Source organism: Xenopus laevis, chromosome 8S, assembly GCF_017654675.1.
Source record: "Xenopus laevis strain J_2021 chromosome 8S, Xenopus_laevis_v10.1, whole genome shotgun sequence".
Lineage (NCBI taxonomy): Eukaryota > Metazoa > Chordata > Amphibia > Anura > Pipidae > Xenopus > Xenopus laevis.
Genome location: NC_054386.1, coordinates 56,745 through 119,435, shown reverse-complemented (window position 1 = coordinate 119,435; position 62,691 = coordinate 56,745). Strand labels below are relative to the sequence as shown.

Here is a 62,691-nt window from a genome sequence, read left to right as displayed (position 1 = left end):
ACTTTTTGCAATGCTTTACTCTTGGGAACCCCTAAAATTGTCTTGGCTAGGGAAAGTTGACACCTTGAAAAATGGAGAATTTCTATCATACTTACCATAATTCTCTTTTCCTGGAGTTTTCCTCTCCATGGCAGCAACTAATGGGTTAATCTCCCTATCATGCGATATGACCTTTTCTTATCCCAGCCAGGATCACAAAGAGACTATAGTCAAATTACAGGTTTGAATCTCCAGAACATTGTATTCCCAGTCCAGCAATCACTAGGGCTCACTTCTACCCGTATAAAAGACACTGTTCAGCATTAGATTACTGTATGCCTCAAAAAACACAGATTATTAAGGGGGAAATATAAAAACAGCAAAAAATATGTAGTATTTTTAAAAATATTCGTTACACCCTTAGTGCTCTCTTTGCATTTCAATTTATGTGTATCAACTTAGAAGTCTTTTTCTTTGGTGAGAAAATATCAAATAAATATATGGTGATTATCAAGTAAGAAAAAATAAAAAATGGAAAGGAATTCAATTATAGCTTAGTAGAACCCACTCTTCAAATCACAGCGAATACCACAGTGCTGCTGATGGCATATAGTTGTAGTAGAGTGGGAATTACACTTTTAGGACCACACTACTTCCAGTGGTATATTATACTCACAAGACATGAGTTTATGCAGGCGTTGACTATAATTGTCGATCCACTCCGTTTCCAATCTTCCAATCTTCTTTCATCCTTACTTGGGCAAAAACAAACGATTGCAGAATGTCACTAATATATTGTAACAGTTTTTAATATAATGTAAAATTTTTCAGCATAGCAAAATGTCTATTGTTCTGATGTAACGATTTTTATAAAGTAATATCTCTTTGCAACGAATTGGTAATATGTAGCGATAAGAAACTGTGTCGGATCAATAAAGCTAAGGACTCTATAAACGATCACGAGCAATAAAAAAGTGAGTAGGAGAAGACGTCATCACTCTAGGAAGAAGCCAGTCGGCGAAACGCGTTAGCGAGGACAACTGTGTCTTGAGATTTGTGGAAACGTGCTGTGAACATGCGCAGTGGACTGTAAAGGACGCTGAGGAACCCGGAGCAATATACGGAGACTTTTACATTGGTTTTATCGAGAACGTCTGTCGGTGTAATTTTAGATATTTATAAAAGCGCTTCTGCACATGTCACCTTGTTTTTGCCCAAGGAACCTCACACTGATATGCTGGCCGTTTGCATAGAAAATGGAAAGTTATCCCTAGTGATTTTAAGAAAAAATCCAATATATAGAGACCCCCTATTTTTTGGAAACATCTATTTACAAGTCATGGTTTTAACCAGCAGATAACAAAACAGAAAGAAATTATTGGCTGAGGCAATTTTACAATGACTAGATCAGCCAAGTAATATAAAAATGGGCATTCTGGTAAATTCTGGGATAAATGTCAGACAAGCGGTCATTATTAGATTGGGTAAGTGCAAAATGATCTAATCATTGGCACCATATAGTGCCCCTTACCCAATGAGTCCAATCTATTCAGGATTTCCATATGTGAATCCAAGGCTGGAAGATTGAGCAGTTTTCCCTTGGGCTTTGGCAAAATGTTTGTTAGGGATGGGAATTCTGGAATGAAGGCTAAGGCTTATTGCCCTCAATGTCATAGAGCAGATGTAAACTTGTCCCATTGTTTTTAGTCATGTACCAAAATCAGAAACATTTTGTATAAAGTGGACCAGTTTTTTAGCCATACGCTAAGTATTATTCTAATACCAATGAAACTGCCAGTTTTGCCTTTCTGCATCTTAACACCAGTCAAGTAATACTAAACAAACATGGTTATTGGTCTATGTATTTCAGTGCTTCTGATTCAAACAAATAGAATACAGATGCTTAAAATGCCCTGTATTTAAAGATAGATTTAAAGATTTCCTTACTATTATTCTATGTAAGCTGCGGGGATCCACAACAGACACTTCTCTTCTCTTTAAGGCAGTTTATTTACACACGGGTGACCATTTCAGGATACAAAACAAATAATAAAATTAAATCCTGCCCACTGGGCTCTAACTTCACACATGAAGAGTTCCCTTACTAAACTTGGCCCCTTGTGGACTACCAGTAAGAAAACACATAAGTAGGGGGTCACCCCTGTACTCACATCTTCTGAGGGATTGCTCAGCCTCCTGGCTTTCCTCAGTCAGACAGACAGACCCTCTGTCACTTGGTCTCCTCTCTCTACATGTTGCAGTAGCAAATGACATCCCAGCCCCTCTGGGAGTTCCTCACACAGGCAGGTGTCCTTCCTGCTCTGAGTCCTGCTCTGAGAGAGATTCCTAACAGGCCCACTAGAACTAAATACCTTTCCACAGGACAGCCTTCCTGTGGAAGATGAGCTCTAATCCATGAGCTGGACTACTGGATCGGAGTACCTGGCTTGCCTGCTCTTTCCAGAATACCCCAGCTTCCAGGACCTGGCCGCCAAAGCCTTTAACGAGAGAACCTATTCTCTCTTTATGAACACCCTTCCTGGTGCCTACCTCTCCCACTAAGGAGAACTTAAAGGGAAAACACACATTTTCCCACATTGTTTTGGTCACTCTACCACATCTATTACCGTTCTTTTGGAAACAATAGTTCTTTCTAAGTGTCATTTTCTTAATATTTCCATGCACTGGGAGTGTTTCTGTCCTAGGTTTGGAGAGGACACAGTTTCTGCGATTGAGTCTGTAGGCTAAACCAGCATTTATCTGAACTGTCTTTTGTAATCTTCAAGTAGCTGCTGTATATCTGACTATTAGAATAGGAGAGGTAAATAAGCAAACACTTCTTTATTATATGTATGGAGGATAGGTATTAGACTGGCCAATACATGGATCCACTTGTTGCTGGTAAGATTATTATTCAGTCACAATTGCATCTCACAAGTGCATGATTCCAGATGGGTTTAGAGGTAAGGGCACTATATGGGCACTTTCCAGACACAGGGCTTAAACATTCATCTCAGATATAAGAGAGTAAGCGGAAATTACAGCAGCTGAACTTGGCTCCTGGTGCCAAGAGAGAACCCCCCCTCCCCTTGGCCAACACACACAAGTGAAAATTCATTCTGCATCTCTGCACTGCTGCTCCCCCCACCCAAATCTCACCCACCCCTTCCGTGTCCCTCCTGTTCCCGCCCTGACTGGGGAAGTTTGACAGGAAGCACCAGCTGCTTGTGTGTCTATCACAGAATTCCTGTCTTATGGAGCCAGGGTCCCCGGATACAGCCAGGGGGTCAGGTAATGTTCCCTCCTCCCACCTGCTGTTGTGTTCTGTATAGTGTCACTGAGTATCACCTCTTGTGCCACAATCTTGCTGGAGCAGTGCCGGGTGCTGTTATACAGATGTCGGAGGGCAGGCAAGGGCTGAGTCTGCTGATTAACCTGGTGAATAAATAGAGAAGTGTTAGTGTTACACAATTAGTGGCGCAACTACATATTACTGGGCCCCACAGAAAAAAAATTTCAGGCCCCCTCTAACCCTAAATGTCTAGAGGTTTTTATTGAAATTGTATATGACTCAGGGCCTCATGGGGCCCTATACCTCCAGGGCCCCCTGCAGCCGCAGGGTCTGCTTCCTCTGTAATTATGTCCAGATGACACAGTCTCTTGATATCCCATGTGCTAGACAGGCACTACTGCAGGTCAGGGCTCAGTCAACATGTGCTGGAAGAGAGGCAGGTCAATATGTGGAATAACAGTGGAATTTTAGTGGGGGCTGAAGAAAAGTCACCGTGTTGGATTGGGGTCCAGGCCTGGTGCTGCAGCTGGAATAGAGATACAGGCTCATACACAGGCTCATACACAGGCTCATACAAATCTAGTGACACCTCAGCAGCTGACATAATGGCTCTGGGTGTAAACACACAAGAGAGACGATATGAGCGGAGGGGCAGCCCAGTGTGGAATAAGCCTTATAGAGAAATGTGTGTCAGGAAGAGCAGAGATAGGGCATGGGGGCCACACCCTGTGTGACAGGACAGATAAACAGCCTTAAAGTGGACCTGTCACCCAGACACAAAAATCTGTGTAATAAAAGTCCTTTTCAAATTAAACATGCAATCCAATTTCTATTTTTTATTAAAGCATTCATAGCTGGTGTAAGCTCATTTAAAAATCTCAGCTGTCGATCAAATATTGTCTGCCCCTCCTCTATGCCATGGGCATAGAGGCGGGGCAGACAATTACTTTCACTTTCCATTCAGCACTTCCTAGATGTCACTGCTCTCCCCACATTCCCCCGTTCTCTTTACCATTTAATTGTGTAGCCAGGGCATGGGGATGGACATCGGGTCCCCCATTCTGGTGCACAAACAAGATTCTGAGATGATACAAGGCTTTCCTTAAAAGCAGTGTCCACATAATGGCTTCTGCCTGCTTGTTATAATTGTGAATTCCCAGACTGAAGGAAACAAGATTCAAATAATTTATATAGTGTAATTAAAGTTAATTTTGCTTGACTAATGTGATAAAATAGGATTTGGAATAATTTTTTTGGGTGACGGGTCCCCTTTAAAGGAAAACTATACCCCCCAAAATGAACACATAAGCAACAGATAGTTTACATCATATTAAGTGGAATATTAAAGAATCTTACCAAACTGGTCTACATATTTAAGTAAATCTTACCCTTTTACATCTCTTGCACATACTACTAGACAAGTATATTATTATGAAAATGGTTTGTTTACATGAAACAGGGTTTTACATATGAGCTGTTTTATGCAATATCTTTTTATAGAGACCTACATTGTTTGGGGGGTATAGTTTTCCTTTAAGGGAAAAGTTGTGCCTACACCACCAATATCAGGACCAAGGAGAGAGAGCTCTGCAGTGTCAGTAGGTATGAGAGAGAGCTGGGGTCAGGGGGTCCTTTATTACACATACGCCCACGGGGCAGTTCTACAGTAAGAGCTGGTACTGTCAGTACTCTGTTACACACACAGACACATATGTGGCGAGAGACTGGTGAATTGCTAATGTGGTGCCTCTATTAAAAAAGGATCCCGTTCTCAGCCTCAAAACTATAGGCCAGTTAGTCTGAGGTCAGTGGTAGGAAAGCTTTTTGAAGGGTTAATAAAGGATAAGATACTGGACTTTATAGCAAATCATAATAATATGAGTGTGTGCCAGCATGGTTTTATGCGTAATAGATCTTGCCAGACTAACTTAATTTATTTTTATGAAAAGGTAAACAGGGACCTCGATTCTGGGATGGCAGTGGATGTGATTTACTTAGACTTTGCTAAAGCATTTGATACAGTGCCACACAAAAGGTTACTGGTTAAATAAAGGAATGTTGGCCTGGAACATAGTATTTGTACCTGGATAGAGAACTGGCTAAAAGATAGACTACAAAGAGTGGTGGTAAATGCAGGTTATGCACTTTGGCAGAAATAATATAAATGCAAGTTATACACTAAATGGCAGTGTGTTGGGAGTTTCCTTAAATGAGAAGGATCTTGGGGTCTTTGTAGATAACAAGTTGTCTAATTCTGGGCAGTGTCATTCTGTGGCTACTAAAGCAAATAAAGTTCTTGTATAAAAAAGGGCATTAACTCAAGGGATGAAACATAATTGTGTCTCTTTATAGGTCCCTGGTGAGGCCTCATCTGGAGTATGGGGGCAGTTTTGGACTCCAGTCCTTAAGAGGGATATAAATGAGCTGGAGAGAGTGCAGAGACTAAGTGCAACTAAACTGGTTAGAGGGAGGGAAGAGTTAAATTATGAGGGGAGACTGACAAGGTTGGGGTTGTTTTCTCTGGGGGAAAAAAGGCGCTTGTGAGGGGACATGATTAGACTTTACAAGTACATTAGAGGACATTATAGACAAATAGCAGGGGACCTTTTTACCCATAAAGAGAATCACGTACCAGAGGCCTCCCCTTCAGACTAGAGGAAAAGAAGTTTCATTTAAAGGAACAGAGTAGGGGGTTCATCACAGTGAGGACAGTGAGGTTGGGGAATGCACTGCCGGGTGATGTTGTGATGCTGATTCAGTTAATGACTATAAGAGGGACTTGATGGACTTTGTCTTTTTTAAACCCAATTTAACTATGTAACTATATGTAACTATGCGGTTATATCATCTCACTGGTGTGCACTATAGGTACACTGGCATTACATGCAAAACAACGGCAAACATCTGCTGCTTGAAATGGAATACGGTTTTAATTCCCCCAACTAGCAAATGGTGTTATGCCTGGCTACAGAATTGCACTCGCATTTGCACTGCATTTGCACTCATGCATGTGCCCTAGGAACGCCCCCAAAATCTGAGGCTTCTTAACTCTCTCTTCTTCCCAGGATATACAGAATGAAGATTTGACTGACCCTAAAGGCCCGACCTTCTCTGATTTGCTCTCATGCACAGAAGGCAAAAAGAAATGGCACCCTGGGCACCCGCACTACTCCTCTGTGTCATGGTCCCTTGTGTTTGTGCAACCAAAATCTGTGCGTTTAACATGCAACATTTTGGAGAGAAGAAAGTAGCCAAGGAACATATATTAAACCTCATAGTTAAGGTAAGAAAACCCCATCAGCAGCAGTTCCTACACAGGATGGAGTGGGGGCAAAATACTTTTCTGCCTCTACTCTATAGTTACAAGTAAGTACTAGTAAGTATTTGTCTATTCTATTTTTCTATTTATTTTGCCCCCCCCAGTTACTCTGCCCTCATCTTGTAATGTGTTACTTCCCTCTCCTTGCAGCTTCTTCATTTCCTCTTATTGTACTTTGTAATCCCCCCAGTCTGGCCTAATCATTTTATGAGTTTCTGTACTGAATTAGTGTCAGGGTTACACAGAACTTCTTGGTTCCCTCATTCAACAAGCCTTCATTGGGTTAATGTTAGTGTTAGTGTTCCTTCTCTCCCCTTAATAAGTTGTATGTTGCCATGAAAAGCATTGCTCATACTAGACACGGTTTCTAATCATGAGAATAAAATCCTGTTCCAGATAATCCAGAGATGTGAGATCTCAGTTCTTCAGGAGGTGCAGGACCCCAAGGGGCTCGCTTTATCCAGACTTCTCCAGTCCCTAAATAAGTAAGATCTATCTGGGTGGGAGCCCCTAAATCTTATGCAGAATGCTTATTACTCTTATTGTCTCTCCTCAACTCACAGAGCTCATAAGAAAGACACATTCATGGCTGTCACCAGCCCCCCCTTGGGCAGGAAATCCTACACAGAGCAGTATGTCTTTATATACAGGTACGTTTGGGCAAAAGGTTAGGGTAGAGGACGAGTCTCCTTTATCCAGGGCACACATCATTGTCCCTTTTATCTTATTGCTGTAGTTGGTTTGGGGATTAAGGCCCAGTCTGTAGGCCAGTTAGGGGGAGATTTGGGGTGAGTGCTTATTTGTGCCCTGGGTACCCCTGGAACTATAGCAGGGTGACACCCCAATGTTTCTATATATCTGTAACCTTGTTATGAGCTAAGGGGGCCCAGCCTGAAGGACAGTTAGGGGGAGATTTGGGGTGAGTGCTTATTTGTACCCTGAGTACCCCTGGAACTATAGCAGGGTGACACCTCAATGTTTCTATATATCTGTAACCTTGTTATGAGCTAAGGGGGCCCAGCCTGAAGGCTAGCTAGAGGGAGATTTAGGGTGATAACTTATTTGTGGGAACGAGGGTCTTAGAAACCCCCCTTGACAACGCCTAAGCCATGTGCCGAACCACCTAGTCCTAAAGAGCCAAAGTCCCGAAGACCTGAAACGCAGAGGACCCGAAGTCTGGAAAAGACCTGAAGTTGAAGTCCCTAAGCCGCGAAAAGACCCGAAGCCACAAAAGGAGCCTAATAGCCTAATTCTCGACCCAACCCTAAGCCGGACCCTCCCTAATACACCTGTCCCGGTCCACGGTTCCCTCTCTATTTATAGACTCGCACCCACCCTGCAGTGACATCACAAAAGGGGCGGGGGTGGGCGCAAGTCTATAAATTTAAGAGCCGGAAGCAGGGAGTGTTAGGCTGAGACCCGAAGATTTTGTGCAGGGACCGCCCCAAACCTGCCTGACCCATGGGTAAACCTGTGGGTCCCACGGATTTAAAGTCGGCCTGTATATCAGTGGAGCCTAAGGTAAGTTTCACTGAATACCATTTTTTTAAATTAAACCCCTGACCACCAATGTTTTTTTAAAAAAATGTATGGGGGCCCTGTGCCAATGTTCTTTTTTAGGGGTCCTGACCAACAATGGCTTTTTATAACTTGTGGGGAGGGGTTACTGTTTTAAGAACTGATGTCTGTGTGGCCTATTTACTATAGTGTGAGGTGCGCGGGATCTGGGATGGGGCTGGACTGGGGTGGCGGGGGACCAGGGGGCCCAGAAAATGTTGTTGTACTGGGCCCCGTGATTTCTGATGGCGGCTCTGTTTGATCCCAATGCACTAAAAGTCTTACTGTATTTGTGTTCCTCAGATCTGACAAAGTCCAAGCAACCCAACAGTACAAATACGCTGATGATGACTCTGATGCCCCCGATGTCTTTGCTCGAGAGCCTTATATTGTGCGCTTCTCTGTGTTTGGCAAAGGTTGGTGGTTCCTCTGACACTTTCAACAGAAAAAGTTCCCTCCTGTATTTAAACCACTGAACTGTTTTAGTCCCTAAAAATCCTTATTACTCTCTCAGGTCCCCAAATACCTTCAGTTTAACATTTTGTCACCCGCAAACAATTGCCTCTGGTGCAGGTTACAGCCAGAAAATACCCTTGCACTAAAATCACTAAAATCAGCAGGTTGCACATGAGTAGTATTGTGAGACAATGTTGAGGAAATTACACACTGTCATTTCAGTGAGCTGCTAGGCAAGGTTTTTTTTAGGGCATTGTGTCATTGGGGTTGAGGAATTTGTGCTGAGGTGAGATAATGTTCTATCAGATGATTTTGACCAGTCAGCTGAATTGGCTTCTTTAGCTCATTTGCTCTTTCTGCACGGCATGTTGCCAAACAACACAAGGCAAAGCTGCACCAAAGGGAAGGTTCTAGCACTTGTCACCGACTCTTGTCTGGAAACAGGAATCCATCTTTTCTAAATACTGTTTCAAAGCATTGTTACTGTTTACTGGTTTACTATTATAATACAACTCCTAATTCCAAATGCTGAATCACTGTCTTGGGCTTTGAAAGTTTTAGGGTTAGGGTTAATCTGTATAGCAGAATTTGGGGACAGCAGCTCCCAGTAGGCACTGGGTGTCCATAAAAAAGAAGTGCTGCTATTAAGACAAATAACAGTGGGTATTTCCCATCATATTCACAAACCTCTATCTCCACTTCTCTGAATTAAAAAGACACTTAATTATATTGTTTCTGAATGTGTCATTAACTCCTCCTCCTAAACCTGCCAGTAGACTCTGACTGTACCTGTTACGTTGCCCTAATGATTGTGCCTTTAGCTTCTTCTCCTCCTAACCAGTCTCACACCACTGGGCGATATATCAGAGCAGGTGTATAAGGGTTACGCACTGTACCTGTGTCTTGTACTAATGATTGTCCCTTTAGCTCCTCCTCCTAAACCTGCCAGTCTGCCATCAGGTGACTCTCACTGTACCCGTGTCTTGTACTAATGACTGTGCCGTTAGTATCCAGCATATTAAGACAAAGCACTTAGGTACTTACCAGCATGATCCTTTGCATACAAAGAAGGTAAGGTTAAAGGGATTGTTCCACCTTACCACACTTTTTCCAGTTCAGTTGGATTCAGACAGTTTCTCTCTCTCTCTCTCTCTCTCTCTCTCTCTCTCTCTCTCTCTCTCTCTCTCTCTCTCTCTCTCTCTCTCTCTCTCTCTCTCTCTCTCTCTCTCTCTCCATTAATAGTGCTGCTCCAGCAGAATTCTGCACTGAAATCCATTTCTCAAAAGAGCAAACAGATTTTTTTATATTAAACTTCAGTCACTCTTTACTGCTGTACTGCAAGTTGGAGTGATATCCCCCCCTCCCCCCCCCCCAGCAGCCAAACAACAGAACAATGGGAAGGTAACCAGATAGCAGCTCCCTAACACAAGATAACAGCTGCCTGGTAGATCTAAGAACAACACTCAATAGTAAAAACCCATGTCCCACTGAGACACATTCAGTTACATTGAGAAGGAAAAACAGCAGCCTGCCAGAAAGCATTTCTTTCCTATGGGTAAATTTATCAAAGAGTGAAGTCCCACCACTAGAGTAAAATTCTGCAGTTCTCCATTCATTTCTATGGGATTTTGAAAGGCATATTTATCAATGGGTGAAAGTGAAATTTCACCCTTTGATAAATACGCCTTTAAAAACCCAATAGAAAGGAATGGGAAGTGGCAGAAGTGGCAGAATTTCACTCTAGTGGCGGAACTTCACTATTAACTTTTCCCATGACCAGGGGCAGCTGGGAAATTGACAAAATGTCTAGCCCCATGTCAGATTTCAGAATTGACTATAAAAAAATCTGTTTGCTCTTTTGAGAAATGGATTTCAGTGCAGAATTCTGCTGGAGTAGCACTATTAACTGATGTGTTTTGAAAAAAACATGTTTTCCGATGACAGGATCCCTTTAAATAGGCAGATTACCTCTTGTTCAACATGAGTTCAATAATAGGGCTTTTATTAAAAATAAAGAGCCGACACAGAACCAAAACTTAGCTGTTACTGATGTTGCGCTGGGGGAAAATAATAGCTTTTTAATGGGGGAAAAAATGTCATGTTTTGCTCACAAATCAAATGTAATTGGGTCTCTATGGTTTGCTGCACCTTCAGGGTTACGGGACCTGGTTCTGGTGCCCATGCACACAGTGCCAGAAAACGCATCCCGGGAAATAGATGCGCTGTATGATGTGTTCCTGGACATTATGGTACGCTGGGATGCAAAGGTAACTGAATTGAACTGACTCTTTTGGGCAGGTCTGGACTGAGATTCAAAAAAGGCCCTGGCATTTCTGCTACACAGCACCTCACCAGCCCAATAAATAGTGACTGTCTATGGCAACTTACAGCAGCCCCTATGGCATTTGCCAGAACCCACAGATTGCCAGTCCGGGCCTGCTTTTGGTAGAAAATAGACATCAGAGTGGCTGCACCTAGAAAATATCCCTAAACACTCTGAGTCCTAATGCCAATCTGCCTCCATTATATGCTGATTTCTACTTCATACACATCATTCTTTACATGAAATACTTCATTATAGAGGTTATCTAACATGGGGGTGTTTGTGAGAGGTGAATCCCATGTAAGGGGAGTTGTGCAAATGTTCATGGAGCAGTTGGGGGGTGTCACACCCCATGGGTAGTAGCCAGCTGGCAGCCCATTTTTTTCTCTTTATTTGTGCAGAGATTCTTTTCCCACTGGCTGAACTATTTTTCTCCCAGTACCCCAACTCCTTTGCCTCTACTGATCTCCATTCTGCTTCCCTTTTCCAGAACATTCTGTTCCTTGGGGATTTCAATGCTGCTTGCAGTTACCTCTCCAGGAAGAAGAAGCGCACCCTTCGCCTATACAAAGACGAGCGATTCCATTGGTTGATCGATGACAGTGCAGACACCACAGTCAGGGGCAGTACCAATTGTGCCTATGACAGGTGAGAGCTCATCTCATGATGTCATACCCTGCTGTGATGCAATATCTCATGGCTCATTTATACAGCCTGTGCATCGCTGTGTGAAGAATCTCCCTATAGGTTTACAGAGAACTGTCTAAGACTTGTACTATTGGGTCACTCTACAGGATTGTGGCGTATGGAGAGCAGCTGATGACCAATGTCCAGACTGCTGGAGTGTATAATTTTACAAAAGAGTTGGGACTCAGTGAGATACAGGTGAGAGCCACACGTGGACTGCACAAATCATTATGCCAATAATCTCCCTGTGCCAGCAATCCCGAGCACCCAGCAATGGTTCCATAGCCCATCTGTGCCAAGTCATTAAACTTTCCCTGCCCCCCTCCCAACCCTACATCTGCCCTCCATAATGTCTGGTAGAAGTGGGACAGCACTGATGGTTGTTCTGTAGGGTGAGGGGACCACGGCATGTGGAAAATTAGTCCTATTGCTGGCCTGCACCAATGCAGATTGATTGCAGAATTGAGATATATAAATAAGAAATTCCCAGTATTCCACATCTTCTGGAAACCATTCCATTAAAAAAGTGGGTGTGTTGGCTCAGGGTAATGTCCATGTCAGTACTAGTGGGGGCTGCACTGAAACATTCAGGGTCCCATTAGAGAGAATTCCTATAAGTGCCTTGGAGCTTCCAGCCAATTCTCAGTGCAGCCATTTATCAGAGCCCCAGCCCTTCCATGGTGGGATGTACTTACAGTGACACTTGTGTTAGAGGGGCATGAGGCATATCACTGTTTTTTCCTGATCTGTTGCAGGCCCTGGAAATCAGTGACCATTACCCGGTGGAACTGGATCTGAATGGACAGAACCCTCTCCTACCATCATGCACTCTGCTCGCCCTGAGTTTCCTGGTATCATTTATATCACAGACTTGGGAAAAGACCCCAATATACTGAATGGGACTTACTGTAATATTTAAACCGACATTGTCATCTCAGGGAGTCATGAAAATAAATGCCCTATCCTGCACACACACACCCACACACTCATACATATATATATATAAAGTAAACTGGAGAAGCTTTAGCTACACATTGCAACCCCATTGTCCCTCAAAAACATCTGCTACGTCAACCCTAAGTCAGAACCAACCATTTATTCACATATTTCCTGGTATTTACATAGTGCCAACATATCCTGCAGTGCTGAGATAATACAGCATTCCCATCAGGCCCCAGTGAACTTATACTCTAATGTTCCTATTTCATTTCCATCAATCCAAGGCGCCATGGAGTTTATATGCTAATATCCCTATCCAAATCCCATCAGTCCCCACACCAACAAGTTTACAATCTATGCTCCCTATGACATTCCTATCAGTCCCTACCCCAGTGAGCTTACAATCTGAGGTCTGTATCACATTCCCATAAGTCCCTGCCCCAGTGAATTTACAACTAAGCTCCCTATCACACTGCCACACAACCATTGATAGTAAAGGGAAGTCGCCAGTAGCAAGAGGTTGTGATATAAAGGGTCACTCTCCTAATAGCAATGTTAAGGATAAAAATGAATACACAATCATATTCGATTTGCATTATAATTATACATAACCTTACCATGTCACATGACCCTTGCTGCTGTCTTTATTATAATAAAGGGCCCATTAAAAATGATGGATTATACTAACCCTTCTTTGCACTTGTCAGTATTTCTCATGCATTATTCTACATTTCTCTCTCTTTTTCTAATGAATTATAAAGATATTTTTTGTCTCAGTTATTTCATGAATTTTCCAATATTTCTGTGAATTACACATTGCATATTCATATATTTCCTATTTATATAGAACTGGTATGGGATCCGTTAGTCTAGAAATTCGTTATGGAGAAAGATCTAAGTTATGGAAAGACTGTGTCCCATAGACTCCATTTTATTCATTTATTTTTTTTAAAAAAAATTGATTCCCTTTTTCTGTGTAATAATAAAACAGTAACTTGAACTTGATTCCAACGAAGATATAATTAATCCTTATTGGAAGCAAAACCATCCTATTGGGCTTAAATAACGCTTACGTGATTCTATAGTAGAATAAAGCTGGCCATAGACGCAATGATCCGATCGCACGAATCGTGGATTCGTATGATTTTCGGACCGTGTGTGGAGAGTCCCGACATTTTTTGTCCGGCAGAGATCGGTCGTTTGGTCGATGGGACAGGTTAGAAAATTTCTGTCGGCTGCCGATAATATCTCTGCGTGTATTGCCGATGGTACGATTTTCAGTGGAAGACTGTCACCAGCTTTGTCTATCGTACGATTACTGTCAGGGGCAGAAAATCGGCTCATCTGTTATTTAACTACTTTATTTCATCTGAATGGTAAGACTTTGATCTGAATGGTTAGTGGCAGATCGGGAGATGGGAAAGTCCGATCGTACATTGATTCTTACGATCGGATCTTTGCGTCTGTGGCCAGCTTTAAGGTATAAAGATCTGGATTATGAAAAGATCCAGTATCCAGAAAGCCCCAGGTCCCAAGCATTCTGGATAACAGGTCTAATACCTGTTCTGACATTTGTGCAGCAGAGATTATATACCATTATGTAAACAATCCAGACATTTTACTAATATATGTGTAATATATACACACCCCTTGCAGTTCTCTGGATGGAATTGAACCCAGGACCCCATCGCTACAAGGTAATAAGAGCTGATTCACATTTCAAGTATTGGTAGGAAGGGTTGGTATATGGGTTTATAACACAAATTTGGGGGGTGGGGGGGTTGGTATGTGGGTGTATAACCCAAATGTGGGGGATGGGGGTTGGTATGTGGGTGTATAACACAAATTTGGGGGATGGAGGGTTGGTAAGTGGGTGTGTAACACAAGTTTTGGGGGTGGGTTTTTTTATGTGGGTATATAACACAAGTTTGGGGGATGGGGGGTTGGTATGTGGGTATATAACACAAGTTTGGGGATGGGGGGTTGGTACATGGGTGTGTAACACAAGATTGGGGGATGGGGGGTTGGTATGTGGGTGTGTAACACAAGATTGGGGGATTGGGGGTTGGTATGTGGGTGTGTAACACAAGTTTGGGGGATGGGGGTTGGTATGTGGGTATATAACACAAGTTTGGGGGATGAGGGGTTGGTACGTGGGTATACAACACAAGTTTGGGGGATGTGGGGTTGGCACATGGATGTGTAACACAAGATTGGGGGGTGGAGGGTATATAACACCAATTTGGGGGATTGGTACATGGTTGTGTAACACAAGATTGGGGGATGGGTGGTTGGTATGTGGGTATATAACACAAATTTGGGGGATGGGGGATTGGTACATGGGTGTGTAACACAGGATTGGGGGATGGGGGGTTGGTACTTGGATGTGTAACACAAGATTGGGGGTGGAGGGTTGGTATGTGGGTATATAACACAAATTTGGGGGATAGGTGTTGGTACATGGGTGTGTAACACAAGACTGAAGGATGGGGGGATTGTATGTGGTTATATAACACAAGATTGGTGGATGGGGGGTTTGTATGTGGGTATATAACACAAGTTTGGGGGATGTGGGTTTGGTATTTGGAGGATGGGGGGTTGGTACATGGGTGTGTAACACAAGTTTGGGGGATGGGGGGTTGGTACGTGGGTGGATAACACAACTTTGGGGGATGTGGGTTTGGTATGTGGGTATATAACACAAATTTGGGGGATGGGGGTTGGTACATGGGTGTGTAACACAAGATTTGGGGATGGGGGGTTGGTACATGGGTGTGTAACACAAGATTGGGGGATGGGGGGTTGGTACGTGGGTGGATAACACTAGTTTGGGGGATGGGGGGTTGGTATGTGGGTGTATAACACAAGTTTGGGGGATGTGGGTTTGGTATGTGGGTATATAACGCAAATTTGGGGGATGGGGGTTAATACATGAGTGTGTAACACAAGATTTGGGGATGGGGGGTTGGTATTTGGGTGTATAACACAAGTTTTAGGGTATAGGGGTTAATATGTGGTTATATAACACAAGTTTGGGGGATGTGGGTTTGGTAAGGGGGTATATAACAGAAATTTGGGGGATGGGGGGTTGGTACATGGGTGTGTAACAGAAATTTGAGGGAATGGGGGTTGGTACATGGGTGTATAATAAAAGTTTGGGGGATGGGGGGTTGGTATGTGGGTGTAAAACACAAATTTGGGGGATGGGGATTCGTCTTTTGGTGTAAAACACAAGTTTTGGGCGATGGGGTTGGTAAGTGGGTGTAAAAGACAAGTTTGGGGAATTGGGGGTCGGGACGTGGGTGTAAAACACAAGTTTAGGGGACAGGGGTTGGTACGTAGGTGTAAATACAAGTTTGGGGGACAGGGATTCGTACCTAGGTGAAAACACAAGTTTGGGGGACAGGGGTTGGTATGTAGGTGTAAAGCACAAGTTTGGGGGACAGGGGTTGGTACGTAGATGTAAAGTACAAGTTCGGAGGACAGGGGTTGGTACGTAGGTGTAAAGAACAAGTTTGGGGGACATGGGTTGGTATGTGGGTGTAAAACCCAAGTTTGGGGTACAGGGATTGGTATGTGGGCGTATAACATAAGTGCAACTGTTTGCTGTGACATAGTATGTTGAATATCAATGCATGAGAGCAGGATGGTTCCCTGTGACCTGCTGGTTCCTATTGTACAATCAGAACTTTTCCAGAGTCACCATCATGCAGACTCAGCACTGACACAGCAGGCGATAGGCAGTCCCTTTAGTCGGGGGCACAGAGAGCTGCTGAATGTATCCCAGCCCTTCTCATTGCCCGGCTCATACCTGTCTGTGGCTCTTGGCAGCACGGCTCTCAGCTGGATCAGGTACCACTTCCATTGCAGAGTGATCCCTTCTTTGTTTTTGTCTCTATTATTGTGTATCTCACTTGTTGTGTTGTGCGTTTGTGCAGCAACACAAGAATTTTGTGTAAAAACACAATATTTTGTATTAATTCTAACCTGAGCATACAGTTTTTAAAAACTGTTCACAAAAGATTTTTTTTACACACATAGCCAAGAAGGAATTAGAGGGAACATTGCTTGGTTCTTTTTCTCAGTGCAACATGTATGAAATACACTGTGTTAGTGTTTAGGTCAGCACTCTAACGCACAGTAACTCCCAGAAAAACCTATGGAATGTGTATTGCCCATTGATAGGCAGTAACAGTAGAATTGCTGACTCTCTTGCCCTGTGAGACCCCAGCGTACATCCACAACGTACGTCTGTTGAAGAAACATCAAGAGGTCACATGACTTCTTTCTCTTCCAATAGAGTATAGTCAATAAATACACAATACAAATATGAAGACACCCAATATGGGTCAAAAGCCAAATGTGGTTGGTGCAAGAGGTGCAAAGGTATCTTCCCTGTGAGCAGCTACAGCTGAGATCCACCAACCCTGACTTGTGTGTGTGTACAGCATACAAAATTAGGGTTAACCCTAAAGGCAAAGTTAACATTGTCCCTGGATGTAATTGTGTACCAGTCCCATCAAGCACAGCAGTTAGTAGCAGAATGGAACTGGACACTCTAACCCTAACCCTAATACACAAGGTGCTAAAATGTTGCTCCTTACACATTGGACACCCTTAACTAAATGTTGCCATACTGTATCTCATGATAAGACCCCCAGTCAACCCACTTGTTTGGTATGAAGCGCAGCATTTCATGGGATAGCAATAGCTGGTGATGAATAAACATAATAAATGGGTCCTGTTTGTCAGTTCTTGGCAGATAATAGAGTGTAAGCTCTCCCATCTGAATAATGAAGCCAGCCATCGTCTTCCTCACATTGCTGTATTTACAGCTTACGGCGGCAACCTTCAAAATCTGCACTTTTAACATCAAAAGTTTTGGGGAAGCTAAAGCCTCTAACAAGAAGGTGATGGGCACACTGGTGAAGGTGAGTACTAGCATGCCCTGTGCAAGTTCTGAGAGTTACAGTTAGGTTTGAAGTTAACATATGGGTTAGGGTCACTATAAGAGTTAGGGTTAGGTTTGAGGTTAGGGTTACTATAAGTGTAAGGGTTAGGTTTGACATTAACATAATGGTAAGGGTTACTATAAGAGTTAGGGTTAGGTTTGAGGTTAGGGTTACTATAAGTGTATGGGTAAGGTTTGAGGTTAGGGTTACTATAAGAGTTAGGGTTAGGTTTAAGGTTAGGGTTACTATACGTGTATGGGTTAGTTTTATATTAAGGGTTAGGGCTATTATAAGTGTATGAGTTAGGGTAAGCCCCGTTCAGAGTAGTCATGGTCTCCTTTGTGTTGTTTGGAACAGATATTGTCCCGGTGTGACATTTGCGTCATTCAGGAGGTCAGAGATTCCAAAGGAGAAGCGGTCCCAGCACTGATGAAGGAACTCAACAAGTAATAGAGCTTTAAGACCCTGTCTTGCATTTAAGTGCCCTTTGCCTCTAGAGTGTATGCTGTGGCTGGGGGATTGGGGTGGGTAAATAATAGTAACCCTAAACTGTGACTGGGGTGGGTTGGTGGGGCAGGTGCCCTTTACTAAACCCACAGAGAGGGAGGCTCACGGCCATGGAATTAATGATAAAGGGTATTCTCTGTTGTCTATGATTTCCATTTGTTTTCATATGATGTTTATGTTCCTTTCCAGCTCAGTTCTGCCCTTTTTCACCTACAGATATGACACTGGCCATCAGTATACTTGCCTAGAGAGCAAAAGGCTGGGGAAAAACAGCTACAAAGAGCAGATAGTATTTATCTACAGGTAAGTGACATTCCTGGCTGCGCTCACCTGCTGGAGAGATAATAGGAAACAAAAGACTTCTAGTGACTAATTAATAATTCCCTTGTTATTTCCTTTGTAATTAAATATGTGAGGCTGTGCCAAGTCACATGAAGTTCCTTGTTTATATAAGGGCTTTTGTGTAGGGTGGCAGCATTAATGGGGTGACCCTTGGGTGTCTATTTATATATTTTGAATCCATTTTTTAAAGAAAAATCTTAATCTCCTCAGCCGCCGACGTACTGTCCAAAGGCGGCGGAGCTAAGGGGGGTGAGGGGACACATGGACCTCGTAGTGCGTCGCTGGTAGAGTTGCCACCTGTCCAGTTTTGACCCAGACAGAGCAGTTTTCAGAAGGGATGCCCAGGTCAATACTGCCTGCCCAGTTTTCCAAATAAGGTGGAACTGGACCTAAATACAGCACTGCTCACGTGTTCTAAAATACTCCCCAGCATTGTTGCCCCCCCCCAGGTACAACTGGCATCTAACATGCACTCTTGTCACTTGGCAGGTCTGATATGGTGAAGGTTGTAAACTGGTACCATTATGACGAGGAGCAACCAGATCACCCAGAAGCCTTTGCGAGGGAGCCATTTATTGTTCATTTCCATTCACCCAAGACAGGTTTCTAAATTGTATTAATAATTCTTCTCATTGTTGTGGTAATTAGGCATAATGCCATGTGGGAGGGGGTTGCATTTGCTCCGGCAACTCCAGGAATCCCCCCAGCCTAAACCCAACCTTAACACAGGAAACAGCCCAGTCTATCGCAGCTACTATTTCTTTCTTTATTGTAATAGAAAAAATAATATATTTAAAGGGGAAATCCACCATAATTTTTTTAACATAATGAAGAAGAATGAGTCAGTTTTACTTCAGGTCTGTTAATTCAATTTAATCAGCTGGCTTCCAACTTTGTTTCAGGAGTCAAGCCAGCAGTGTTGAGGATATAAACAGACATATATTGATTTTCATAGCAATTTCATTTCAAATAACTTTACAACTTTTCAAACTCTGATCATGTTTAATTAAAAAGTTGCTCAGGATTACATTACTTTAAGGGGGGCCTTCCCCTCTATTTCCCTTTTGAGCAAGAAACCCGTATAACATGCTTCTTGCCTCTTGTTCTGAAAGCTCTAAAGGACTTTGTGCTGATGTCCCACCATACCTCCCCTAAGGGGGCAGTCAAGGAAATCAACAAGCTGCTGCATGTCATGCTGGAGGTCAAGAAGCGCTGGAAAACTGAGGTAGGGATAAAACCGACAAGTTCTTAACATCATCTCTAGCCATTTCCATCCATGATATATACTCCCCCCCCATGATATATACTCTTTGGGGTCCGTTTACTAAAGTGCGGTAAATCTGACTTTAAGTTTCCGCATGTTATCGCTGAGAATATTTTTACGCCAGAATATTCGCAGCGACTAAGTTTACTAAACAGCGATGCGCTCAGAAGTCATTGCGATCACTTGCGGTAACTACGTTAAGGAACCAGCTTACGTTAGCGGTAATTTTAGCGAGTTGCGAATTTTCTGGCGAAAAATTGCGTTTTTGCGAATATTTATGCTATAAAATAGTCTTGTTTTATGGCGGTTATTATGGCAATTTTTACTGTGACATTTATGGCCAGAAATGCATCTTCAAAACTCATAAACTTTATTGACTGATGATTATACCATCCAACAACATCACCAGAGTAACACCAATCAAACATTTATGCATCATATAAACCCTTCTGCCTATAGAATCATAGGAAATGATACCAGTCAATCTCTTTGCTTCATAGAAATGCACAGTTTAATGTAGCCAATCACAATGAAACCAAAAAGTGTAGAGGCTGACGAATCCTTGGACTGTGATGCCACTGCCAATAATACGACTCTGAGCTGAAACTGCTGCTGTTGTACCAGATAGAAGCAGAAGCCAAAACATCCTGTCAGCAATAGCTACAGATCTCCCTCCTGTCAGCAAAGAATGATGGGTAAAAAAAAAACATTATTATGGGATATTTCCTGCCCCTTGAGAATTTTCTGGCGGAAAAAATACTTTTACGCCACTTCATATGTGGCGGTAAAAGTTTGCGAATATTCTGGCGTTAATTTTGTCTTTAGCACATTTCGCTGTTTAGTAAACCATGCGTTAATGTGTACGTAGTGTTATTTTCAGCAAATGCGATAACTGGCGAACAATTATTCTTGCGCAAGAAAATTCGCAAATTTATATTTACCGCAGGTTAGTAAACTGGCGATAACATATTTGGCGAAAATTCTGTCTATATATTGTGCGAATATTTTTAACGCACTTTAGTAAACGGACCCCTTTGTATGCTCATTGGATGGTTCCCTGCAGTGGACACTCCTGGCTACCCCTGTAGGCTTATTACCAACCCTTGAGTAGGACATTTACCCAGAAAACCTCTCAAGGGACAGGCCAGTGTAGGCCCACCAGATGCATGTGTTACTACTAGGGTTCTGATTAATTCTAATACCTCAAGGAATATGAGTGATCTCCATCCTAGTGATCTAAGAGATGTAAATAGATTTGACCTGCAAGCAAAACCAGAAGCATTTGCAGCTCACCCAGTGTTTTCCATAATTTGTGTGTTGGGGGGTTCACAACAATACAAGTCAAACTAACAGAAAAAAGGAAATCATTTTCATACTTACCGAGATTTTCTTTTCCTGGCCATCCTCCCCTTCAACATTCAGAAAAGAGGTTAATCCCTTTGATTATAGCCCAGACAGAAGGAAAGAATGTTTTAGCAAGGTATAAGGTCCTTCCCCTCCTGGCCCCCGTCAGTGTATTATAAAGCTCATAAAGGATAAAGGATAGGGAGGGTATGTTGAAGGGGAGGATGGCCAGGAAAAGAAAATCTTGGTAAGTATGGAAATTATTTTCTTTTTTCCTGGCCACCCCCCATCAACATTCAGAAAAAACAATAAACATAGGGAGGGAAAACAACTTGATGCTGAATTTTTAACAGAAGTTATAACTGATTGCCTGAACTGGGCTTAAGAAGAAGAAATTACATCTAACTTATGTTTGATGAAAGCATTAGGAGTAAAGCTGGCCATAGACTCAAAGATCCGCTCGTTTGGCGACATCACCAAACGAGCGGATCTTTCACCGATATGCCACTAATGGCATGGCTATATCGGGGGTAATTCCAACGTTTGGCCGTATAGCCGAACGATCGAATTACGATACGCCAAGGGGCTCCGACGGGTCAGTTGGTTAAAAATCAAACCTTCCCGATCGATATTGTGGCCAGATAAGCTGTCAAATTGGTCCAAACGACTGATATCGGCAGCTTTATCTGCCCGTGTATGGCCACCTTTACCCATGTTGCTGCTCTGCAGATCTCCTCTGCTCACACATCTGCCTCCTCTGCTCAAGAGGCCGCAACACTTCGAGTAGTTTGCGCCTTAACTCCCTTAGTCGGTGATCTGCCTTGTTCCTGATAAGCTTTGGTAATGGCCTTCCAGGAACTCAGTGTAGACTTGGCTGCCGGTTCACCTTTTCTTTTACCAGCTGGCACAATAAATAAAACTTTAGATTTTCTGATTCCTGCAGTCTTGTTAATATAGACCTCCAAACATCTTTTAACATCTAGGGTAAAAAGCTCTCTTTGAGAATAATCAGAAGTTACAGATGGAAGGACAATAGGCTCATTAATATGGAACCTGGAGACAACTTTAGCCAGAAATTCCATCATAGGCCTCAAAACTACCTTCCTCTCATGAAAGGTTGTGCAAGGTGGCTCTCCACAAAGTGCCCAAAGCTCACTATTGCGCCTGGCTGAAGTAAGTGCCACAAGAAAAAAGGTTTTTAAGGTCAAAATCCAGATGGAGGCTTCTTCTAAAGGCTCAAATGGAGTCTTAGTTAAGGAATTCAGTGCTATCAGAAGGTCCCAGGAAGGACAGATAGGTCTTGAAAAAGGTCTGATTCGAAGAACAGCCTGAAAGAATCTTTCTATTGGTTCTTTAGACCATTTTTTCTCAAGAATAGCAGACAAGGCAGAGATTTGACCCTTCAGTGTGCTCAAACTGAGACCTTTTTGTAAGCCTTCTTGAAGAAAATCTAGCAGCTCTGAAACTGAAGGAGCAAGGGGATTAACATTCTTCTGAGATGCCCAAGAAGAAAAACTATCCGAGATTTTATGATACTTAGAGAACGTAGATTCTTTTCTAGCCTTAACCAAGGTCTCGATAACTGAATCTGAACACCCATATTACTTTAGGACTGTCCTCTCAACCTCCAGGCCATGAGATTGAAATTCTTGGGATTCAGGTGTTTAAAGATTCCCTGAAGGAGCAGGTCTTGTATCCCGACAGATCCAAAGGTTCCTGCACTGAATGATGTCTCAGTAATGGGTACCGTGGTCACCTGGGCCAATTGGGAAGTATAGCTATTGCCCCCATGTTGGATAGGAGGATCTTCCTCAGAACTCTCATGATTAATGAAATCAGTGGGAAAACATAAGCAAACAAGTCCTGCCAAGTCTGGGAGAACGTATCTATTGCCTGAGCCCTCCGACAAGGTGTTCTGGAGAAGAAAATTGGAACCTTGGCATTGGCATCCGTTGCCATAAGGTCCACTTCCGGACAAACCCCAAAGAGAAGTTATCCACAGGAAGACCGCTGGATTCTGAGCCCACTCCCATTTCTGCAAGAGATACTTGCTGAGGAAGTCCGCCTTCACGTTCACGGCTTGTGGAATGTACTGGGCTGTTAAATCCAAAAAATTAGATTGGGCCCACTCCATTATAGGCATTGTCTCCCTGAACAGAGCTTGACTTCGAGTTCCCCCTTGATTTTTTATATAGGCAACAGCAGAAACATTGTCTGATCTGATTCAAACTGCCATACCTACCAGAACATCAAGGCAAGGAGAGTTTGATGAATTGCTCTGAGCTCCAAGACATTGGAGGGGAGATGAGACAGATCTTTCACCCAATTTCCTTGAACAAAAAGATCTTGAAGATAAGTTCCCCAATCTATGCCAGATGCATCTGTGAAAAGTTCCATCCAAGATGATTCTTCCATTGTGAAACCCTGGTGAAGGTTGCTGGGCTTCAGCCACCAATATAGATGTCTCTTGCTGGACTAGGTAAACCTGAATGTCTGCAACCAATCTTGGAGCAGGGGACTCCACTGCCTCAGAAAGGAGAGCTGTATAGGCCTCATTTTCCACTTGGCCCATTTCACTAGGCCTATTGTTGAGGAAAAAAGACTGAGCATACTTAGAAAAACTCTTGCTGGGGCTACAACTCTTGTCCTGAACTGAGACAATGTCTGGATGATATGCTGCATCTTGTCCCAAGAAAGAGAAAAGAGACCCAAACGTGTGTCTATTTGGGCTCCAAGATATATCATCTTCTGAGACGGAGAGATCTGACTTTTCGCTTCGTTGATCAGCCACCCAAAATCCTTGAGTGTCTCCTAGACTATTCTGAGATGGTTTGTTAAAGTGACTGGATCCCTGGAAACTATAAGGAGATCGTCCAGGTAGTGGTAGATCTCTATGTTCAAAAGTCTGAGCTTTGCAATTATGACCACCAAAACATTTGTGAAAGTACTGGGGGAACTGGCTGACCCAAAAGATAGGCAAACCGCAGATACTTCTGATGCTCTAGTGCTATTGGCACATGGAGATGCATCCTTGAGATCTATAGGTGCCAGCCAATCCCCTGGGTGAATCAGCGACTTTATCAAAGTCTCCATCTTGAAGGTTTTGATGCTTGAGAAACTTGTTTATCTTTTGAAGATCTAGGATCAGACGAAGATCCCCTGAAGCCTTTGTGACTAGAAAAAGAGGAGAGTAGAAACCTCTTCCCATTTCTTGAGGTGGAACTGGAGATATAGCCCTTTTGAGAAAGAGTTGTTGTACATATTGAAAGAGGAGATTGCATCTTTCTGAATCTTAAGGAATATTTGTTAAGACAAGATGACTTGAAAGTGGTTTTGTTTGAAACTCTAATCGGCATCCTCTTTGAATGATAGAGATGATCCATGAGTCTTTGACTTGTTTTGCTCAAACCTCCTGGAAGGTATGAAGCCTTGTCCCTACTGGAGGTAGGGCAGGCTGACCATCATTGGGATTTGGGCTGTTGCTTAAGAGATCTTAGAGCCTTAACTCCGGCAGACTTGAAGGAGCATTCTGTCCTGCAGGCCAAGATGAGGATCGAAAAATGATTTAACGTCATCTCATCTCCTATTGAAAGTTTCAAACTGTCTCTTGGAGGGATCCTGAAAGCGTTTAGTTGGGGGAAGAAAAATTGTATTATCTTTACAGGTCCAAATCCTATTTGTAGTCTATTTATATGTACCTGTATCTTGTCCAATTCCTAATTTGCACTCTACAAGTTATTTCTGTCTATCGGTAAATTTCTAATTTATTGCCCATAAAAACCCTTTTTCAATGATCTAACAGTATCTATATGATGTGCCTTTCCAGCCTTTCATTTGTATTTTGTCTGAAGAAGGGGCCTATGTGCTCTGAAAGCTTGCAATTGATACTTATTCAGTTAGCCAATAAAAATTATCACCAAACTTTAAATTTTCTGCATTTTTTCAATGCCTAACATGGTACAACATCTCAAAACTCTAGACGATTCATCAGAAAGGGCAGATTCACTGAAAGAGACACATTAGAGACTGATTAGTGTCTTTTCTGAATGTTGATGGGGGGATGGCCAGGAAAACAAAGTTTGGAGTTGGGAGAGAAGGGCACTTGTGTACTGAAGTTCATTAAAAAATAACCCACCGATGTTCTGCAGAGTATAATGCTCCTTGGTGACCTGAACGCCTCCTGTGGGTATGTGACTCTAGAGGAGTGGAAAAACATCCAACTAAGAAGTCAAAACACATTTCATTGGCTGATTGGAGACAAGGATGACACAACTGTGAGTGAAAATACCCACTGCGCCTATGACAGGTGAGGCTTCATCAGACAACCCAGCGCTAACCTAACCCTAATGCAAAGAACCTCTCTGAGCCTCATTCTCTACTCACCAGGATTGTTGTACATGGTGAGAACTTTCTGAAAGCCATAGTGCCAGGATCTGCAAAGCCCTTCAACTTCAAAAAGAAACTTGGTCTGTCAGATGAGGAGGTAGGAAAAAGATCTGGTGGGTGAGTGGCAGTCTATGTTCCAAAGCAAAACAATGGGGTTGGTGGTCTGTACAAAACAATGAAAGGTATATGTCCAATTCCTTCTAGTTGCTCTGTGTGACAGCTCAGTTGAATAAACAAAACATAAAGATTGAAAGGAAAAGGAACCCAAAACATTTATTCCAGGTAGTGGCAACACAACATGTTTCGGGTCAGAACCCTTTTTCAAGTGTACAAGGACCATAACCATGTTTTTCTATTTAAAGCAAAATTTACATTTAACCCATTAAGTCCGAAACATTATGGGTAACCAATTAAGGTAAAAGCCAATTAATCAAAAAATGGGAGAGAACCCATGTTCTGACCTGTAATAAGTAAATTTATACTTACCGTAATTTACTTTTCCCTTAGTCCCTTAGGCAGCACCATGAGATTTATTTTGCTTTCCCTTTCATGTAGGACAAGTGAGAAAAAAAGAGTTAATTCTCCCCACCCATAAATACCAGCTACTCACAACCCCCTCTAGTGTTTTTTTTTTTTTTTTTTAATAAGACACACAGACCGATGCTTAAGTATTTTATTAGGGCGGGTAATTTATTGCTGCCTAAGGGACTAAGGGAAAAGTAAATTACGGTAAGTATAAATTTACTTATTCCCTTACGTCCCCTACGGCAGCACCATGAGAGTTAACGAGTAACAAGGGAGGGTATCTTCATATCGCCTTCTGTAGTATGCTACTGCCATAGGAAGCTTCCTGTGAAGCCGAGATGTCTACCCTGTAGTGCTGGATGAAAGTATTTGGATTACTCCAGGTTGCCGCTCTACATATCTGATCCAAGGATACATTGGCTGCCTCTGCCCATGAAGCAGAAATTTTCCTAGTAGAGTGTGCCTTGACAGGGAATGGAGGATTGAGATTATCCTTAATGTAGGCCGTCTGGATAGTCTCTCTAATCCAACGTGCTAATGACGGTTTCGAGCTCTTAGCCCCTTATTTCTTCCGCAAAAGCTGATGAATAGACTTTCAGATAATCTAAATTCTTCTGTACTCCTTAGGTAGGCTTTCAGAATTCTGCCTACATCCAAAAGGGCCAGTTGAGAGCTGTGGCCTTGGACTTCCTGAACATTTGGTAGAACAATCTCCTGATTGATATTATATGTATTGACAACCTTAGGTCTGAAATTAGGAAGGGTTCTCAAGACAACCCGGTCTGGAAGGAATGTCAAGTAAGGCTCCTTTATTGATAAAGCCTGGATTTCCCCGACTCTTCTAGCTGAAGTAATGGCTACTAAAATAAAGTCTTGAAAGATAGACACTTAATGGAGATATTTTCCAGGGGTTCATAAGGTGCTTCACATAATTTCTTCAACACCCGAGGTAGGTCCCAAGTAGGAGAGGATTGAATGAGTCTAGGCCTGATCTTTGAAATAGCCTTGACAAATCTTTTAAGAAGCGGTAGAGTGGACAAAGATCTATTTTGGAGAGCAGATAAAGCAGAGATCTGCGCTTTGATAGTATTTACCGATAACCCTTTATCAAAACCTTCTTGAAGAAATTTTAACAACACCGGCACAGAAGGTTGAGTCTCCGAAATCTGTTTCCTCTTACACCAGTCTCTGAATCTTTTCCAGACTCTAGAATAGGACTTGATAGTAGAAGCTTTTCTGGATTGAATCAGTATGTCTACTACTTCTTTAGAGAGTCCCTCCGACTCTAAAATGGACCTGTCAGTCTCCAAGCTGTCATCTTCAATCTCGCAAGATGCTGATATGCCAGAGGCCCCTGGGTCAATAGCTTCGGAAAGTGCGGGAGAATCCAATACTGTCCTCTGGACATTCTCATTAACAGAGAGAACCAACTCCTCCGAGGCCAAAATGGGGTTAAGAGAATTGTCTGCACTCTCTCCAATCTGATCTTCTGTAAAACCTTGGGAATCATAGGTATTGGGGAAAAGATGTAAACTAGTTGGAATTTCCACCTGATTGACATGGCGTCTATATAATCCGGACGATCTAGTCTGTTTAAGGAGCAAAGCCTCTGTGTTTTGCGATTCTTCCTGTTGGCCATGAGATCTATCTCTGGCATTCCCCATCGATCTGTAATTCTCCAGAATATGTGTTAATCTAGGGACCATTCCCCTGGAGCAATCTTTTTCCGGCTGAGATGATCCGCTATGAAATTCTCCTTTCCTTTTATATGCACCGCCATCAGACGAGGACTGTGTCTCTCTGTCCAATTCAAGATCTTGAATAGCTCCTAATTCAACAAGGGAACTCTGGTCCCCCCCTGCTTGTTCAAGTAAGCCACTGTGGTGGAATTGTCTGAAAGAATCTTTATGCTTTTTTAGTTGTCTTTGGAAACTCATAATGGCTTTGTAGACTGCTCTCAATTCCCTGAAATTTGAGGACATGGAGCTTTCCATTGGATCCCAAATGCCCTGTGCCGTTAGATGGCTCAGATGGGCTCCCCATCCCCATTGAGAGGCATCCGTAGTTAGCACTATCCATTCCGGCTGTTGAAAAGATAGACCCTGTACTAGGTGATTCTCCTGAAGCCACCATTCCAACCTGGATCGTGTCTCTGCGCTGAGACATATCTTCATATCTATGGAGGAAACTTTCCGATTCCATCTCATAAGTATCTCTGTTTGTAAAGGTCTCATGTGTAACTTCGCCCAAGCGACAGCCTCTATTGATGCCGTCATGAAACCTAGGACTCTCATTAAGCCTCTGATTGTCGAAAGAGGGTTTCTGATTATCTCTTGAACAGCTTCCCTCAAACTGTAAATCTTGTCCTGGGGAAGATATAACTTCATTTCCGCAGATTTGATGATGAGTCCCAAAAATTGTATTGTTCTGGATGGTTCTAGGGTTGAATTGTCCCAATTTATTATCCATCCTAGATACTGAAGCAGCTCGATGGTTCTGTTTAAATGCTTCTTTAACAGCGCTGCTGACACTGCTGTAATCAGCCAGTCGTCTAGATAAGGTATAAGAGTTATCCCTTCTTCTCTTAGAACCGCTGCTATCGAGGTCACAACCTTGGTGAACACCCGAGGTGCCGTTGTTATCCCAAAAGGAAGAACTCTGAACTGATAATGGTGCAGAACTCCTTTGATGAACACAGCAATCCGAAGAAATTTCTTGTGAGCATGAAAAATTGGAATATGCAGATAAGCATCTTTGAGATCCAAAGAAGCCATATAGTCGCCTCTGTCTAGTATGTTTATCACCGACTTGATGGTTTCCATACGAAAAGTCTTCTTGTGGATGAACAGATTTACTTGTCTTAAGTCTACAATCGTTCTGAAAGTCCCATTTGGCTTGGGGACTAAAAAGACCTTTGAATAGGTTCCTCGATGAATCTCCAGTGGAGGCACTGGTTCGAGAACTCTGGCTGAAACAAATTCTGTGATGGCCTGCTCGAGAGCCAGCTGTTTGTTTGGAGAATTTAAGGGAGTAAGAATAAACCTCTGAGGAGGTAGACTCAGAAATTCTATTCTGTAGCCTTCTGCAATTAATTGGAGTATCCATGCGTCTGCAATGGTTTCTTTCCATTCTGGAAAGAAAAAAATTAATCTGCCCCCTACCGGCAGTAAACTTCTGGCGTCAGAAGGATGGCCTTTTCTTTGGTGGGAAGGTTTTCCCAAATCCTCTCTCACCTCTGGAAGAATTGAATGCTCTATTGGGCCGAAAGGAATTTGTATCGTTCCTTCTTCTGTCTCTTTGAAGTAGTTATCTCTCTTAGGTGATGTTCTTCTATTCCGGAAAAAGGAATTTTTGCTCCTATTTGATTGGTTTTCCTGAGGAAGACGCTTATTCTTAGAGCCTGACAAAGATTCCAAAAGTTTATCCAGCTCTAATCCAAAGAGACGACCTGGTTCAAATGCCATGGCACATAAGCTGTTTTTGGATATTGAATCAGCTGACCAGGTTCTTAGCCATAAAGCTCTTCTGGATGCTGTAGATAAAGCCATAGTTTTCGCAGCTAGCTTAATACTTTCAATGGATGAGTCACACAAGAACTCAACTGCCATATTGACCTTTTCCAGAGATTCCAGAAGCTCCTCACGGGATATGTTGTTGTTGATATCCTCCGTGAATAGTTTAAGCCAATGCCTGGTTGATCTAGCCACTGCCGAGGCTGCCAAGGCTGGCTTACAAATAGCTGTACCCGTATTATAAACTCTTTTAAGTAAGGACTCCATCTTGCGATCCATAGGATCCTTTAATCCTGAACCATCTTCCACAGGAATGAGTGTTTTGTTAGACAGTCTGGCAATGGCTACATCTACTTTCGGAGGAGTCCCCCAGGACTGTATCTCCTCTTCCTGAATGGGAAACAAAAGCTTTTGTCTTTTTGTTATAGACGGAGGCTTTTCAGGATTTTTCCACTCTCTAGTCATTAAATCTTTCATGACTGGGTGAACCGGAAAATTTTTAGATTTCTTAGCTACCTGAGAAGTGGTTGCCTGCGAATCCTCGCTTTCCAGAGATTCCATTGTTAACCTTACTCTCCTGATCAATTTCGCAGTGCTTTCCACCGGAAACAAGGCTAAGATTTCTTCCTCATCCGAGGATGAATCCTAAGTTGATCCGTCTAAAGATATAGGATTAACTCTTGTAGGAGAATTCACAATATCATCCGCAATAGGGACTGGGCCAGGTTGCAACTGGTTAAACATATCCTTCATAGTTGATTTTATAAACTCCTTAATCCACGAAGAAGAAGCTTCAGGAAGTGCTTCAACATCCTTGTGAGCCAGATATGACAGACAGTCCTTACAAAACCTTTTCCCATAGCCATCTGGGAGAAGTGTGTCACATGCTCTACACTGCAGATGCTTTGACTTCCTGTGTCTCTAGGGTAGACATCTGACAAAAACATGAAAATTTACACATAGATTATAAAGGAATCTTAGGTAAAAAGCATGCCCACAGAGTACCTTGTACCTTAGTGCTGAATAAGGAGGCTGCAACCCAGGCAGCACCGTCTAAGCAGCAGGCTGATCACACTCCTATACAAGGGGAGCGTCTGAACACAGCGTGATTAGCTTTAAAGATCCTCTGGTGCGAACTTCAGCACACCTGATCCGCATCATCAGTGTAAACATCTCTTAACCAATCACGTCAACTCTAAGTTGCGTGTCATAGGTTATCGTCGCCATTTTGTTTATGGGCAACCCTCGGCTGCACAGTCTATTGCGGCGACGGCAAAACCTAAGAGGCCACTCGCACCTCCGACTGAAAGACCCCTTGGGTAATGCAGTCTACGGTCTTCAAGTCCCCTAGGGACCTGGCATCTTTAACCTAGGAAAAAACCAGAAAGAACGTTAATATGGCATCCACCTTTACGCGGATAATACACTCACCTGCCTACGAAGGTAGGACAAAAAAACACTAGAGGGGGTTGTGAGTAGCTGGTATTTATGGGTGGGGAGAATTAACTCTTTTTTTCTCACTTGTCCTACATGAAAGGGAAAGCAAAATAAATCTCATGGTGCTGCCGTAGGGGACGTAAGGGAATAATTATTGCACATGGGCACTTTAAGAAAGAAAAAGATCATTTTGTTGACTGTCGTACCGAATTGATTGCTTAATTGTATGTTACATATAGGTCGAATTTCCTGTATCCCACATAAGGGTTAATTTTTATGGCAAACTGCATGATGGGAAAAGAAGGCGTGGGAAGTTGGGTTTAAATGGGTGACTGCACAAATAATTGTATCCTGATGAAGGGTGGGTGTTTCCCCCCCCGAAACGTTGATGTTTGGTGGCTGAATAAAAGGGGATAATCCCCGACTGCACTAATCGGTGTGTGTGTGGATCCGTTTCTTTTACACGTTGGTTGCTAAGGGACACGGCCGGGTCAACGGAAGGAACGCACCACCAGCTTGCAGGATTGGTGAACTACAGGTGTGCGGTAGGAGAATTACATTCTGACCTGAAACATGCCACTACCTGCTGGAGTTTTTTCCTTTCAATCTTTGATGTTTTGCAGTCTATGTTCCAGCTCCTGTGAATGAGAGATCTGGTGGGTGAGTGAGAGTATATATTCTAGTTCATGTGAGAGAGCTGGTGGGTTTGAGTGACAGTCCTAATACAGTACAGAGGGGGTCCCTGCTTACCAGGTCATAGTGTGGGCCACTCATCACAATGTTTTGGAAGGAGCATGGCTTGTCCTATGTGGGTTTACTCACTGGGTTGATCTGTGGCTCAGTCACTACCGGTTGCAGGTTCTTGTGGTACTGTTGCTTTAGAGACCATTGGAAATAAATGTTTTGAGCCGCACACAGGAGATATTGCGTGCATATACTTTTCTCCATATATTGTGTACATCTCAGGTGTTCAGCTTTGTCTCAGTTACTGCCCCCATTACAAGAGAACACTAACTGTTGCTGTGTAAGAGGTTACAATGAGTATTAGGGTGTGTCGGCAGCACAACATTAAATAACAGGAGTACAAAGTCTTCGTAGAAGAAATGTGTACTACACTGTAGACCTAATTCATATTCACTTTTTTCAGGCCCTGGAGGTGAGTGACCATTTCCCAGTAGAAGTGAATCTACGGGCCGATCCCAGGCTGAACAGAGACCTCTAGTGTCCAGTTCCATGTGCAGACTGAGTGCCAGGTCACAATAGGCAATGTGAAGAATAAAAGTCAGTTCATCTGTACAATGTGCAAGTGTATTTGTATGCCACATGTAGGAAACCTGCATCTTAAAGAGAATAAGGGGATTTTGTACTTACCGTAAAAACCCTTTCTAGTAGGCCCGAACTGTCAGTGCAGACGTAGTGGGATTTGTCATCCTTCACCTCTGGAGGCAGGACAGAATAAACTTGTTGACTCCTGGCTCCTCCTCCTCCTCTATATATAGGCTGGCTCCACGAATCCTTCCCCAGTTCTTTTGAAAGCTCAGTCGTTGGAGACAGTACAGGCAGAAGGAAGAGTAAGAGACAACAGACAGAGCAGATAGCGAGAAAGAGGTCCCTGTGCCCATACTAAAATCAGCCTGGGTGGGACTTACTGCACTGACAGTTCGGGCCTACTAGAAAGGGTTTTTACGGTAAGTACAAAATCCCCTTTTCTCTAGTCGGCCCTCCTGTCAGTGCAGACGTAGTGGGACGTCCAACAGCTGTCCCCTTAAAGGGTGGGTATAACGACCAATGGAGTAGCCGCAATTCCCAAAATCAAACTGCCACCGCGGCCTGTAAAACTTTTCTGCCAAACACGGCTGGTTGAGAAGCAAAAACATTTAACTTATAAAACTTCACAAAGGTATTGGGAGAGGTCCAAGTAGCTGCTTTGCAGATTTGCTCTGCAGTTGCCATATTTTGAAGCGCCCATGAAGTGCTCTGAGCTCTCGTAGAGTGTGCCTTAACTGCAAAAGGTCTGAGGGTATGTTGATAATCATAAGCCACGTTAATCGTCTCCACCAACCAGCGGGCAATCGTCCTCTTAGATACTGCTAAGCCCTTGTGAGAGGTAGCGTAGGAGATAAACAAGGAGTCGGACCGCCGGTACGGTAGGGACCTTTTCAAATATATCCTCAGTGCTCTCACTGCGTCCAAGGTATGAAGTGCCTTTTCCCGTTCATGTGTAGGATTTGGGCAAAAAGAAGGAAGAACAACGTCCTGATTAATGTGAAAGTCGGACACGACCTTGGGTAAGAAACCGGGCATGGTACGAAGTACCGCCTTATCTGCATGAAGGGAAGTCCACGGTTCTTTACAAGAAAAAGCTGCTAGTTCGGACACCCTCTTCGCTGAGGTGATGGCAATCAAAAATGCAACTTTGAAGGTTAGCCATTTAAGGTCACAGGAGTCCAGCGGTTCAAAGGGAGGCTTTTGAAGGGCAGTGAGAACAAGGGGGAGATCCCAGGTGGGAAGCGGCTGTTTCAGTGATGGTCGTGTTCTGGCAACACCCTCAAAAAATTGTTGTAGCTCGTGTTTGTCCGCCCAACGAGTGTTGGTTAAGGCAGAGATGGCGGATACTTGAGTCTTCAGTGTACGAAGTGCTAAGCCCTTATGGAACCCATCGGTAAGGAATTCAATGACGGCCCAGGTAGATCCCCCGTCACTCGATAGGTTATGACGGTTACACCATGAAATGAAAGTCCGCCACACCTTGTAGTAGAGCCTCGAGGTAGATCGCTTTCTAGCCTGCAATAATATGTCTATCGCCTTCTGTGAATACCCCTGTTGCGCCCATCCCCTGGTCTCAATAGCCATGCCATTAAACAAAGGAGAGGTAAATTGGGGTGATTGACCGGCCCCTGAGTGAGGAGATCTGGACGGAGAGGTAACCTGAAGGGTTTGGATATGGACAGTCGAATCAAATCTGTGTACCAAACACGGTTGGGCCAGTCGGGTGCTATGAGAATCGTCGTGGCCTCGCAGCTCTTTATCTTTTCGATGACCCTGGGGAGGATCGGAAGAGGTGGGAATGCATACACCAGAGTGAAATTCCAAGGGATAACTAGGGCGTCCAGGTAGGATGCCCCGGGGTCTCTCGTCCTGGCACAGTAAACTGGAAGTTTTTTGTTGTGTCTGGAAGCCAGTATGTCGATGTCTGGGGTCCCCCATCTGAGAATCAACTGTTGAAACACCTCGTTGTGCAGTGACCACTCCCCGTGATCTACGGTAGTTCTGCTCAGATAGTCGGCCTCCCAGTTCTGTACCCCTGGTATGAACACCGCGGACAGGTGTGACACTGTCTGCTCCGCCCAGGTGAGAATTTTGGTCACCTCTTGCATGGCAAGTCTGCTGCGTGTGCCCCCCTGTTTGTTTATGTAAGCCACTGCAGTGGCATTGTCGGACTGCACCCTGACCGACCGGTGCTGGAGTAGTGTCTCCCAGCCCTCCAATGCCTTTGTGATTGCTTTGAGTTCCAATACATTGATGGGTAACCCGGCGTCTCCTGGTTCCCACAGGCCTTGTAGGGTGTAATTTCGATAAACCGCTCCCCAGCCTCGGAGACTGGCATCTGTGGTTACCACTTCCCAGTGAATCGGGGCCCAGCTTCTGCCCTTGTTGAGATTTGCGGGGAGCGTCCACCAAAGCAGACTCTGTTTGGTTGTGTTTGAAATGGGAATGATTTGGTGCAAGTCCTTGTGGTCTTTGTTCCACTGGCAGAGGAAATTGTTTTGGAGAGGCCGGATGTGAAATCTGGAGAAGGGAATCGCTTCTAGAGCTGAGACCATAAGTCCCAGTAGGCGGAGACAGTCCTCTGCTGAAACAGTTAAGGCCGCTAGGAAGCGATGAGTAGTTTGGATCAGATTGTCTACCTTGTCTGGTGGCAATAACACCTTCTGCGCGTGAGAATTGAAGTGGAGGCCCAGAAATCTGATGGTCTGGCTGGGTTGTAGAGCGCTCTTGCGATAGTTTATCAGCCAACCGTGTTGGGTGAGCACTTGAAGGCACGTCTTTGTGTCCGCGGTCGCCTGAGCGGCCGATGGCGCCGAGATCAGAAGATCGTCCAGATAGGGAAGAATCTTTATGCCCAAGCGTCTGAGGTAGGCTATCACAGGGCTGAGTACTTTGGTAAACACACGTGGCGCAGTACAGAGTCCAAAGGGTAAGGCCGAAAATTGGTAATGATGGTCGCCTATTGCAAACCGTAGAAATTTGCGTGAAGCTGGGTAGATCGGTATATGCAGATATGCATCCTGAAGATCGATGGAAGTCATGAATTGGTATGGTTCCATGGATGCTATCACGGATCGAACCGATTCCATCTTGAATCTCTGCTTTGCGACCATAGGATTTAAGGGTTTGAGATTGAGTACCGGACGGAATGCGCCTTCCTTCTTGCGTACCAAGAAGAGATTTGAGTAGAAGCCTCTGAACCGCTCTTGCTTTGGTACCGTCTCTATGACCCCCTCCTGCAAGAGAGCTGTTGTGGTTTGCAGGAGAAGGTGCTGCTTGGTGGTTGAAGTGGACGTGCGAAATTGTCTGGGTGGGAGGTGGGGAGAGAATGGGATTCTGTAGCCTCTTTGAATTATCGATAGAACCCAGCTGTCTGTAACGTGTGACTCCCATTCCCCAAGGTAGCTGTGTAGACGTCCCCCCACCCGACCCTGCCCTAGAAGGGCTGAGTCAGGCGGACGTGGATCTGGTTGGGGTCGGCTTCTTAGTGTTTGTACGGCTGTGTTGTTGCCACGGTTGTCGACGTTTCTGTGTCTGTTCAGAGGTAGAAGTCTTGAAGCCGGAACGAAAGGAACGAAAGGGTCTGGATTGTGTAGTCCAACTCTTTCTGTTAGGAAATTTGTTAGGTGTGTCAAACCTTTGTTTTCTTGTAGTAGGAAGAAAGGTACTCTTACCCCCCGTCACCTCTGCTATGATCTGCTTGAGGTCAGGGCCGAAGAGTGAGTCACCAGTGAATCTTAAGGACAAGAGTCTCATCTTAGAGGCAGTGTCACTTGACCAGTGGCGGAGCCATAGTGCACGTCTGGTAACTACTGCATTCGCAGTGGCTTTGGCTGCCAGTTTGGTAATCTCCATAGAGGCGTCCGCCAAGAATGTGAAAGCTGTCATGAGCTTGGTCAGTTCCTCCTGTAAATCCTGGCTTGAGAATGGTGGGTTGTGGGCCAATTCCTGTGCCCAATGCTTGGCTGTGCGAGCTAACCCTGCAGAAGCTATCGCCGGCCGAAGTATAGCTGCCGCCTGGACATAAGATCTCTTTAATGTAGATTCCATGCGACGATCTAGTGGATCTTTGAAAGCCGCCTCTTCTGCAGGGAGAGCGGTATGTCGAGATAACCTAGCTACTGCCGAGTCTACCCGAGGAGCTTTGTCCCACTTCTTTTGGTGTTCTTCCGACACTGGGTAGGTTTTGAAGAATCTTTGCGTAAGAGCAATTCGTCTCTCAGGTTGGTTCCATTCTGCTTCAATAGCCTGTGTTACTGAGTTAAAGACAGGAAATGTCAATTGAGATTTCTTGTGGACCCCCAACAACCTGTCAGCTTTTGATAAGGTCACTGACTCATCCTTGATTTCTAACGTTTGCAGCATTTCCCTGAGCAACTTCCGGGAGACTTCGGGATTGGCCACACCTGACTGCTCAGTGTCTGACTCCCCCTCCGTGGAGTCCTGATCAGAAAAAACTGCTTGGTGAGGAGTTTGATCCTCTTCCTCTGAATCTGATGCCAAGCCTTCCTCCGATTCAGATGAGGAGACTAGTGTTGTTGGGGCTTTGCGTTTTTTTGGTCCCTTGTTCACTAGTGGGGCTGGTCTAGATGTTGAAGGCAGTGGTTGGATTGACTTCATAATCCATTGCATAAACTCCCCAAAATGAGGTGGTACTGTAGTGGAGGGGTCTGAATCTGATTTATGCCGTGGGGTAAAGGTAGCAGCCTCTGCCGCCTCTGAGTTGGGTGTAGGTGGTGTGGTTGGTACCGGTAAAAATGGGCCCGGTGAGTTAACCCTGTCATCAGCAATGGGAGCAGCACAAGATCCCTCTGCTGTAAGTGATGGCATAGATTGAGGGGACAAGATAGGTGGTCCTTGTGACTCTGCTCTTTTTTGTGGTTTACAATCTGAGCAATAGTTTCTCTCTGACTTCCTTAATGAATGTCTACAGCTCTTACATTTAGGTAGCTTTTCAGGCCTCTTTTGTTGGGGCTTTGTCTTTTTAACCCCTGCAATATCTGCACGCAGTTCTGTTAGTGAATCTGCTCTCTCCATGATGTATGTCCCCTTAAGGGCTTGTATTGTGATAGAACCCAGCTGCTGTTATGCTGTTCGGATGTGGAGTACCGGATACTTGCGGTTTAAGTAGTGTGGTGAGCACCTGATAATCCGTGTCAGGCCTGTGGTGCAGCTGAAGAGAACTAGACACCAAGCGCTCTGTGCGCACTCGATCAGCAGCGTGTATGCCGTATGCAATGGCGCAGTGGTGTGACGTCAGTGCGACTCGAACAGAGGCGCGAACTGTGTTTGGCGCGCTTCTGCCCCTGAGCGGATCGTTGCCTAGAAACCGCTTAGGGACACAGAAACTGGTAATCGCGCGCCCATTACTGCCGCCCTAGAGTTACTAACTCCCGCGATCAACACAGTAATCGTAGCCACCAATGTTAGTGCCAGTTTGCCGACTTGCTAGGCAGAGATACACTCCCCTGCCGCGACCACGGTACAGCCATAAGAGGAACTGTAGTCTCAGTCGCATGAGCTTACCTGGCGGTACCCCGTGTCTCCCAACTGCCCATTGTGTGAGGAGGGAAGTGTGGGATTAAACAACTTGTGAATAATGCGGGTAGCTCAGCGTACCCTTGTGTTGTTAGCCCGTGATAGCTCAGCGTATCACCTATGGCTGCAGGCAGCTCCTGCTTGCCTGAATATCCTGTTGCACCTAATTGGCAGCTCAGCGTGCCCTGAAGGTGATGATAATGAAAAATAACAAAGAAATAAAAATAAAAATAAAAAAAAAAAAAATTACTGTCCTTTCCTCCAAGGCAGGACAAAAAACTGGGGAAGGATTCGTGGAGCCAGCCTATATATAGAGGAGGAGGAGGAGCCAGGAGTCAACAAGTTTATTCTGTCCTGCCTCCAGAGGTGAAGGATGACAAATCCCACTACGTCTGCACTGACAGGAGGGCCGACTAGAGAAATTCCCCCCCACCACCTCCTTTTATGGCACAAGCTCAGTCAATTTGGGGTGGACTTGTGTAGAAAAAGGTGCAGACAGTGTGAACTTAAAAATGGAAGTGTATTATTTACACAAACATCCATGATCCACAGATTGAAAGGAACCAGAATGACTCCAACAAGCTATTTCCCAAAATCTCTTATCCAGAGTGTAATGCACCCCCTCTCCCTCCCAATATCACATTGGAAATTGGTAGATTCTGGGACTCAAGTCATTGTGCTTTCCATAGTGGGGAGGTGTAGATTCTCAGCCTTTCATATCAAGTCTCTGAATACATCACTTCATGAGTTCCTTTCAATCTGAGGTATTGGGTATCTGGCAGCTTGTGCTAGTAACCTTTTGCCCTTTAATGGCTCGTCAGTGAGTTACAGCACTCATGTATCATGCCTCCATTCCACTATATAGAGAGCAACATTACCATAGAACCAGAATGTTTGCCATTTGGCTGACTGCCACCATGAATAACAGTTATATGTTCTTGTGCCACTGTATCCACCTTTGCACTCTATCCAGGGTAAGTGGCCAGAGCCATTGTGTTCAAACCCACCAACAAAGTCCTACAAGAGTAATTTCCTAGCACCAATAAATGGACAAGACACCAAATAATGTCCAAAAAACTTTATTGGGAGAACAAGCTCTGCCAGAAATAGAAACTAAACAGCATGAATTGCTCTCCATTTGTCCAGGGGGCCACTATTGGGGATGTACTTGACCCCACAGCCGTCAGGGATCAGCCGCTTCTCTGCAAGCATAGACTCAAAGTTGTCCGCGTTGAACTTGGTAAAACCAAATTTCTTGGAGATGTGAATCTGAGAACGAAAGGGATAAATGAACACAAGAAACCAATGCTTATTCACAAGTGCCATTGCATTGCAAGGTCATACAGAGCCTCAGGCAAAGCAATCAAGGTGACAGCCCCTGAAACAACATTGCAGTACGCTAGTATAACTCAGACTGTCAGGAGGACAAATACCTTATGAGACCCAAACAAAATAAAGTGCCCCCAAACCCTGTCCACATGAGTAAAACAAGCACAAGCAGTTTACCTTCTGGCGCCCAGGGAACTTAAACTTAGCTCTGCGCAGAGCTTCGATCACATGCTCCTTATTTTGGGTCTTGGTGCGGATAGACATGATCACTTGGCCAATGTTGACACGTGCCACTGTGCCCTGGGGTTTGCCAAAGGCACCACGCATTCCAGTCTGAAGTCTGAAACCAGAAAAGAATCAGCTGATGCAGTCGGCTAACAGACAACCTAGGTGCCATATAAAGGGGTGTCCCCAAGGTCCCTTAGAGCACTTTGTACTGAGAGCAAAGCACATACACAACCAAGGGAGATACTGTGCGCAGCCATTGCACGCCACATTCTGATGGAAACAAAACCTGGTCGGCTTATTTGACTGCAGATCACTTCACATACCAGAACCCCCTACAATTGTTCTCTGCCTGGTCTTAAATTGATCTAGGGTTTGTGAATCTAGGGATCTGTAAGTACTAGCTGCACTACTCCCCCAATGCTATAACCCTATTCTATACCTGTCAGCACCGGCACATGATAACATCTTGTTGATTCTGATGACATGGAAAGGGTGCAGACGAACCCTGATGTGGAAGCCATCCTTGCCACAGCTCTTCACCATGTACTTGTTGGCACAGATACGGGCAGCTTCCAGAGCTGGAACAGAAAGATACAATGCTGTACAGATAAAAAACATAACATTCCAGGTGCATGCCCCAGAGCTGACAGCTTAGGAAACAAAATGTCAAGCAGTGGAACACTGCTCTGTAGAAAATGCAGTAAAAATGCCCTTACACATAATGTGCTTTAAAGTGGCCACAACCATATGCCCAGAAGTTCCAGTGCAGCAGCCTGCTTTTCAGAGACTACCTATTTACAGTTACAAGAATGACACCCCTATAAATGACAGCTGCAAGCAGACTTGCAACACCTATTCGGGTATTAAAGAGCATATAAAGGCAAAAAAATAATCCCTATTTTTACCCTCTAATGAAAAAGAAACCCATCTACAATATACTTTAATTAAAAAAAAATTACTGTTTTTATAAGAAACCTGACTGTTTGCAGTGAAATTCTCTCTTCATTTACTGCTGTGGATATGAACTGTCAGACGGTCCCTAACTGCTCTGCAGGGAAACAATCATACTTATGAACAGCAGGGGGAGCCCCCACCATACTTCCCAGCCATGCAGAACTCAAGCAGCTTTGTTTGTTTCCCTGTAGAGCAGTCGGCAACTGTGTAGAGATTAGTATTGGATTTTATTTTTGGCTTTACATCCCCTTTATGGTTTCCAACTCCAGCTGCAGGGACAAAGATCATACATGATCACTTGCCCTGGGGCTTGCCAAAGGCACAACGCATTCCGGTCTAAAGTCTGAAACCAGAAAAGAATCAGCTGATTCAGTCGACTAACAGACAACATAGGTGCCATATACAGGGGTGTCCCCAAGGTCCCTTAGAGCACTTTGTACTGAGAGCAAAGCACATACACAACCAAGGGAGTTACTGTGCGCAGCCATTGCACGCCACATTCTGATGGAAACAAAACCTGGTCGGCTTATTTGACTGCAGATCACTTCACATCCCAGAACCCACTGCAATTGTTCTATGCCTGGTCTAACATGAATTTAGGGTTTGAGGATCTGTAAGTACTAGTTGCACTACTCCCCCAACGCTGTAACCCTATTCTAAACCTGTCAGAAATAAAACAAGACACTAGGAGAGACAATTAAGCAAAACAAACACCCCTGTAAAAATAAATAAATTAAAAAAAAAAAAGAATGCACAGCAAGGGGTTATCACAGATAACGGAAAAGCTCTAGTATACAAAGGGATTATTCCGAACGTATTATCTACGGTCTATCCTGTGCCTTTTCTTTTAACCATGGCTACATAGCAGATTTTTATATAAACTATAGTAGTGCTTATGTTATTTACTGTGTATCCTGTGCTTGAATGCCCACCCCCATGGCTACACAGCAGCTTGTTTATATAAACTATAGTAGTACTTATGTTATCTACTGTGTATCCTGTGCTTGAATGGCTGCCCCCATGGCTACACTAGCTTGTTTATATAAACTATAGTAGTACTTATCTGTTATCTACTGTGTATCCGGTGCTTGAATGCCCACCCCCATGGCTACATAGCAGCTTGTTTATATAAACTATAGCAGAGTTTCTGAAGCAAACAAATGAGTTGTATCAGTGCAGCACAACACTACATTACTCTTAATTTTGTTGTGTAACTGTTCCTTTAATAACAATCAGATTTAGCTACTTCATATCTGGTACTATGTATGAAGGAGTAACCCAAGCACATGCCAGGTAATTGGCAGACTGGTGGGAGGGATTAACCAGTGCTCAGCCATACCTTCTGAAGACAGCTGTTCATATTCATCAGATACCATGTGACCACACAATGGGAACTCATCCACCTTTGCCTTCTTGCGCCCCAAATCAAAGATACGAATCTTGGGATCTACAGGGAGAAGCTTCATTAGCAAGACAGAGCAGCAATACCAGATTTTACTTGTTAGACATTTTTCCTTCATAGGGCTTTATCAACTAAACATGCAAAAGCTTACATAGCAGTTGTGGTGTTGCTTATGTGCCCAGAACATTCCTTCTCTGTATATTTGTATTTATACATATGGGAGGAGGTGCCATATTGATTCCATTTAACAGTGCAGTATGAGGGTATAGCTTATTGTGTGCCCAGAACATTCCTTCTCTGTATATTTGTATTTATACATATGGGAGGAGGTGCCATATTGATTCCATTTAACAGTGCAGTATGAGGGTATAGCTTATCGAGTGCCCAGAAGATTCCTAGTACCCCAACATGCTATAGTTGTGTAATATGAAAGATGGGGGTGGGGGAGTAAGAAGTGGCAGTGAAATAAGGGGCATAAAGTAGGATCAGGAGGTACCCAGTGTGTATGGGGCAGGCTTAGGGGAGCGCAAGCCATCGGTTGGGGCAGCGACTGAACAGGGAAGAATAAACAGATTACACAGAGAGTGAGCCCAGGCCTGGGGAAACTGGTAAATCAAAGGTTAAAACAATGGCTGGGCCTCATATTAGGCAGTGGGAGTCAAGCCACTAAGTGTATGGGGGCCATTTATACCTATGGGGCACAATTTGGCAGTATAACCCGAATACACGGCCTCCGACTCACTCATTGGGACTCAAGCTCACTTACCTGGGACCCCTCTGCAGAAGCGGGATTTGGGGTAGGGCTTGTTCTTGCAGTATCTGTAACTGAACAGAGCAGGGAAGAGTTAATAAGGAACGTACCAGTGTGTGGGAGGGGACAGCAAAAACCAACTCTGCGGGGGGCTGCAGTGAGGGAGATGCAGCGCAGTGCGGAGAATTATGCCCCAAAACCGGCTGGGTATAATGGGCTCATCCATGTACAGGGACGGGGGTTTAGATAGGACAGACGGTCAATATAACCACGGACAGATTCCACAGGGAACCCGCACACGTGACAGGGCGGACACACAGGCCTCATAAGTCAAGTGACATCCAGATCCCCGGGAGGTCGGTACACACCAGCGGGCAGGTCGGCGGCCCATGATTGCGGATGCACCTGGAGAAAAACCAAAGACGGAGAGAGTATGAGCGCGGGACCAGGCAAGAAGGAACGAGCCGATTAGACTGAGCCGCCATTTCACTCACCTCGCCAACACCAGAAAGAGATTTAGCGCGCCTGCGCACAGCTTCTTATATCGACTCCGCCCCCATCCACGCGCATACGTATTCCGCAAAACCGAGTAATGAAGTACATCCTGCGTTGAGCAAATGTCATTTCCTCCTAGTGCGACTAGACGTAAGTTATTCGTTGGAGACTTAAGTCGGGATGAAGGGAGGCGGTCTCGCATCAGGGCCACGCTTCTCATTTTTCCATTTGTTTGGGCTGGTGCCGCAGTGTGGGGTGGGATACCGCGAGGGAAAGAAAGGGAATCTCAGGGGCGCAGCTACTGGGCGAGTAGTAGAGAAGAGCGGAGTCACGTGAGCGGAAGGGAACACTGGGAGGAAAGGGTTGCGTCTAGATCCAAGTTGCTAATGGTACAGAGGATCTTTACAGATTAGGAAATAGATCTTTCACTATAGTTGGGCTAAATCCTAGTGGGAAAAGGTACAGTAATAGAAAGTAGACAATCCAGTCAGACATAGCTCGTTCCAAGTTGCTAATGGAACAATTTTCTAGTTGGAAAATGAATAGAAACTAGACAATATAGTGCATGTAAAATACATCCCACTTATTTTTAGGGTTTGGAAGGATTTGTGGGTATGATTTAGCTCATTGATTTTAAAGGTATACTCTCCCTTTCACTCTGTATAGTATATCATGGTTCTTACAGGATAATGTCAGCAACTGGGATTTAGTGTATTTTACACAGAGTCTATTTCCTAGTGGGAAACACAATATGATATGCTCTTAGTGGGTTCTCTGCTTAGTTCTACTGGTATATTGTAAGACACTAGAATCTAGTGTATTTTGTATGTTGCTTACACACATCTTTGCTTAGCAGGGATATTATCCACTAGGTTCTACTCACGAAGCTTTAATGGCGGAACTCACCCGGACCAATATGCCGTCCTGCTCGATCGCTGCTCTCGCGATATGCCCGTCACTCCTCGCCGGCTACTACATCAAAGCCACGAACTGCTACCAAGGCGCAGATCAAGAATACCAGGAATCCGGCACCGTTAACATCAACGTTTGGCTTTATTCACGCATAGGAGGGATAACAGTGGAGGGTGTTATCCTTCCTATGCGTGAATAAAGCCGAACTGTGCCAGATTCCTGGTATTCTTGATCTGCGCCTTGGTAGCGGTTCATGGCTTTGATATTATCCACTAGGGTCTAGTGTTTTCTAAATGAAGCGTCTATTTCCTAGTTGCTTACATACATCTTTGCTTACCAGGGATATTATCCACTAGGATCTAGTGTTTTTAGTATGAGTATTTTACTTTAGTGTTTACGTAAATCCCACCTGGAATACTTGCAGATATTTTGGAACATGCAACGCCCCACAGGTGGAATAAGCAGCCACAACAGGCAAGTTCATCTGACTTTTACCTATAGATTGAGGATTATGGGAATCATTTCGGTGTGTTTTCCTTATGTGAAGAACATCTGTTCTAGACAAAACTGCTTTGTATAAATGGCACAATTGGCTATGGTTTTTTTTATCCACTTTAGCTCCAACAATGGCCAAAACTGCTCAAAAGAAAAAAAAGTACAGAAACCCGGTTTGCTCCATAAAGTCCTGCCAGTGTTAACCCTATATAAAATAATGTCACACGACCTATCCCCTTAGTGTGTGATGACTAGTGCAGAGCAACATTTTTGTGCAGATCACTAATAATCTCTTTCTTCTACAGAAAATTACGGTCATTCATCGCCTGTATTTATGGCTACTTAGGGCCCAAGAAACGGGTGCCTATTCCAGCCTGCGTCGTTCAAAAAGTCTGCAGCTCTTATCCAGACCCCAAAGGCCGTTACAGAGGATTTCTACAGGCATTTGACTATAATACTTTTGATATGGCTTTGGACTGATGCCTTTTGTGGTTGTTTATTTTTCATTGATGTTTGAACTTGTAGTATTTATTAATCTTTATGATTTTTTTCAATAAAAAACATACAAACATTAGTTCTTTGTTCTTCTTGACACAGTGGACATAGATACACACAAGTATTTCTAACACAAGTTTCCTAAAATGCAGTTGAGAACATAGGGGTCTATATTTTATCATACAGTTTTTTTACAACAGGGGGTGCTTAGATCTTTACAAGACAGGTTTCATAAAGTACACTGGAACACATTACAAACATCACTTAGCAACAATTACAATTCACAAGTACTGTTCATTTACCATTAACGGCAGAGGTTGGGGGGGGCAGCTATTACTATAAGTACACAGAGCGTTGTGGGGGGGTCAGCTGCTACTATAAGTGCACAGAGCGTTGTGGGGGGTCAGCTGTTACTATAAGTGCACAGAGCGTTGGGGGGGTCAGCTGCTACTATAAGTGCACAGAGCGTTGGGGGGGTCAGCTGTTACTATAAGTGCACAGAGCATTGGGGGGGCAGCTGCTACTATAAGTGCTTTGGGCTACAGGGTCTGCTAATTTTATTAGTGCATACAGCTGGCATATACAGGGTCAGGGGTCTACATTTTATCATACAGTTTTTTCACAACAGGGGGTACTTAGATCGTTACAAGACAGGTTTCATAAAGTACACTGGAACACATTACAAAAATCGCTTAGCAACAATTACAATTCACAAGTACTGTTACATGTTACACTATAACATGCACTTTGTCAGATGTTATTACCATGTCTACATGCATCAGTTTTGAAATCTTGACAAATGATGCTGAACAGTCAAACTTTTATCTGGTCTCTCTTCTGTTGCAATGTTGTCCGGCATGGTGCTGTTTCTGGGATCCCAACTATGGGTCAATTTGTCCTCCAGTAATCTGAGCACATCCACCAACATTGGAAATACATGTGCATTGGTTGTGGGCTCATATAGTGCTTTAGCAACCCATTTCTTTTTGAATTTGGGAAACACAAGGCTATGTCAAAGTGAGCCAACAGGGTCCCCTCCCTCACTGGGCAATCGGACACGAGCTTGCGGTCTATGCACATTTGCATTATGGGCTAGAGCTGCAAGCTTCGTGCGGGCCTCCATTCCATCCTTTTTAAAATGGATTCTTTTAGGCCGGTACTTTAGGGAAAAGCTGTTATATACTTCCAATGCTCCAGTGTGGCGAAATTTTGTCATGTGCTCAAAGTCCTTTGTCATTTTCTTTGACAGGACTACTTCAGCCAGGGATAAATAGGCTTGAGAGTCTTTTTCTATCCATGGTCGCAGACTTCGCTCCTCATCTGTGTATTCTTTATTTGTGCATGCATGGTACATTTTTCCATGATCCCATTCATGCTGATCTGTTATGTGCAGAACAACCGATTGTCACCTTTCGCGCATCATACATAAGTCACCATTACATTTGCTGGAGGACCACCACAGATGGTTTGTTATTGCTGGGATCCATTCAGTTATTGCAGAACAGTATCTCTTTCTGCTTGCAGCAACCAAGCGTTTCTTTAAACTCTTGGCATAGTGCCTCATATCAAACGCATGTGTGATGCCTTTGCCTTTGTACTTGTCACGCATTATTTTTATAATTCCTGAATGACGGTCTGTTGCTATTGCAGTAACTTTATATGATTGAGCCAATAACCTGTTCAAGCACCTTGTGAATGCAAGTTTTTCCATAGCTGGAGAAGTCTTGGCTTCTATTACCTGAACAACCTCGAAGTCCACTATTCTCTTTATGTCCACTTCCATAAAACTGTACACACAATACTTGGCACTGTAACCAGGGCTGTCACATTGTCCATCACCAGCAAGGCACAACTCTATGCCACTGAATGTGTCATGTAGTCTTCTTTGTTCTTGCTGCCAGTGTACATCAATAACTAGAAAAAGTAACTCACGCTGGTATCTGTAGTATGTATTATGGGATATGAATCCAAGCCCCAATAAATCAAACATTTCTCTGACTTTAAAAATTGCAGCCACTGTATAATATTGCAGCTGAACTTAAAACATTTTCAACTGAAATTCTTCCGATGCAAGGTTGACTTTTCCAAAATGTGTAGGTGTGTCCATTCAGGCAAACGACTGACACTGAAACAAATGTGCCTTGTGTATGTTTTTTAATTTCTATGAACGGAGCATTGCAAATATCTTGATTGTTGCACACAAAACTGCAGGTTATCTTTCTTATCAAAGAATCAAGACAAGACTCAAAAACAATACATTTCCGTTCTTTCACAAAGCTCTGCTTGTCTTCTTCAATAACAGTCTATGTGTCAGTTACTGAAAATTCATTACACTCATCTGTGTCTGGAACATAGTCTGGGTCAGAAGCTGTGGAGCACTTTGATGTTACTGTACAACTTAGGTCTTCATGTACAGAGCTGTGAAGGTTTGGTGACATTGCAGTGTCATGCAAGGAGCCAACATTCACTAATGGCTGTGAATTTCTAAACCTTTTCATTGGGGTTGATTGTAGTATTCTTGGACGTGTGTCATAGATATGATCATGTTCAACCTTCCACTCCTCTCCTTCAGCAGACCCCCCCCCCATTGTATTCTATAATAGTAGTGGCTGACCACAGCCGGGTGAAATACATCAATTCGAATGAATGCCTATCACACAAATGGTACCATAATAACAGACCTCAGATCAATGGGGACCCAAAATTGATGCAGCGTTGAATGTCAAAGGAACTCTGGAAACCAGGAAGATGCAACCATTTCGATCTGTGAAGATGATCCAAGTAACGTGTTCCAGAAGAAGCGATCCAATCCCTGTGAGCTGCAATGCAGAAACTTATTTAGAACATTTTATCGATATATATACCACAAATTGTGTAAAGAACAGTTATCAGTTATAGACCAGGTGCCCCCCCTCCCAATGTATCCAATAATAGTAGAAGTGAAGCGATCCAAGTTGAAGTCAGGAAGATGCAACAGATTCGATCTGTGAAGACGATCCAAGCAAAGTGATCTAGATCTAGAGCGATCCAGATGAAGTATCCCTATAAGCGCAACATAGAAAATTATTTATAAAATGTTTCATTTATAAAATGTGTAAAGAACAAACAGACCCCAGACCAGGTATCCCCCCTGCTATATGTACCAATAATAAAATCAGACCCCAGACCAGGTATCCCCCCTGCCATATGTACTAATAATAAAATCAGACCCCAGACCAGGTATCCCCCCCTGCTTTATGTACCAATAATAAAATTAGACCCCAGACCAGGTATTTCCCCCCCCGCTTTCTGTGGAACCAAAATAACAGACCTCAGATCAGGAGTGACCCAAAAGTGAAGCAGAGATCCTGTCCTGCGTGAAGATTCAGCGTTCCTGTCAGCAGCGTGTTCCTGTCAGCAGTGAAGAGAGAGCAGCCAAAAGAAGCGTCCGTTCCCTTGGAGATGCAGCTGGGAAATGAAGCCACACTACCGACGCCATCCTGAAGACTCGGTTGTTACGTGACGTCACTTCCGGAAGTGACGTCACGAAACAGGCAGTCGGGAGAGCCACAGCAGCGCGCATGTACAGAAGAAGAAGGAGAACAAGGAAGAAGATGGCGGAGACCCCTTGGATGCTGTGGGACAGTGCCGGTTTGAGATTTCTCCAACCTCTTACCCAAACAGCAGGAAAGAGCAGCATATTGTAGGTAGGAGAAGGAAACCCCCTGGGCACAAAACCCCTCCCCCCTGTGTTGCCCCCCCTCCCTCCCCCCTGGCCTACTTGTCCCCCTGGGCAAATGCCCCTAACTTGTTACTCACCCCTCTGCACAGGTCCTGTCCACGGAGTTCACAGTCGCCATCTTCTCCCATGTGCGTCTTCTTCCTGCTTTGACCGGCGTCTTCTGGCACATGCGCAGTAGGAAAATTTAAGCAGGAAGAAGACGCGCGTGGGAGAAGATGGCGACTGTGAACTCCGTGGACAGGACCTGCGCAGAGGGGTGAGTAACAAGTTAGGGGCATTTGCCCAGGGGGACAGGTAGGCCAGGGGGGAGGAGGGAGGGGGGCAACACAGGGGAGGGGGGAGTTTTTGGGTTTTGCGCCCAGGGGGGTTTCCTTCTCCTTTAAATAATTAAAAATTGTGTTACTGGTCCTTTAAGGATGGCTTGTTTCACCTGCATGGAGAGCTCCTTTGACTGCATGTTGTCTGTTCACAGCAAAATCTTCCACATACAAGCACCCACCTCAAATCAACTCCAGGGCTTTTATCTGCTTCATTGATAATGACATAACCAAGGAATTGCTCCACCTGCCCATCAATCCTTTGACTCAATTCTCCAATTACTTTGAGCCCCTGAAATGAAGTGATTGTGTTAAAAAAGGCTTTAGTTCCTCACATTTTTCTCAATCTTTTTGTTCCACCCACTGAATTAAAGCTGAAAGTCTGCAGTTCAACTGCATCTGAGTTGTTTCATTTAAAATTCGTTGTGGTCATGTACAGAACCAACATTAGAGAAAAGTTGTCTCTGTCCAAAGATTTATGGGCCTAACTGTAGATTGCACATGTGATCTCTCAGGGCCCCATGTTCTCTGCTCATTGCCTAGGGGCGGGGAGTGGAGGAGTGGCCTTAAAAGCCACAGAACATGGAATCTACGTTCTGTGACACTTCGGTGCCTTTATTCACAGAACATAGATTCTATGTTCTGTGGCATTTAAAGGGTTAAGTCATAAACTAAACTAATGATAAACAGCAGACTGACATTGCACAAATGCATTACAAGCACACGCACTCGTCACACCTCACATACTTTACACAGCACCTCATTACACACCCTGCACAAAGGTTATGACCCTAAAGCAGGGATCCCCAACCTTTAGAACCCGTGAGCAACATTCAGAAGTAAAAGGAGTTGGGGAGCAACACTAGCATGAAAAATGTTCCTGGGGTGCCAAATAAGGGCTGTGATTGGCCATTTGGTGGCCCCTGTGTGGATTGTCAATCTACATTGAGGCTTAGTTTGGCAGTACACCTGGTTTTTATCCAACCAAAACTTGCCCCCAAGCCTGGAATTCAAAAATAAGCACCTGCTTTGAGGCCACTGGGAGCAACATCCAAGGGGTTGGAGAGCAACATGTTGCTCGCGAGCTACTGGTTGGGGATCACTGCCCTAAAGGATGACCCCACAGCATCCAGAGAAACAGTGACCACTGCACCCCAAGCAATGAGTCACACTGAAACCCACCCAGTATCCAGAGACTCTGTAACACCCACAAAGGCGTATGGCGTTATGCTCCCCGAGAACTGCTCACATTGCAAATCTCCTAGTTGCTCACCAGGAGCAAACAGTCCTCAGTGCTGATAAAGACAGAGGAAGGGTGTCCGTGTGTGCACAGGAAAGGGGCAGACCGGAATGTCCGTGGCCGGCCTAGGGCTGCCATACATACAAATCCGGCCCTGGTAACCCCCCACAACACATGCATTGAGATGCTCAGTAACATCCAGAGGCACAATGACCCCTCCCCACAAACATTCAGAGGCACAGTGAACCCCCCACATACAAAAATCCAGAGGCACAGCGACTCCCCCCACGAGAAAAGGCACAGTAAACCCCACTCCACGAGCATCCAGAGGCACAGGGACCCCCAAACCACACAAAGATTGAGAGGCACAGTGACCCCCCCACATACAAAAATCCAGAGGCACAGTGACCCCCACATACAAAAATCCAGAGGCACAGTGACCCCCCACATACAAAAATCCAGAGGCACAGTGACCCCCCACAAAAATCCAGAAGCACAGTGACCCCCCCACATAGAAACATCCAGAAGCACAGTGAACCCCCCTCCCCCCACAAAAATCCAGAGGCACAGTGACCCCCCCACAAAAATCCAGAACAGTGACCCCCCACAAAAATCCAGAACATTGACCCCCCACATACAAAAATCCAGAGGCACAGTGACCCCCACAAAAATCCAGAAGCACAGTGACCCCCCCACATACAAAAATCCAGAGGCACAGTGACCCCCACAAAAATCCAGAGGCAAAGTGACCCCCCCACATACAAAACATCCAGAGGCACAGTGACCCCCCCACAAAAATACAGAGGCACAGTGACCCCCCACATAGAAACATCCAGAGGCACAGTGACCCCCCATACAAAAATCCAGAAGCACAGTGACCCCCCACATAGAAACCATCCAGAGGCACAGTGACCCCCCACAAAAATCCAGAGGCACAGTGACCCCCCATACAAAAATCGAGAAGCACAGTGACCCCCACATACAAAAATCCAGAGGCACAGTGACCCCCCACAAAAATCCAGAAGCACAGTGACCCCCCCACATAGAAACATCCAGAAGCACAGTGACCCCCCCTCCCCCCACAAAAATCCAGAGGCACAGTGACCCCCAACAAAAATCCAGAACAGTGACCCCCCACAAAAATCCAGAACATTGACCCCCCCACATACAAAAATCCAGAGGCACAGTGACCCCCCACAAAAATCCAGAAGCACAGTGACCCCCCCACATACAAAAATCCAGAGGCACAGTGACCCCCACAAAAATCCAGAGGCAAAGTGACCCCCCCACATACAAAACATCCAGAGGCACAGTGACCCCCCCACAAAAATCCAGAGGCACAGTGACCCCCCCCCCACATAGAAACATCCAGAGGCACAGTGACCCCCCCATACAAAAATCCAGAAGCACAGTGACCCCCCACATAGAAACCATCCAGAGGCACAGTGACCCCCCACAAAAATCCAGAGGCACAGTGACCCCCCATACAAAATCGAGAAGCACAGTGACCCCCCCACATACAAAAATCCAGAGGCACAGTGACCCCCACAAAAATCCAGAGGCAAAGTGACCCCCCTACATACAAAACATCCAGAGGCATAGTGACCCCCCCACAAAAATCCAGAGGCACAGTGACCCCCCACATATAAACATCCAGAGGCACAGTGACCCCCCCATACAAAAATCCAGAAGCACAGTGACCCCCCCACATAGAAACCATCCAGAGGCACAGTGACCCCCCCACAAAAATCCAGAGGCACAGTGACCCCCCATACAAAAATCGAGAAGCACAGTGACCCCCCCACATACAAAAATCCAGAGGCACAGTGACCCCCCCACAAAAATCCAGAGGCACAGTGACCCCCCATACAAAAATTCAGAAGCACAGTGACCCCCCCCACATACAAAACATCCAGAGGCACAGTGACCCCCCCACATAGAAACATCCAGACGCACAGTGACCCCCCCAAAAATCCAGAAGAACAGTGACCCCCCCACATACAAAAATCCAGAGGCACAGTGACCCCCCACGAAAATCCAGAGGCACAGTGACCCTCCACATACAAAACATCCAGAGGCACAGTGACCCCCCCAACATAGAAACATCCAGAGGCACAGTGACCCCCCATACAAAAATCCAGAAGCACAGTGACCCCCCCCACATAGAAACATCCAGAGGCGCAGTGACCCCCCCCACACATACAAACCATCCAGAGGCACAGTGACCCCCCCCCACAAAAATCCAGAGGCACAGTGACCCCCATACAAAAATCGAGAAGCACAGTGACCCCCCCACATACAAAAATCCAGAGGCACAGTGCCCCCCCCACAAAAATTGAAACCTTCAACCCACCTACGAATCTGCAACCCCGAGAATTAAGTTGCAGGTCCTATGAAGACGCAGCCTGTCACAATCGAAGGGATTTCGCATATTTGAATATACCGCTCCACTACAGCTCGGTCACATGGTAGGATCACATGCTCGAGTAATGTCACGTGACGGTGACGTCACCGGGCCCATTTTCAACTTGGAACTAGCAGCTACCGTGAGGAAAGTGGCGGGGCAACAGAAGGGCTTTGGCTTTAGTGCGAATGTCGTCTGACGTGTGACTGTATCTGATACCCGGCAAGTGCGCATTGAGCAGAGCGGGTAACTGAGACTTTGTAAGGAAAGGAAGAAAAACCACAAGTGGGGCTGCTGAAAGAGTTGCATAGAAAATATATTTTACTAATAAATCGCCCACAATTTCACTTTGCAACAAGTAAAATGCTTTGTTCTCATTGGGGAAGTGAATCTGGGGGCAGGGCATGCTCATTGGAGGGAAAGTGGGAATGTACCATGGTGGGGGTTCAGGGTGATGGTAAAAGCCGTTCAGGCGCCGAACATTTGGTTGAGGTGGGGGTTTTGTTATAAGTGCATATTCTGTAAAGGAATATGGCTTAACCCTATATTGGGGGGGGATGAATGAAAAGTGCAATACTGTGAAGGGATGTGTAAGTAATACTTGGGTCAGAGTGGGTTAATACTGTTGGAGCTGTAAGGGATGTGGGGTAAAACTGTTGGGGCTGGTTTTAAGTCACAACACTCCACTGAAACTGCCCTGACTCGACTAACTAATGACCTTTTAACCGCTAAAGCCAACAATCATTTCTCACTACTAATACTGCTTGACCTCTCAGGTGCATTTGACACTGTAGATCACCCTCTCCTCCTCCAGTCCCTCCATTCGCTTGGCCTAAATGACACAACCCTGTCCTGGTTCTCTTCTTATATCTCCAATCGTTCCTTCAGTGTCTCCTACAATGGAGTAGCATCTTCTCCCCTACCTCTTTCTGTTGGAGTTCCTCAAGGCTCTGTCCTGGGACCATTACTATTCTCCCTCTACACTTCCTCCCTCGGCAAATTAATCAACTCGTATGGTTTCCACTACCATCTGTCAGACTTACCAAACCAGGCGGAACCACGGATGAGGAGGAGCTGGAAACTGGCGTGGTAAGAAGGCAACCCTTACGGCTCCCCCACTAATACACCCTTGGCTGGGAACTAGGGAGACCAATGGGGGTGTAGTATGGGAGCCTGTGGCTAGTGAAGTGTAAAGTCTTGTGCCTGGATGTACTGTGAGCGAAGATGCAGGATACAACAGTACATTGATAGAGATGCAGGATACAACAGTACGTTGATAATGGCACAGCGGTTTAGGTGTTAATGCCACAGGAGTTGGTATTTCCCAGCTAGCGAAGTGAAGACAGTAGTAGAATTGCCAGCGAGTAAGCAGGTTAGATTTGGTCAATTAAACACGACTTTAGTTATAGGCAGGCAGAGGTTTCAAAAGCAACAGTCAATCAAGGGTTAAACACAGACCGTAATCAGAGACAGGCAAGGGTTTGGCAACAGGAATCCAGTTCAGCGAGGCACCAAGGTTCAAGCAAAGGCGTAGTCAAACGAGAAGCAGAAGTCGGCAACAGGGAGTCAGAAGATCCAGCGAAGTTCCAAGGGTTGTCACAAAAGAGGAGTCGAAAGCAGTAGCAGGGTCAAAAACCAGTATTTCAAGTAGAATAATTCAAAAGCTTCTTAACAACAGCTTAGAGCGATGTCCGAGCACTGAGAGGAATTCGGAGCGGAAAGAAATACCAGCGCCAGCGTCAGACGCTGCGCATGTTTGGCGCGCTTGCGTCGGCGTCATTACATCGTGACGGACGCGCACCCGCGTCGACGCGCGTCCTCCATGATGACGCTGGAACGCACGCTGGAACGCACGGACTTGCGCAAACGGTAAGGGCCTGACATTGCCCCCCCCTTAGGAGCGGCCTCTGGACGTGAACTTGAGAGGGCTTGGCTGGAAATCTTCGATGGAAATCCTTTACAAGGTCAGCAGCATGAAGATGTGAAGCGGGTTCCCACGAATTTTCTTCTAGCCCATACCCTTTCCATTTAATTAGGTATTGAAGCTTCTTGCCTCTAACCCTGGAGTCCAGAATGGATTCAACTTTATATTCCTCGTGATCTGAAATGACAACAGGATCAGGAGCAAAAGATCTTCTCCCCACAAACTGGTTCAGAACCACAGGTTTTAGTAATGCTGTATGAAACACAGGGTGAACCTTCAAGGATTCTGGAAGAGCAAGTTTGAAAGCAACAGCATTAATTTTCTGAATGATCTTAAAAGGACCAATGAAACGTTGGGCCAGTTTCCTAGAGGGACAACTAATCTTGAGGTTATTAGTTGAAAGCCAAACCTTGTCCCCCACCTTAAATCCTGGATCCGGAGCTCTCTTCTTGTCAGCGAAGAATTTATAGTTTGACTGAGCCTTTTGCAGATTTTGGCGAATGGTCTCAATGTTAGATGAAAAAAACTGAAGTCTCTCTTGAGCCGCCGGAACTGAAACCGTCTGACAAATTCCGGGAATCATCGTTGGGTGAAACCCAAAATTGGCAAAAAAAGGAGACTGTTTGGTGGAGGAGTGTATGGAATTGTTGTAGGCAAATTCTGCTAGAGGAAGGAGTGAGAACCAATCATCCTGAAGAAAAGACGAAAAACATCGCAGGTATTGTTCCAGCGTCTGATTCGTCCTCTCTGTCTGTCCATTCGTTTGGGGATGATAACCAGAAGAAAAGGACAGGTCAATGCGTAAACCTTCACATAGTGCTCGCCAAAATCTTGATGTAAATTGCACCCCTCTATCTGAGACGATGTTCTTCGGAATTCCATGCAAGCGGACGATCTCTTGAATAAACGTCTTGGCCAATGCAGAAGCTGAAGGAATGCTAGAGAGAGGAACAAAATGAGCCATTTTGGACAGTCTATCAACGACTACAAATATAACAGAACAACCTTCAGAATGTGGAAGATCTGTGATAAAATCCATTGAAATTGAGCTCCAAAGACGATCTGGCACAGGTAGAGGATGAAGGAGACCTGAAGGTTTGGAGGAGATTCCTTTGCATCTAGCACAGATCTCACAGGAGCGTACAAATCTTGCACAATCGCTTCCCAACGTGGGCCACCAGAAATGACGTCGTGCCAAATCAAGAGTTTTACGAAACCCAGAATGTCCTGCAAGTGGAAGATCATGAACCAAACTTAAAGCTTCTACCCTGAGAGTCGATGGCACAAAAAGTCTGTTCTTGAAATAAAACAACCCATCTTGGGCTATTAATATCGGGTTACTGGGAATAGAATTCGGAGTACAACATTCTCTCACCCTTTGAAGAAAAGAATTCTGCAGTAAAAGAAAAAATTTTGGCTGAAGAACCGGGTCGGCTTCCAAAGACTGGGAGGACTCTTGCGAAAACATCCGAGACAGTGCATCAGCTTTAATGTTCTTTGATCCCGGACGATAAGTTATGTGGAGCTGAAAACGTGAAAAGAAAAGTGCCCAACGAGCTTGTCTAGGTCTGAGTCTTTTGGCGGAGCGTAAGTACTCTAAATTCTTATGGTCGGTAAGAACCAAAACTGGATGCGCCGCACCTTCCAGAAAGTGCCACCATTCTTCTAAGGCCCACTTGATCGATAATAATTCTCTTGTCGTTATATGGAAGAATAAATTTGGTCAAAATGAAATTCTTGCCAAAATTTCTTTATGTATTTAGGAACTCTCCTGTTTGGCTACCAAAAACTTTCTTTAAGTCTATAGACTCGATGATTTTGTCTTTTATATGGGCCAAGAAAACCCCGAGGATTAATAAGAAGGTCTTGCAAAGATCAACTACAGCAGGGGGTCTTGCTCTCCCAAACTTATATCAATACTTTCTAGCTGCTGTATTAGTTACAGTGCGCTGGTGGTTCGAATCAGATCAATACAATGCTGCGGTTACTTTGGAGGCTAACATCCTGGGCTCAAGGGAGGCATTAAGATTGCTGGTATATAGGGGAGGCGAGTTACATCAAGGAATTTCCTACTCTATGCTGACAACAATCAGAGCGTGGAGGGTAGCCCAAAGGCATCTATCTCCAAATGGACAAATGTTAGTATCACCGCATGCTCCACTTTGGAGAAATAATTGTTTTCCACATTTGTTAGGCCTACTTGACTCCCACATATGGGTGCAAGCAGGAATAAAGTATGTAAAAGATATATTTCAGGATGGCCAGCTATTAAAGATTGAGCAGTTACGGGCAAAATATGTATCTAAACATTTAACTATGTTTCGGTGCATGCAAATAAGGCATGCCGCCCATGCACAATTTAATACTCAGAAGGTCTTAATACAGACTACAACAATGGAGAGTAATTTGCAAAAACAAGAAGTAAAAAAACCATTGGCTATTATATATGATACTCTCCAAATTAGGGAAGACAGGATAACGCTCAAGTCCTATTTTAAATGGGTAAAGGATGTAGGTGAGCTGGACCTGGATAAATGGGAAATGATTATGAAAAACCTTTTAACCCCTTGTATAGCGACAAGAGATAAATTAATCCAGGTTAAATTTATACACAGATCGTATCTAACACCAAAACGATTGCACAGTATAGCACCATCTAGAAATGGTCTATGTACAAGGAGATGTGGCCATCCCGGTTCATGGATACATATGGTGTGGAACTGTCCTAAATTGGTGATCTATTGGAGACAGATTTTTGAATTTGTATCCAATTTGGTCGCTTGTACTATACATCAGGACCCACTTATAGCACTTCTGGGGTGTGTAAACAATGTGACAGATTTAAAAGAAAAGAGAACGTTAATCCAGATACTATTTTATTATGCAAAGAAGTTAATTATTATCCAGTGGAATAGACATGAGGCTCCCACACTGGATGCCTGGAAAGAATTGGTAAATATAGCAATGCCCAAATATAAAGCAGCATACTATTCCAGGGGGTGTATTGATAAATTTTCGGGAATTTGGTCACTTTGGCTATTAAATAAGGGAACAAACAGTACGACTACACTTTAGAATGTAGCAGGAAGGTTATCCCTTCCCGCTCCCCTTCTCTCTTTTTCTTTCTTTCTTTCTTTTTTTTTTTTTTTTATTTTCTGTGTGGGAGGGTGGGGTGTGGGTGGAATGAAAAATGGAATGTAATGGAATGAAAAAAAAATCTTAATAAAAAGAAGTTTAAAAAAAAATAATTCTCTGTCAGCCACATCATAGTTTTGTTCCGTTCCTGACAATTTCCTTGAAAAGAAGGCTACTGGATGTAACGACCCTTGTGGAATAGATCGTTGAGATAGGACAGCTCCAACTGCTACTTCTGACGCATCCACTTCCACAATGAAAGGAAGAGATGGTTCCGGATGAACGAGAATTGGAGCTGAGGTGAACGCTTCCTTCAGGCGATCAAAGGCTGATTGTGCCGCCACCGACCACTGAAACTTAATCTTTTGTTTGGTAAGGTCAGTAAGAGGTTTGATGATACCAGAAAAATTTCGTATAAACTTACGATAAAAGTTGGAAAACCCAATGAATCTCTGAACTGCTTTGCGATCCTTTGGAATTGGCCAATCCAGGATAGCTGAAACCTTCTTTGCATCCATGACCACACCGCCAGTAGAGATGACAAAGCCCAGGAATTCAATTTGTTCTTTCTCAAACACACATTTTTCTGCTTTAACCACCAGAGAGTGTGCACGAAGACGAAGAAAAACCTCCCGCATATGTCTGCGGTGTTCTTCTAAAGAGGAAGAATAGATCAAAATGTCATCTAAATATGCCACAACATAAGCGTCCAAGATGTCCCGAAAAATGTCGTTAATGAAGTGTTGGAACGTTGCGGGCGCGTTACACAACCCAAACGGCATAACCAGATACTCGTAGTGTCCATATCGAGTTCGGAAAGCCGTCTTCCATTCATCCCCTTCTTTTACACGAATCAAGTTGTAGGCCCCTTTCAAATCTAGTTTTGAAAAAATAGTTGCAGAACGTAATCTCTGAAAAAGTTCATGAATAAGGGGAAGCGGGTACCTGTTCTTGATGGCGACCTTATTCAGTTCCCGATAATCAATGCAGGGGCGCAACGACTTGTCTTTCTTCTCCACAAAAAAAATTTCTGCCCCAGCTGGAGAAGTAGAGGGTCTGATAAACCCTTTTTCGAGGTTTGCATCAATGTATTCCTGTAATACCTTAAGCTCAGGTTCAGAAAGGGGAAAAATGCGACCAAATGGAATGGGTGAACCAGGTAGCAAGTCAATAGGGCAATCGTAAGGCCGGTGAGGAGGAAGAATGTCAGCTTGTTCTTCATTAAAAACATCTAAGAATTCATGATACGCAGCTGGAATCAAAGTTAATATGTCTCGATTATCTTTGGTCACACAAACTAAGGCTTGCTGAGGAGAGGATGACTTCACTTGGACACAATTCTTAACACAAAAGGAAGAAGACAAAGATAACTTTCCAGAGCCCCAGTCAATAAATGGGTTATGAACCCTTAACCACGGTAGCCCAATAATAACTGGAAACAGAGGCGAAGGAACCACGTCAAAACTAAGGATTTCATGATGTGACCCGTTTATTGACACATTTAGAGGTTCAGTCTCTAGAGAAACAGGTCCAGAACTGAGGGGTGAGCCGTCCGCCATCCGAACCATCACTAATCTGGATTTAGGGCGCAAGGGAATGTCATGCTTGCGGGCAAAGGTAGAATCGATAAAGCAACCACTAGCCCCGGAATCAATGATCGCCGAGACTTGCACTCGTCTTCTTGTCCACTGCAGAGAGAGCAAAAGAGAAATGTGTGTATCTTTAGACTGAACAGAAACTTTAGTACCACAGTCTGTAGAAAAAATGTTACCATCAGGACGAAGGGGACAAGTCCGCAGCAAATGTCCAGCAGCACCACAATAAAGACACAAATTCAGGCGTCTTCTCTTTAACCTTTCCTCAGGAGTCAAGCTGGGACGAGTCAAACCAAGTTGCATTGGCTCGGCTGCTGAAACAGAGGGAGGAGCAGAAGGGGTGCCCTAGGGACCATCCAGGATACAGGAGATACAGATGAAGGAGACTTCTCAGCACTTCTTTCTCTTAGGCGTCTATCGAGTTGAATGGTGAAAGCCACCGGAACACCTACTCGAGCTAGCTCATCCTTTAACTGAGTTGAGAGCCCCACTCGGTAATGGTGTCTGAGGGCAGACTCATTCCAAGTCGTCCATCTTCGGAATTCAGCCGCATAGTCTTCCACTGGACGTTTCCCCTGTGTAAGGGCATGTAAGGCAGCTTCTGCGGTCTCTGGACGCTGCGGATCATCATATAAGGATGCCATTGTGGCAAAGAAAGTCTCTACATCTTTCAGGAGGGGACTATTCAACTCCAGAAGGCGATGAGCCCAAGTTTGGGGTTCGCCTTGTAGAAAAGAAATGACTGCTCCCACCTTGACTTTTTCATCGGGATAGGTTCTAGGCTTCATAGCGAACAACAATTTGCAGCTATTTAAAAAGGACCGAAATTGCTTGCGATCCCCACCAAATCTCTCTGGTAAACAAATCTTCGGCTCCAGACGCCCGGGAGAGGATGCCCCAGCCTCATCAGCAGGAAGATCGGTTAAGCGGGCACGGAGGTCCTGGTAACCACCTTGCAAATCTTGTACAGCTCTGGTCAAAACCGACATTTGCTGGGACAAAGTCTCTAGAATGCCAGCTTCCTCCAGTGGTTCATGTTGATATGGCTCGGACATACTGTCAGACTTACCGAACCAGGCGGAACCACGGATGAGGAGGAGCTGGAAACTGGCGTGGTAAGAAGGCAACCCTTACGGCTCCCCCACTAATACACCCTTGGCTGGGAACTAGGGAGACCAATGGGGGTGTAGTATGGGAGCCTGTGGCTAGTGAAGTGTAAAGTCTTGTGCCTGGATGTACTGTGAGCGAAGATGCAGGATACAACAGTACGTTGATAGAGATGCAGGATACAACAGTACGTTGATAGAGATGCAGGATACAACAGTACGTTGATAATGGCACAGCGGTTTAGGTGTTAATGCCACAGGAGTTGGTATTTCCCAGCTAGCGAAGTGAAGACAGTAGTAGAATTGCCAGCGAGTAAGCAGGTTAGATTTGGTCAATTAAACACGACTTTAGTTATAGGCAGGCAGAGGTTTCAAAAGCAACAGTCAATCAAGGGTTAAACACAGACCGTAATCAGAGACAGGCAAGGGTTTGGCAACAGGAATCCAGTTCAACGAGGCACCAAGGTTCAAGCAAAGGCGTAGTCAAACGAGAAGCAGAAGTCGGCAACAGGGAGTCAGAAGATCCAGCGAAGTTCCAAGGGTTGTCATAAAAGAGGAGTCGAAAGCAGTAGCAGGGTCAAAAACCAGTATTTCAAGTAGAATAATTCAAAGGCTTCTTAACAACAGCTTAGAGCGATGTCCGAGCACTGAGAGGAATTCGGAGCGGAAAGAAATACCAGCGCCAGCGTCATTACGTCGCGACGGACGCGCACCCGCGTCGACGCGCGTCCTCCATGATGACGCTGGAACGCACCTCTATGCTGACGATACTCAGATCTATCTCTCATCTCCTGATCTCAACCCAGAACTCCTAACTCGCATCTCCTCCTGCCTGTCCGCTATCTCTACCTGGATGTCGCAACGCTACCTTAAATTAAACCTCTCTAAAACTGAAATGGTTCTCTTTCCTCACCAGTAACACCAGTAACATCCCGGAAGTATCCATCATAGTTAACAATTCCACCAGTGTCGGACTGGCCCGGCGGGATACCGGGAAAAAACCCAGTGGGCCCCGACCCTCGTGGGCCCCCGCCGGGCCAGAACCCTTCTCCATTTATTTCCAATCGGCAAAAATATTTTTTGTTTTCGGGCGATGCGCGCCGAGTGGCGCGCCGAGCGCCGTTCTTGCGCATGCGCGCCGAGCGGGGCTGTTGCGCATGCGCGCCGAGCGGCGCCGTTGCTGGCCCGACGCGTTTTAGTAGGGGGGCGGGGGTCGGAGGGGGGCCCCTGGACAGCAGTCCCGGTGGGCCCCGGGCCCCCCAGTCCGACCCTGAATTCCACTATCACCCCCTCTCCCCAGGCCCAGTGCCTTGGGGTTATCCTAGATTCTGCCCTGTCATTCACTCCTCATATCCAGTCACTTATTAAATCATGTCACTTCCACCTAAGGAACATTTCCAAAATACCATCATTTATCACCCAAGATGCTGCCAAAATTCTTACTCACTCTCTCGGCATATCACGTCTAGACTACTGTAACTCTCTTTTAATTGGCCTTCCCCTCCAGAGACTGTCAGCTCTCCAGTCCATAATGAACACTGCTGCGAGGCTCATACACCTCAGCAACCGCTCCTCCTCTGCCTCGCCATTCTGTCAATCCCTGCACTGGCTTCCGCTACCTCTCAGAATTAAACTAAGTGCCCCTAAGGCACAAAACGCATAAGGCCTTTTTGCTGTGATGTTTTTGCTACAATAAAAAGATTTTTACTACATTTTTACTACATTTTTACTACATTTACTACATGTACTGTATGTGCCAGCCCTTTATCATTATCTACATGTGGGGGTAATACTCTTGGGGCTGTAAGGGATCTGTTAGTGATACTTGGGTCGGAGTGGGTAAATACTCTTGGGGCTTTAAGGGATGTAGGGGTAATACTGCTGGGCCTGTAAGGTATGTGGGGGTAATACTCTTGGGACTGTAAGGGATGTGGAGGTATTAGCCTTCGGGCTTTAAAGGATGTGGGGGTAATGCACTTGGAGCTGTAAGGGATGTGGGCTAATACTGCTGGGCCTGTAAGGTATGTGGAAGTAATACTCTTGGAACTTCCAGTAGTTCTGGTCCTATACTGTCTTCCAAAAATCCATATGTCTTCCTATTAATCCCCCTGGAAGACCAATTATATCTGGGATAGAGTCTCCCACAAGTAACCTATCCTAATATATAGATAGAATGTTACAAAAATATGTAACTTCTCTTCCAGCATATTTGAAAGACTCAACTGAAATTATTCAAATTTTACAAGATGTCCAATGGGACATCAGAGATATTAGCAACACTGGATGTTAAATCCTTATATACTTCGATAAGACAAAACCAAGACATAACCAAGGCATCAAAGCAACGGCACATTTTTTAAAAAGTGATGGTCTAATACCAAATATCCAGAAAGAATTTGTTCTTAAGGGAATCACATTTATATTGGTTCCAAGATAAATACTACCTCCAAACCTGTGGGACCTCCATGGGAACGAGGTTCGCGCCCAGCTATGCCAATTTACACCTGGGGTATTGGGAGAAACTCCATATTGCTCCCATACTACAGAGGGGCGTGAACCT

General features: G+C 44.6%; 3 protein-coding genes, 1 long non-coding RNA gene and 2 other non-coding genes across 8 annotated transcripts; 3 read left to right on the top strand and 3 right to left on the bottom strand.

Moving 5' to 3' along the window:
- Positions 1-3,197: 3,197 nt before the first annotated feature.
- Positions 3,198-13,239, top strand: dnase1l1.S (deoxyribonuclease I-like 1 S homeolog). The gene is given in 9 exon segments (NM_001097151.1): positions 3,198-3,270; positions 6,337-6,554; positions 6,987-7,075; positions 7,154-7,240; positions 8,451-8,563; positions 10,758-10,870; positions 11,417-11,574; positions 11,721-11,811; positions 12,369-13,239. Coding segments are annotated over 8 exon segments (951 nt in total). The 5' UTR covers positions 3,198-3,270; positions 6,337-6,395; the 3' UTR covers positions 12,510-13,239.
- Positions 13,240-16,293: 3,054 nt separating this feature from the next.
- On the top strand, positions 16,294-32,080 carry LOC108700456 (deoxyribonuclease gamma). Its single transcript, XM_041574361.1, has 9 exons — positions 16,294-16,404; positions 17,305-17,483; positions 17,862-17,950; positions 18,228-18,314; positions 18,843-18,955; positions 19,466-19,578; positions 25,110-25,267; positions 25,348-25,444; positions 31,969-32,080. Exons 2-9 carry the CDS (start codon positions 17,346-17,348, stop codon positions 32,041-32,043), a joined length of 870 nt encoding a protein of 289 aa, XP_041430295.1. The 5' UTR covers positions 16,294-16,404; positions 17,305-17,345; the 3' UTR covers positions 32,044-32,080.
- Positions 32,081-38,691: 6,611 nt separating this feature from the next.
- On the bottom strand, positions 38,692-42,892 carry rpl10.S (ribosomal protein L10 S homeolog). 2 transcript variants are annotated; one of them, XM_018231880.2, is made up of 7 exons: positions 42,787-42,892; positions 42,661-42,697; positions 42,308-42,366; positions 41,479-41,586; positions 39,625-39,763; positions 39,135-39,297; positions 38,692-38,897 (listed from the first exon to the last, which is right to left on the bottom strand). In XM_018231880.2, the coding sequence occupies exons 2-7, from the start codon at positions 42,681-42,683 to the stop codon at positions 38,742-38,744; spliced, it is 648 nt and encodes a 215-aa protein (XP_018087369.1). In that variant the 5' UTR covers positions 42,684-42,697; positions 42,787-42,892; the 3' UTR covers positions 38,692-38,741.
- Positions 39,361-39,494, bottom strand: LOC121397858. The gene has a single exon (XR_005963974.1). It is a non-coding gene; the product is annotated as a small nucleolar RNA SNORA70 (small nucleolar RNA).
- Positions 40,546-40,679, bottom strand: LOC121397857. Its single transcript, XR_005963973.1, has one exon. It is a non-coding gene; the product is annotated as a small nucleolar RNA SNORA70 (small nucleolar RNA).
- Positions 42,800-44,768, top strand: LOC121397601. 2 transcript variants are annotated; one of them, XR_005963786.1, is made up of 2 exons: positions 42,800-42,937; positions 44,500-44,768. It is a non-coding gene; the product is annotated as an uncharacterized LOC121397601 (long non-coding RNA). The 2 variants fall into 2 exon arrangements; XR_005963787.1 differs by lacking the exon at positions 42,800-42,937 and adding an exon at positions 43,110-43,246.
- Positions 44,769-62,691: the final 17,923 nt, after the last annotated feature.

Excerpts from the sequence above, each read along its gene's own strand:
- LOC108700456 (XM_041574361.1), top strand. The coding sequence starts at position 17,346 with ATGAAGCCAGCCATCGTCTTCCTCACATTGCTGTATTTACAGCTTACG. Across the intron at positions 17,484-17,861 it reads TGATGGGCACACTGGTGAAG|ATATTGTCCCGGTGTGACAT; the intron begins GTGAGTACTAGC and ends TGTTTGGAACAG. Across the intron at positions 25,445-31,968 it reads TTGGTCTGTCAGATGAGGAG|GCCCTGGAGGTGAGTGACCA; the intron begins GTAGGAAAAAGA and ends CACTTTTTTCAG.
- rpl10.S (XM_018231880.2), bottom strand. The coding sequence starts at position 42,683 with ATGGGCCGCCGACCTGCCCGCTG. Across the intron at positions 39,764-41,478 it reads TGAACAGCTGTCTTCAGAAG|CTCTGGAAGCTGCCCGTATC; the intron begins GTATGGCTGAGC and ends TTTCTGTTCCAG. Across the intron at positions 38,898-39,134 it reads AGTTCCCTGGGCGCCAGAAG|ATTCACATCTCCAAGAAATT; the intron begins GTAAACTGCTTG and ends TTTCGTTCTCAG.